The sequence below is a fragment of the Solanum lycopersicum genome, chromosome 5 (genome assembly GCF_036512215.1).
Source record: "Solanum lycopersicum chromosome 5, SLM_r2.1".
Classification (NCBI taxonomy): Eukaryota; Viridiplantae; Streptophyta; class Magnoliopsida; order Solanales; family Solanaceae; genus Solanum; species Solanum lycopersicum.
The window spans coordinates 60256904-60328992 of NC_090804.1; the positions used below are offsets into that span (position 1 = coordinate 60256904).

At 33.8% G+C, this 72089-nt stretch overlaps 4 protein-coding genes and 1 long non-coding RNA gene across 9 annotated transcripts; 2 read left to right on the plus strand and 3 right to left on the minus strand.

Annotated features, from left to right (window-relative positions):
* Nucleotides 1-3949: 3949 nt before the first annotated feature.
* Nucleotides 3950-4702, minus strand: LOC138348939 (secreted RxLR effector protein 161-like). The gene has a single exon (XM_069298547.1). It carries the CDS (start codon nucleotides 4700-4702, stop codon nucleotides 3950-3952), a length of 753 nt encoding a protein of 250 aa, XP_069154648.1.
* Nucleotides 4703-7376: 2674 nt separating this feature from the next.
* Nucleotides 7377-7868, minus strand: LOC138348940 (uncharacterized). Its single transcript, XM_069298548.1, has one exon. The coding sequence runs from the start codon at nucleotides 7866-7868 to the stop codon at nucleotides 7377-7379; it is 492 nt and encodes a 163-aa protein (XP_069154649.1).
* A 2583-nt stretch (nucleotides 7869-10451) lies between these two features.
* On the minus strand, nucleotides 10452-27921 carry LOC101260644 (uncharacterized). Of its 2 annotated transcripts, none has more exons than XM_004240248.5 (20): nucleotides 27701-27921; nucleotides 25407-26921; nucleotides 24765-25076; nucleotides 24499-24657; nucleotides 24274-24364; nucleotides 24020-24180; nucleotides 23260-23893; nucleotides 22422-22486; nucleotides 22166-22267; nucleotides 21799-21941; nucleotides 21533-21588; nucleotides 19836-20497; nucleotides 19555-19745; nucleotides 19101-19401; nucleotides 14363-14632; nucleotides 14172-14281; nucleotides 12496-12802; nucleotides 11251-11658; nucleotides 10910-11150; nucleotides 10452-10819 (listed from the first exon to the last, which is right to left on the minus strand). In XM_004240248.5, exons 2-20 carry the CDS (start codon nucleotides 26892-26894, stop codon nucleotides 10794-10796), a joined length of 5727 nt encoding a protein of 1908 aa, XP_004240296.2. In that variant the 5' UTR covers nucleotides 26895-26921; nucleotides 27701-27921; the 3' UTR covers nucleotides 10452-10793. The 2 variants fall into 2 exon arrangements, with proteins under 2 accessions (XP_004240296.2, XP_010321556.2); XM_010323254.4 differs by having other exon boundaries at nucleotides 25407-26955; nucleotides 27701-27848.
* Nucleotides 27922-60277: 32356 nt separating this feature from the next.
* LOC101247528 (uncharacterized) lies at nucleotides 60278-61806 on the plus strand. Its single transcript, XR_011221391.1, has 2 exons — nucleotides 60278-60445; nucleotides 61426-61806. It is a non-coding gene; the product is annotated as an uncharacterized lncRNA (long non-coding RNA).
* A 1949-nt stretch (nucleotides 61807-63755) lies between these two features.
* On the plus strand, nucleotides 63756-67163 carry LOC101247026 (nifU-like protein 3, chloroplastic). Of its 4 annotated transcripts, none has more exons than XM_004240100.5 (5): nucleotides 63756-63892; nucleotides 64683-64827; nucleotides 65331-65448; nucleotides 66192-66490; nucleotides 66711-67163. In XM_004240100.5, the coding sequence occupies exons 2-5, from the start codon at nucleotides 64738-64740 to the stop codon at nucleotides 66900-66902; spliced, it is 699 nt and encodes a 232-aa protein (XP_004240148.1). In that variant the 5' UTR covers nucleotides 63756-63892; nucleotides 64683-64737; the 3' UTR covers nucleotides 66903-67163. The 4 variants fall into 4 exon arrangements, with proteins under 4 accessions (XP_004240148.1, XP_025886988.1, XP_004240149.1 ...); XM_004240101.5 differs by having other exon boundaries at nucleotides 63883-63950; XM_026031203.2 differs by lacking the exon at nucleotides 65331-65448.
* The last annotated feature ends 4926 nt before the right edge of the window (nucleotides 67164-72089 follow it).

Genomic DNA, 72089 nt, shown 5'->3' on the forward strand with positions numbered 1-72089 from the left:
TTTTACGTCGGTAGTTTACGCAGAGAACAAGATGAAGGCGCAGGGGTCGGGTCACGTTAGTTGAGCTGATGGGGTTCTTTTGGTTCCTTTTTGGAATGGAAATTGGGCTGAGAATTGGATATATATTTTTTTGAAGTGTATTGTATGCTGGCTTGGGAATTGTATCAGAATGGGTTGCAGCTGAGTGAACTGGAGATAAGTGGGCTATCGAAAAATGAATTGGATTATGGTCCAAAATTGGGCTCATAATTGAGTTAAGTTGGAAGTCAAAGATGGATTAAATTTAAGAAGTAGCCAAATTGAGTTAAAATAACAAATTTGTTTAATCTTTAAATAAGATGAATTAATATTAATTAATTGTCGAGCTTCTTAATTTTAACAAAAATAAAATAATTAATTTAATTATGAACTAATTAAACTAAAAATATAAATTATTATTTAAACCACACTAGTTGTCGAAATATATTACTAAAACTAAAATCTTTTTGAGTTGATTTTTGAATAATCATAAAGTATACTAATTATATACATAATTATGTAAAATATATATGTTATTTAAAAATTATAAAAAAAAATGACAAAACTATTCAAAATAGCGCAAATTTTATATTTTTTCTTAAAATTTTATAAAACTAATTATTTTAAATTGTTCGGAAATAAAGAAGCTCGTGAATTAATTTCTATCGCAGGGGGGTCAAAATTGGGTGTCAACAAGATCCACTAAGAAAAGGCCTAGTGAGAGAGTAAGTTGAAAGATCATCTAAGGGAATAGATTTACGGCTTAGGACAAATCAGCATGATGGTAACACTATCTAGCAGACTGGAGATCCCAAGAGGTAGATATAAGGAGGAAAATAAATTTGTGACTGACGGTTCGACATTGTGAATCAACTCAATCTATTCTCATGATGAAGACAATGTTCAGGAACAAGGTTAAGACTTTAAGTCTTGTTAATGAGTTACTAAACTTTGATGTTTTTTTAATAATTTGCTAAGTTTGACAGATTTTACCAAATAGTGTATCTATGAGATGACACGGTTAAAAATCACCTATGTAAGTTTGAAGTATAAGCCGCTTCAATGAGAATTTCATGTCAAAATTCTATTCTTTATATACTCATGAAACTAGGAGGTGTAAATGGCTGAAACGAACACAACCATAAGAACCATAAATGGTAAAGGATTAATTGTGTGACATATGGTTATCTAGCTATATACCAAATCTCAAAGGTTCAAAGATATCACCTCTACCAATTCACCGAGTATATCCGACATATGTTCAATATGGAAAGTCCAAGGGGAAACCTACTTATCCAGATGCAATTGATCCTTGCTTGTAAAGTACATACTCGTCCATGCATTCCTAATGTTATAATCATTCTCCATTCATGTGGGGGATTGTTAGGTACATAGCAAGAGTTAATGGAAAATGGAGGGAATATGAAAAGAGAGGAACTTGGAAAGTTGGGCATTTGAAGAGTTGAAAACTTGAAAAGTCCTCTTATGCTTTAGTGAAAAAGCATTTCTCTTTCATCGGTGGTGGAAAGAAAAATAGAATAGTTTAAATAATAGAAAAAATTTCACTATCAACTAATTAATTGAACGTTTTGGTCATTTAATTTATTTAATTGATTAAATATATAAATAACTAAATAATTAAAATAAACTGTGTCCAACAAATAGTCTCTCGATTATTTTCCAAAGCCAAAGCCAAAGCTGAGCCACGCGACGATGTCAAATAGTAGGAGTGTTTCTATATTTAAACACTTGAAAAGTACTCTTATGCTTTAGTGAAAAGGCATTTCTCTTTCATTAATGGTCGTATGAATTTCGAAAGGTTGCAACCTTTCGGAACCAGTTTTTCTTGTCTATAAATACCACTGGATCTTCAGACTTTTTCCTGGAGAATTTTTCTGATTTCTTCTTCTTCTTCTGCACAAAGTTTCTTCTTTTTATTGTCATTGAGTTGCTCATTGATACCGGCATTTTTTGGTATGAATACAATGGTAATTGAGATTATTCTATCCTGGGAGAACATATTTCAAATCAATCCTCGAATACTAGAGGGAAATAATTTCTTTAAAGGAACACTGTGTATTCACTGGGCTTGATCTTTTTATCATTTTGATTTTTCAGATTCTGGTATGTTTGCAAATTTTAGTTTTTTGTGAATTAATTGTGTTCTTATGTTCTTACTGGTTCATTAAACTTTGATAATTTCGTGTTTCTACAAAGTTTATTGAAATTAGTAATTCTATGTTTTTTAAACACAGATTGACAACAAAAACTAGTTTGACTATTGCTCCAGTGTTGACTGTTTAATCGCTTCATGACATTTATGATTGGAGAACAAATTAAGTTTCGGAGAACCTTCTTATATATAGCTTTTACCGATAGATTGAAACAATTATTGAAAATAAATTATTTTCTGATTATTTATATTCTTGTCCAAAATTGGAGTTCACTATAAAGATTAATCATCCATATTAGATAGTGTTTTATAACTTTTCCTTATTTATTAGAGGTGTTCGTGAACGAATGGAATCAAAATTGAAAAAATAATGTATTGCTATAAATAACTGATATACAACTCAATAGCATACATTTAATATTTCAAGTATATTATCACCTCATATTTTTAGGTATTATTGAAATATATTAAGCTTATTAAGTGTCTTATGTTTGTAGGAAAGTGTTCAAAATAAAGACAAACAGAAAAAATATACTAACAAATAATCTATTTATGAGCGCACAATGTCTACATGTTCAATTAATTATTCACATCCGAAAATGATTGCATTGGCATTGTTGCTAAAGAACGGCTTATTTCTAATAGCATTTTTATAAAATAACTCTTTTTAAAAGTGGTTTTGAAAAAGAAAAAAAACAATATGTTTAATTAATTCATTTTAAAAATGATTTTGATAAATAAATTGTATTTGGCTAATTTATTAAAAGTGTTTTGAAAGTCAAATTACGTTATAATATTAACATGATGAATTAAATTTAATTAAAAATACCAAAAAAATAAATTTAAAAATCACTATACAAATCAAATCACTCTATTCGAAAAATTCACCACAAACATATTGTTGTTACAAAATAAATAAATCCTCCATATTTTTATCCTACAAAAATTTTGTTGTTACCTTTATTTCTAATCATATAAAATAGTATGTAAAATATAAACAAATAATCATATATTTATATAAAAGAAAACCTAGGCCGGCCTATGTGGCGCCACCACAAACAATAATTTTCTTTTAACTATATTTATTTTCAAAACTAGCCTTATTTTTGTATGAAAATATGTTACTTTTTTTAAAAGTTGCGATTTTAATGAAGAGTTGTGACTTTTATCAATAGTTGTCTTTTATGAAAAGTTGTGACGTTAATAAGAGTTGCGGCTTTATCAAAAGTTGTGATTTTTATGAAAAGTTGTAATTTTTATAAAAGATTGTGAACTTTGCGGAGGGTTGCAACTCTTTCAAATAGTTGTAACCTTTATGAGAAGGCAACAAATATTTGTTCACACTACCTTTTATTGTCTATCAATAGAGGAATTTATAATCAATTTAAAATAACAAATAATATGATCTTCTTCTTTCGAAAAATTAAATATTTGTCTATTTTTCTCCTGTTGAGTGACTTACTGACACCACTATTTTTGTATCAATAAGTGTGAACTGTAAGTTTGTGACTTAGCAAATGCACCAGAATAATCTACCTTTATTCATAGGTTCCAATGCCTTTTTATAGAAAATACATGAAAGTTAAAGAAAAACGAAAATACAGGACATGACTCAACTAACTCCACTACTGACAGAAAAATAGGAAATAAAAATTGACTTGTTCCAACCCTGAAGAATAGGTCTTTGTTGAAGTTAACTAAAACTGAAGAAAAACTAACTCAACACTCCCTCCCTTGAACTGAACTCAATCAAGAGTTTCAATTCACAATTTTTATCCCAAATGCTTCTCTGATTCTTTGAAATGATGCCATCTTCAAAGGCTTTGTCATTATGTCTGCCAGCTGCTCCTCAGTGCTGCAATAGACCAATTTAACAACACCTTCATTTGCCAATTCTCTGAGAAAATGATATCGAACCCTTATGTGCTTTGACTTTCCGTGCATGACAACATTTTTTGACAACTTGATAGTGGATGTGTTGTCACAAAACAGAACCATCTCTTCATCTTGTTTATGCCCGATTTCTTTCAATATTCTTTTCATCCAGATGGCTTGACAGGCACATGTAGCTGCTGCTACATACTCTGCTTCAGTAGTTGACAGAGTGACGATTGGTTTCTTCCTTGAGGACCATGCCACAGCTCCTCCACTCATTAAGAAAACATATCCTGAAGTGCTCCTACTGTCATCCACATCCCCCGCATAATCACTGTCGGTGTAGCCTAAGAGTTCACTTTTTCCTTCACGTTGATACCATATTTCAAATTCCAGAGTTCCCTTCACATACCTCATGATTCTTTTTGCAGTACCAAAGTGCAACTCAGTAGGATTTGCCATAAAACGACTAATAAGACTTACCACGGACATCAAGTCAGGTCGCGTGGCTGTGAGATACATTAAGCTGCCCACCATTTGCTTATATAGTGTTGAGTCGACCTTCACACCAGCTTCATCCCGGCCAACCTTCTGTCCAGGGACTATCGGATTGCAAACAAAGTTGTAATTCTGCATCCCAAACCTCTCGATCAACTAAGCAGCATATTTTCTTTGACATATAAAGATGCCATCAGCCTTCTGTATCACTTCAATGCCAAGAAAATATCTCATCTTTCCCAAATCAGTCATGTCGAATTCATCCTTCATGGTGCGCTTAAACTCATTCAACAACTCCTCATCATTACTAGTGAACAATAAATCATCAACATAAATGCTCACAATTATGATTTTACCTCCCTTTTGCTTGATGAATAATGTTTGTTCACTAGAGCTGCTTACAAAACCTTCTTTGACAATATAAGCCTCAATGCGACTGAACCAAGCTCTAGGTGCTTGTTTTAGTCCGTAAAGGGCCTTATGTAGCTTATAAACCATGTCCTTCTTCCCTGCTACTTCATAACCTTGTGGCTGCTCTACAAATACATCTTCCTTCAACTCACCATGTAAGAAAGCAGATTTGACATCTAGCTGATAGATTCCCCATCCTCTTTGTGCTGCTACAGCAATGATCATCCTTACTGTATCCATTCGATCCACTGGTGCGAATACCTCTGTGTAATCTACTCCGTACTCTTGAGCATATCCTTTTAGAACCAGCCGAGCTTTGAACTTGTCTATCTCTCCCAGTTCATTTAATTTGGTATTATAAATCCAGTTAACCCCAATAGCCTTGGCTCCAACGGGAAGTGTAGTTAGTGACCACGTGTGGTTCCGTTCGATGGACTATATTTCAGCATCCATCGCTTGTTTCCAACTCTGATGTCTGATGGCTTCTTGAAAACTGGTTGGATCTGATATGATCATGAAAGCTAGAGTTTCAGTCTCGACTCTAGCCATGTTTATTTCTTCCTCTATATCTGATAGCCCTTCTCCTGTGGTATAATCTGCAGACCATATTGGTGGTTTTCTCACCCTGCTAGTTGTTGTTATCGTTTCTCCAGTTGATGGATTATTTGGTGAAGGAACATCATCAGTGTATTCTTCTGTTTCTTCCGCTTCCTCAACACTTTCATAATTGTTTTCCCACTCGAGTTCAATGCTTTCTTCACCAGAATAACCAACAGCTTCCCAATTCCACTTCTTATCTTCCTCAAATATCACATCTCGGCTAATGTGAATTCTTTTCTCCACTGGATCGAACATCTTAAAAGCCTTGGATTCACTGCTGAAACCTAATAGGACACACTTCACGCTTTTATCATCAAGCTTGTTTCTTTTAACATCTGGGATATGAACATAACCAATACATCCAAAAACCCTGAAGTGTTCGACTGATGGTTTTCTTCCACTCCATGCTTCTTCTGGGGTCATGTCTCTTACAATGAGTGTAGGAGATCTATTAAGAACATGATTCACCCATTGCACAACATCTGGCCAGAAAACTCTTGGTACATCCTTCTCTAACAAAGCTGCTCTCACCATGTTCATGATTGTACGATTTTTGCGTTCAGCAACGCCATTCTGCTGGGGTGTGAAGGCTTTGGTCAGCTGTCATTTGATTCCATGCTCTCTACAGAATTCCTTGAACTCATTTGAGTTATATTCTCCTCCTCTATCTGTTCTTAGACATTTGATGAACAATCCAGTTTGCTTTTCCACAAATGCTTTGAATGTCTTGAACTGATGAAATGCTTTTGATTTTTCTAGCACAAAATATATCCATGTTTTTCTTGAGAAATCATCAATGAAGCTTATCAAGTACCTTATTTGACTATTTGATGGTGGATTGATCGGACCACAGAGATCAGAGTGAATAAGCTGCAATGGAACACGATGGTGTTTCCCTTTGACACATGCCTCACAGTTGGTTTTCACATCTCCAATTTCAGGTAATCCCACAACCATCTCTTTACTGCATAATGTGTGAAGTCCCTTGTAGCTGAGATGCCCATATCGATGGTGCCACAGCTCTGCCTCGTCTGAGATATCAACCTGCAAGCATTTCTCCTCTTTTGTTTTGTCATTTGATTCACCTAGCAAGATAAACATTCTATTAGCACTCATAACAGATTCTGCTATCTTTCCTCTCGAGGGATGAACGATGCTGCATGTGTTACGATCTCCTCCTTTGAATAGCACACTAGACCCCTTTCTTGAAGTTGTCTAACACTCAGCAGGTTGTTCTTCAATTCCGGAATATAATACACATCGTTGATCACATAGTTTATTCCTTTAAGCATTATTTTTACCACTCCTTTCCCACCAACCATCAGTTTGTGATTGTTCCCAAGCTTAACATTATGTGTGAAGCTAGTGTCTAAACTTGAGAACATACCTCTTTCTCCACACATATGGTTTGAACATCCAGAGTCCATGAACCACACATCTCTTCTTCGAGCACCTTGAAGCTCCACATACGTCATGAGAAGAACTTCATCCTTTTCTTCGATCTCTGCAAAATTTGCTCCACTATTCCCATTTGGACATTCATATTGGAAATGTCCAAGATTATGGCAGTTGTAACACTCGATTGTTGCTTTGTTGAATGAGAGTCCTCTGCCCCTGCCTCGGCCTCTGTATGATCCTCTGCCTCTGCCTCTAACATTTAGAGCCTGATCATCTTCTTCATGACTGATCTTCTTTAAAAAAATTTCATGTACAGATAGAGAGCTTTGCAGTTCGTCAATCGTCATCCTTTCTGTGTCTTTTGACTCCTCGATAGACACCACTACATATGTGAATTTGTCAGTCAGAGTTCGAAGTATTTCTCAACAATCTTTGAATCTGTCATGTCTTCTCCGTTGCTTCTCATCTTGTTGGAGACAGACATTACTCTTCCAAAGTAATCATCAATGCTCTCTTCATTCTTCATTTCAAGAACCTCAAAATCTCTTCTTAAGGTTTGGAGAAGAGATCGCTTCACCCTTTCGTTGCCTCCAAACTTTTTCTTCATCGAATCCCAAATGATCTTGGATGTTTTGCGATTCAAGATCTGTTCAAACACAACCCGATCAATTGCCTGGAACAGGTAGTGCTTCACTTGATGGTCCTTCATCTTGATCTCATCAAGACTCTTCTTCTCTGTTGCTGTCATTTCAAATCCTTCTGCTGGTTCGTCGTAACCCTCATCCACTAGACTCCACAGACCCTTGGCACGTAAGAGATTTTCCATCAGTTCACTCCAGTGGTCATAGTGACCATCAAATTGTGGAATCTTGGTGAGTGTTTTGTCGTCGCTCATTTTTCTTTCTCTTAGATCACTCTGTTTGCTCTGGCTCTGATACCAAATGTGAACTGTAAGTTTGAGACTTAGCAAATGCACCAGAATAATCTACCTTTATTCGTAGGTTCCAATGCCTTTTTATAGAAAATACATGAAAGTTAAAGAAAAACGAAAATACAGGACATGACTCAACTAACTCCACTACTAACAGAAAAATAGGAAATAGAAATTGACTTGTTCCAACCCTGAAGAATAGGTCTTTGTTGAAGTAAACTAAAACTGAAGAAAACCTAACTCAACAATAAGTTGATAAATAAAATTAATTCGTCCTGAGAATATAATTCTTTAAAGAAAACTTATATAAATATACTATAATAAAAAAAAATATTTACCATTTGTAGCAATAATTTTTTTTCACTTGATCACTTTTAATTCATTTATAATATAAGTTTAATATATATTACAAAGAACAATTTATTATTCACATATAATACAAATTTTAATGATGAATAATATATTTATCACACATTTACACTTATAATACAATGTGACTTTTTTTTACCAAAGAAACATGATATATTTCAAAAAATAATTATAATTCATATATATTGCATGCATAATTCAGTTTTAATACATATTACAGATTTAACAAAGTATTACTATAAATGGTAATAAACAATAAGTATAACTAAAATCAGTAATTATTTTCTAAAATGTATTAATCTATGTAATTTTTCCTTCTTTAAACCTTTGATACTGGAGAAGAATAGTTTTCTTAAAGTCGTGGACTCTATTTTTTCTTTTCTATTTCATTTTATTTTTACATATCATGGTATATTTTTACACTCATTATTTTATGCTTATATCATTAATTATTTTTTAAGTACATGTTTTAAACTCTGTTGTTTATGTTTCTACAAAGTTATAGTCTTCGGTTATATTGAACATATACACATATAGTATGTATACTCATTGTGCAGAAAATAATTATTATACTCGGGTCCAAGAATTCTTATTTTGATATTTTATATTAAATTCTATAACTTAAAGGTACTATATATAAGTTTAGATATTATCTATTTTTACATAGATATGAAATTTCTCACTTATCAATTGAAGAAATTCATTATATAAATTCAAGAGTTATAGTTGTTTTCATGTTCAAGTGTAATTCTTTTTATTTTTTTTTGAATATGTTAACCAATTTTTGAATTTTCTCCCAAGACATATATCATAATTGTATAATCTATGCAACTTAAGTGTTTCTTTTTAGGGAAAAAGGACAAATATACCTCCGAACTACCATAAATAGTATGCAGATACCCTCCGTCATTCTTTTGAGACATTGGTGTCCCTTCGTTCATAAATTAGAGCATATATGCTCTTCACTCTAATGAAGGGGCAGGGGCACCAATTGTCTCAACGTATAACGGCAGGGGCACCGATGCCCCAAAAGTACGACGACAGGGGCACCAATGTCCCAAAAGTATGACGAATGGTATTTGCATACCATTTAAAATAGTTCGGGAATATATCTGTCCTTTTTCCCTTCTTTTTATCACGAAATGCATTTGTATAAATATTCTTATTTTCTTCTTTATTTCCCTTTTACTGTAGATTAATGAACCAATGATTTATTATTTCGTGAATAATTCATTCATTAGAGGTTGTTGAGTTATGCAATAATAATCAAATTCATGTTGGAATATTGCTAATATTTTTTTAAGAACCAATTTTCTCCATTATTTTTAATGTATGGATATTAATAAAAAATATTTGCAAGTTCAATGCAATAATAATTTATGATCGCACGAAGCGCGGGTAAATTACTTAGTAATATATAAATAAAAAATTATATATAAAATGTTGAGTTATTTGATCTCACGTTAACTTTTTTTTAGTTAAAATCAAATCAACCAAAGTATAGTCAATTCTTTTTTCAATATCAAACCACGAGTCTATTTTTTTCATTGACTCAATTTTCGATTCAATTTTATTCACCCTAATCTCTTCTTTATTTAAACACAATTTTCGATTTAATTTTGTTCAGCCTATTCGAAACTGCATTCAAAGTTATACTCATCTGTAAATGACTGATGTCAGAATTTATATTAAAATCAACTGACACCATTATAACAAATTTTATGTATATATGGAGTATTTAATTTGTTCTATATACTTTTTTTCTGTTTGCTATTTGTACATATTCGTTGGCCATTTTACTAGGGAAAAAAGAGACCAGCCTTGCAGAAATCAGCTTTCAAATAATGCAGCAATATAATATAATTGAAGGAATCAAAGCTGATTTATTATATATGGTTGATTAAAAAAAAAGTATTTCTTCTCGATACTTATACTAACTATAAGTTGACAAGATGAAATTACTTGGATGGTAACACTTTTTTACATTTAACATTGGCTTCGAGTCACTAAATCAGTAAAAAAGTAATCATTCTCATAGGGAAAAGCGGGGTGGGTTGATATATATTTTAAAAAACACACTGGGCAGATCGCGGATTGGGTAAAACAATACTCTGCTTGTAAGTTGTGAATTTTGGAAATACAGTTCAACTTTTTTCTTTTCACTTGATTACGACAAAATTAAGAAAATCAAATAGCAATATCCTCAAATATATTTTACTTTATATGGAGACAAAATACAAGCTTGTAATTTTCTGTTAACTCACTACTCATCTAAGCACTACATCAGAACATTGCTTTCTTATATTTTTTTATTTAATTGAAAAGAAAATATTTCATATATAAAATGGAGCAGATAACAAATGTACAGAGCAGAAACATCCTAAATCTCTAAACCACAGGCGCAGTAGCCATACTTCGTCCCTCTCGCGGATTCAATTTCTGCTATAATGTACAACGTAGCGAAGATATACCAGGAAAATAACGATTGGATTAGCCGCTTCCAGCTTGAAAGTGTTACTGTCACAGCTTAATGTTCTTCTCTTTACCTACAAAAGATTGACATTTTAGAAAGGTTTAGAAATATGAGATACAATTTCTAAGGATCAAGAATGTGTAGAACAAAACAGCAATCTCACCAAATATATTTGTTTTAAGGGGGAACCTTAAAGACGATCCCTTCAGTTTTACGTCTCTGAGATGCTTGCTCCTGCTTGGTTTCTCCGGTTTTGCCAGACCATTGCTGCTCTCTCCAGCCGAGGGAATATTTCTTTTCTTAACCTTTTCATGGTACACAGCAGGTGGTGCAAGCCTCAACTGAGGGATATTCTCTAGTTGCATAGACTGATGGGTTTTTTGAAGATTAAGGAGGAGGTCAAACTGCATAATCACATGTGATCAGTCTAGCGTAGATTTTTGGGGTGCAGGGGTAAGGACATGGGAGTATCAAGCATAGAATTATTAAAGTGAACTTTCATACCCTTGAAACAGACTGAAGTCCGTAGGAGTTGTCAAAACCATCATTCTCGTGTGGATATAGACCAGTCGTACCATTTGTTTGATGAGATTTTGATATAGACTTCACCAATCCATTCTCCACAAGCATAGATTTACTTCTCAACTTCTCCGAATTCTTTCTTGGCATACAAATAGGACATCCTGTTGAGTTACCCCTAATTGATGCTTCACTTTCCTGAGGTTCACATTGCTGATGTGTTGCATGACCACAAGTAAAAATTTGAATGCTAGAAGCTGAGAAATCTTTTGTGAGGGGACAGTTACAAATGCAACATAGGAGGTTCCGAGGTGCAAATCCATGAGAAGCTCCTCTTTTCAGTAAGCTCAAGGAGGAATATGTATCATCTTCAATCAATGATTTAGCGGTATCCTGTAACAGTGTGAAAGAAGAGTATGAAAATATTTGTCAGAGATTGGTAAAGTTACTTTAAGCGTCCAGGTCTGAATCCTTTATCAGAAAGGAGTCTAGCCTTGAAGAGCTAGAACTTGTCAACACCCACCCACCCAAAAAAAAAAAGAAAAAGGAGAACTCTGGAAACCTAGAAGGCCTTTACAGGATAATATGGCAAGTAAAAAAGTTAAATGCAGTCATATCACTTTGCTGATATGACCTTCATTGCCTAATTCTAATGAAATTACCATTTCTTTTATTTCGTTTTCTAATTAGCTGTTCTGGTAAGAAATCAAGAATGATGATTGTGCTGCATCTCCAGCTACTTAAACAAAATAAATCAAGCAAGTACTGAAGGATCAGTCCCTTGAACTACATTGTTGCAAAATCAACTTCCACATTGAGGTTCCGAACATATAAGTTCAGGTTTTTTGGGATTGGGATTCAAGCAACAGAAAGCGTTACTTCCAAAGAATGCCACAGATGCAAGAGTAAAAACTTCAACTCATTCACAAGAGGACAATAATTATTTTTCACTTCATATTTTCATCAATTAATCGAAGGTTTCCTAGTCAGAAATCCAGAGAAATAAAAGGTTTAACACATTGAGTAGCCAGATATGGGAATTCTTTCTACAACCAACCAAAAAAATGGTGTAGGCCAACAGATGACATTCAGACACCAAATAACAAGGAAAAACCTATTTAATAAATGTTCGCAATCAATTTACAATTCTACATCATGTGAATAGATGATGTACAATTGACATGCCATTAAAAAAAAAGGGAGAGATGAAAAAGAGACGAGGACACCTACCAAAATCCGCCTCTCAAAGTCATATGTTCCAAGCATCCCCAGTATAGTAGGTTTGAAATCACCAAATTCCTGTGTCTCATTATCTGAAAGAAGCTTTAATATGATCCTCGGGAGGCTTACATATCCAATCATTCCTTCAACAATCTCTTTGATAAACACAGAGAGCAATTTCCTAAGGATGTGAGCATTTCTATGAGATTTTGACACCTTCCACTGAATTTTGCAAGCCCGCTTGCCTTCTTGCACGCATTCATCTTCTTTATATCTTATCATATGATCATGTGAATCCATCAAAGGCTCACAAAAACTGTAGAAGGAATATAAAGAGGGGATTAATAGGTGATGCAGATGATTTTTTTTAAAAATCAAGTGAACATATTTCATCCAAAAACATGGACAAATTGGCCATATGCAAGGGATATGCCAAAAAGTAAAGAATCGACAAAACATGATTTTCTACAAACTCCACCCAATCATCTATACAACCGGCAACTTTCTCTTTACACCAAAAGGAAATGAGGAATCGTGGATTACTACTCAACTGAGAGAAGCTCGACTCTACTCCTTTAAAGGCTCTCATTTTTTCTCCAAACTACCCACAATAACGCAAGCGGAACCATGTTCCAAACTCTTCGTCTTTTCCTCCTTCTCCAGCTCTTCCAACTGAACACACACTCTCTCAGTTTTTGGCATTGCCTAATGAGTGTCAAACCACCTAAATGTATCCATAATTTCAGGGTTGACCCACAACGTAGAAGAAGATGATCCACGTCCTTGCCCCTCTCCTTACACATGTAACACCAACTGATGTAGACAACTTTCCACTATCAAGATCAACCCTCTAGTGACTAGTCAAGTAAAAAAACACATCATCTCTTGGAACACTTGCATGGGAACTCAAACTCCTCCTTAACCGAAAGTTTCTCAGGAAAAGGACTTAATACACCATTATTTCCCAGGCCCCACCACCAAAGATTATCCGCTGGATTGACTTACCAATGAACTATGAAGTGGGGCTAAAAATCTTTGAAATTCACCCATTTCCCAATCTTGAAAATCCATTCTCCATCATCTCAAGTTTTAAAAAGTCTCTTTACTTTGTGTTCATGAATTTGTTAAAATTGTCAAGCCTCTTTGCAAGAAAGTCTATACAAATACTGATATCCAATATACAAACTCTGACATCCACCTTTCAATAATGTGTTCCCACACTAGCTATGTCCCCAAAATAAACACTCTACCATCTCCGACCTTGACTGAGAGATCTTCCACAAAATTATCGTGTCGCTTCATGATATTCCTCCATAAACCCTAACTGAAAGGCAAAGCGATATCTCTAGTTTTCCACCCCCTTCCGTAATTCCATTTCTAATTTTATTCAGCAAAAATCTGTTGGCTGCTATCTCAAGTAGTCATGCTGCAATCTCCAGAGGAAAGCACAGAAATTTTCATTGCAGTTCCTTAATGATTGTGTACCCCAGTCTACTAACATCTTGATATGTTCACATGAAGTTAGAGATCATTGTTCATTAGATGGATAACTCTATACCAAAAGTAATACATATCTGTCTAAGTGAAATATGGAACTAAAGATTTCAATTGGCCTGAAGGGAAGCAGTTGCCACTACAAATAGTAAAGGTAAGCATGAGTAAGCAAATAAAAGACATTGTCTTACGAATCAAGCAATTGAAACCACAGACTCTCTGCTTCATCGGAGTCCAATCGGGGGCTGTTCCTCTGGCACAGTCCAATACAAGTGCGTAAAATCTCTATTATGTCAGTGACCTGAAACAAAATAAGATGTTAAAGGGCTAGACCTAACAACACAAAGTCTTATCATGGAAGAGGAGTATAGAGGGAAAAAACCTCTTTCTTGCTTAAAATAGCTTTGAAATGCTCCGGAGCCGTGGCACAATGTTCACTTTCAACAGCAGTATCAAGCAGGATAAATTTATCACTGAGTGAAGATATAACAAGCAAAAGGGCGCTTCCGATGTCACCAACCCTTTCTAACAAGAAAGCTGCTGCGTCTATAACTCCATACTCCTGGCATAAATGCAAGCAGCGCTCCACCCTGTAGCTTTCGGAAGTCTCCAAGAATCTGAGAACTGACTTACGCTCGTACCTACATAATAGCTACACAAAAAATATATATATAAAGAAGACGTTGCACTTAGATGACAGTATAAGAAAAAATTGCATCTACAGGACCTAAGTCAGGATTTCACAACCTCCTTTCAGAGTGTGATTCGTTGTTTTCAAAGCGGTTAATTGCTATTAGGCTTCTTAGGGAAGTTCCCATCTGCCTATGCAGCAAACTCGACTCCAGGTAAGGCTCTAAATGGAAGTGGCTTCTGGAAGGGACTTTTAAGCAAAAGCTCTACATTCTGGTTTTTCGACACATATGTTATAGTCACTAACAGCAGATAGTTGAACCAAAAATTACCCAATTAATTTATTTAGATCAATAAAACAGAGACCGAGATGACCAAACTAATACAACTCTAGAAAAACAGGCTGAAAAGTAGTCAAACCTATCCGTTGGAGGTAAAAGAGAGGGTCCATGGAAAACATCAGTACATTGTCGGATCAATTTAACCAATACACTCATTTCAAGATAGATAATGGTAGACACATCAGTTCTGGTCTTCTGGAAAGATAAACGGCTCGGAAATAACACACTAAAAGAGGAATTCCAGTAGCAATACCTTTTGATCTCATCTCTACATGCTGCTGTGAGTCACTGTAGAATAGAAAGCAAATGGAACTTAATTATTAGAAGAAACACTCAAGATTGGGAACTGGAGGAAGTAGTAAATATTCTGGGCAAGGCTAGAATTAGTAACAGTCAACCCCCTCATGACGGACAAGTTGGTGGAGCTGTAGTGAAGATGGTATGTTCACAGTGAAATCATGCTACTTCAATATGTTCAGCAGCAGCAGAAATAAGAAGATTGGCTGTGGAAGCTAGTTTGGAATGTCAAAATTCCTACCGAAAACGCTTGCTTCAGCTGGATAGTGTTATCTGGTGCTTGTTTAACACATTCTTTTTTAAAATTTGATAAGGAGGAGGCTCTCATCAACAGTAGGTTCTATATGCTCCTATAGCACTCTGATGATGCATGTTGCCTCCCTATATCACTGTAGGATAGAAAGTGAGATATGGACTATGTTCTTCTGCCTTTTTGGGCTATACTGGGTAATGCACTTTCAAAATAAACTAATGAAGTCTACAGAAATTGGGGGCAGTGGGAAGTTGGTAAGTCCATCCGGAAGATATGGCATACGGTACCAGCTTGCACTTTTTGGAGCTTATGGACAGAAAGAAATCGCAGATGCTTTGATGGAGTACAAACTCCCATAATATCCTTAAATCTAGATGCCTTGCAAACCTTTTTTGTTGGTGTAGGCCATGCTGTAAATAATTTTTCTCAATTTTTTGTTTTCTTTGTTAGCTCCTTAGGTCACATATACGAAGGCATTGTACAGGAAGCTGACTCCCTTTTGCTCTCTACTGTAATTTTCAGTATCCTCTTAATGCATTTTCAATGAAACTCCAGTTATAGAATCCAAAAAAATGAAGATAAGAGACGAACAGGTATTTCCATAAATACAGGGCATATCAGGAGAACGTTCATCCTCAATAAGCTAAAACGGCATTTAAGGAAAGAAAGTGGAGGGAAGGTCTGCGAACACTCTACCCTCCGTAGACCAAACTTTGTGTTATTTCACTGGGTATGTTGTTGTTGTGACAACATTTGGCTCTTGTTCGGAACATCCAAAGACAATTTTTCTGATAATCAGGTTAAATTATCTTGCACAAGGTATAGGATAGGAGCAAGGATGCAAGTGACCATAGGGAAGGAGCCTAGAAAGAATTGGAATTGAGACAAAACAACCAAAGTCAGAAACCAAACATAGAGATACAGGAAGAGTGTACAGAAGGCTGGAAAACTGTAATTATAAATGCAAAATCTAACTTATATTCATGGTTGAACACAACAGAACGTGAAGTAGAAGAAAAGTGGAGAAGAACAGACTATGAGTTAGACAATTCGACAGAAGGAGGGCCTTTGAAAGAGTCCTCTCCAGACTTGCAACTACAAGGGTTAAAAGGTGTACTATTGGATCCAATCGAAATAAATGGCAGTTGCTTTTCAAAATAAGTTTTAGTGATTTTGGTAGATTGGGTATAGTAGGTACGAGGAGAGGTACAGGTAGACCAAAGAATTATTGGGGAGAGGTGATTAAGCAGCACATGTTGCAGCTTCACATTATCAAGGGCATGGCCTTAGATAGAAATATGGAGGATGCGTATCAGGGTATAAGGTTAGTAGGTAGTAGAGTGTTGTCATGCTTTACGAGAGTTTAGGCGTGTTGCTGTTTGTCGTTGTACTAGCCATATTCTTTTAGTCCATGCTTTTGATATCTATCACCATCTGTTTTCTATTGTGTTTCGGTTATCGCACTCTTTGGTTGTTGTTCTTGTACCTTTCTTGTAGGCTTTGCACTGTTTCCCTTAATATTAGCTATGTTTTCTTCACTTTATCTTCTGCTTCGTACTTGGATTTGCTGCACTTGAGTAGAGGGTCTTTCGGGAACAACCTCTCTACCTCCACGAGGAAGTGGTAAGGTCACTCTACTCTCTTCGGACCCCACTTGTGGGATTTCATTAGGTATGTAGTTGTTGGGAGATAGAAGGCTTCAACCTGTTGCTACGGATGATGGACGATGTGCAGTTGGAAAGGGACCAACGGATATTCTATTGTTTAGGCAGGCAGTGGAGAGGTCTTTATTCAGTCAAATCATACTATATAACTGTAATTTAACTAGGAAATATGGTAATAGAGGTGGCCTTGAAAAAATGGAAAACGGAGTCAAAGTACCGAGAAAAGTTTCTTGTTTTGGGTGTATACAGCTTAAGGCTCTTGTTTGACTCAGGATGATCTACACCAGGGCATAATATTATGCTCTGTAGCAGATGCATTCTGAGTAAAGATTCACTTGACACAGTTGATCATATCTTCCTTCATTGTAGACAAACTTGGCAGCTATGCAACATGCTCTTGAAACTATTTGGAGTTAACGGATCATGCCAAGGATCTCAAGTTCTCATTACGTAAGTAAGCAAAGACAAAAGTGCAGACTTGCTGACTCGGTGGATAAATGGTGTAAACCATATGAGATTAATGGAAAACCTGATATTGCTCTAGTTAAAAGTTGTAAATGTTAAAAACTGACTTCAAAAAGCAGAACCGAGAAGTGTTTGGTAGATTGGACGAAAGGAAGAGACCAACAATGGAAAAGCTAGAGGAACTTGATCATGGAAGTGCTACGCTGCAAGAGAAAGAAGTGGCTAATTTTGAAAGAAATTTATTGACAGGGAGCTAGAAGAAATTGCCAAAGCTGAAGAAATATCTTGGAGGCAAGAGACTAGATGCCTTTGGATGAAGAAGGGAGACAAAAATACAAAATCTACAAACAAGCTAATGCACACAAAATGTACAACTTTATTGACAAAATCAGCATTGATGGAGAATAAGTAGATGAGGAAAGGCTTATCAGAAAAACTATCTTGGATTACTACGATAATATTTTTACAGAAACTGAAAAGTGGAGACCAAAGTGGATTGATGAAAATCTGGTAAAATTATCTGATGATGGAACTGATTAGCTTTAAAGATGCTTTTCTTTAAGATGAAGTACAGGCTGTGATTAAACTATTTGATGGGACAGGGCCCTAGGGCCTGATGGATTTACCATGATTTTTTTCCAGAAATGCTGGTGTACTGTTAAGGAGATGTGCCGAAGACAGTGGAGTTCTTCTATCAAGAACCTTTATTAGAAACTTAAGTTCTATTTGTATTGCCTTGATACATAAGAAGAAAAGAGCTGCGCAATTAAAGAGTTCAGGCCCATATGCTTACTAGGGAGTGTATATAAAATAATCGCAAAGCTAACAACTATTAAAAAAGGAGATAAATAAGCTAATATCAGGCAACCAAAATGCATTTACTAAAGGGAGACAAATAATAGATGCAGGTTTGGTGGCAAATGAATGTATTGATCAATGATCATCAGTTGAGGAAAGGAGATGCTGGGGTAGTATGTAAATTAGATCCAGGAAAATCTTATGACCATGTAAATTGGTCTTGTTTGCTGTATATCGTGAAGTTCATGAATTTTGGCGAGAAGTGGATCAAGTGAATTAGCACTTGCATGTCTACCGTCACATTTTCAGTTTTAATTAGTGGATTTCCAGATGCATTTTTATATTTCGTTGGGGATTGGGGTAGGGAGATCCACTTTCTCTTTATTTATTTGTCACAATAATGAAAATATTGAGCTCCGTGCTGAAAGGGCTGAAGAACTAGGGTGAATTGGAGGATTTACAGTGAGTGAACTTGGTAATATATTGTACTTAATTCATTCATTAAGTCGAGAATGGGAACCTAAGTCCACTTTTTGAACATAATCTGCACTTTCTTGCTACTGTAAATTAAATTACCTACTCTATAAGAAAAACATAAGGTGGAAGCAAATCATGCGATGGAGTTATCCCGAAACAAGCTTCTACATAGACCCAGTTGAGTACAATACTCACCTCAATATAGAGCTCCGTCATTTCATCAGTTATGTGAATTGGATAGTTCTGCAGGAGTTTAGGTAAGTCAGACAAGGCTTCCAGGTAGACTTCAGAGGACATATGTTTCTTATTTCTTCCACTGGGGAAGTCTGAAGCATCCAGTTTTCTTAAAGAAGAGAAGTTTAGGGTGCCTGTTGAATGAACTTCAATGAGAGTCTTCAGATAAAGGAAAAGACTTTCTGGATTAGCCTGCAGCTGAGACAAAATGTAATCGCTCTCCTCTCCAAAATGATTGACAATCAGAAAAAAAGTTCCTTCCCTGCACAATCCCAAAATTAGCGAAGATTTTTCAGCACTCTGATTATATTCTAGAATATATGGTTAAACAGCTTGGTGCTGGCTAGAATGAACTTCATCTCATGAAAATCCAGCTTGAATATGAATGACAAACATTATGGAATTGTACTGCAACCTGTTCAACTTGAGTAGATCTGGGATTCGAGAAATGACTGCTGATCTGAAATCATCATATTCTTTGCCTCTCAGTTGCCGCAACATGTCATCAACATATACAAAAGCAAGAATAGGCTCATCAACAGCTTTCATATAACTGTCCAGAGCAGAAAGATACTGATGTGTGATGGCATGAATTAAGCCGCAGACCTAAAATAAATATTATGCCCTCTTAAATAATTGAAGTCATTGATACTTGACAGAAGAAAAAGGAACAGAAAGGTTAGCATGGAAAGGTACCTGATGCAGCTGAGCCCTCTCACACAAATTCAGTAAGTAGTGCGCATCCCAGTCTTCCTCTGGTAAAACTTCTAAAAGTGCACTCAGTTGCTTCTGTTTCCTATTGAATGTTTCAACTATCCGCCCAGAAACGTTTGTGTAAGTTTCATTACCCAGTGTCAGGTACTCAAAAATTTGACAAAGGGTATCTTTAGAAACCTTAGCTTTTTCAGAGGCAATTAAAAAGGAAATAAAATCTAATATGTATTCGGTATCTTTCCTTGTAGGCCAAATGTCAGTACATATTTCATCTTTATTGTTAATGGTACCACCAGTTTGGAAATAACTCAGATTAAGAATGACTGCAAGGACATCTACTACTTTCTGAACTAAGCTTATGCCTTCAATAGTTGAAATGTTTACTTCAGTTGTTTCCGTCTTTGAATCGGCTGGATTTGATGCAGGACTGTAACTTTCATTTTCACCTTCTACAAATGCATATCGCAAAACATCCAAGGTAGCCTCTGTGTCAATCTCTAACAGAGAGAGAAGGTTTGGGTTCGGTACATTGTAAGGTAAGCACATTGCTGTCGAAGAATTTGGAGAGCTCACTTCCTCCAACAAAAATTGCAGAAGCTCTCTTTTAAGAGATGGCACACGTGTGGAAGGGAATGCTCCACGCCCTGCATAATTCATCATCAATTGATTGAAGCAAAACAAAAAAAGCACAACTAAGTAATAACTAATACATAGTGTGTGAAACACCGCATTAAGGTCCCCACAAGAAGAAAAAATGCAGAACAGCTAAAATTATTTTTAAAGATTCATTTCATTCCCTAGAAAATATTCAGCATAATCCCTCCCCCGCCATTCCCAATCCTTGTTGTTTCTCTCCTGGATAAGACGCCGAGGTGCGTATATGATTAGGATAGTTACTGTGTCGGTCTTTAAAGACTAAATCCAGAAAGAGAACAGTATATAGGTAATGCAACATGTCACAATAGATATTAATGTGGGAAATATGTAAAAAAAAACAATTTTGAGAATGACCACATGTGTGAGGCAATATTCCTTATCCCATCTTTCACATCCCCAAAGTCTCTTGCTCGTGTCCTTCAACTTCTCCTTGAACTACTCTATCTATCTTCTTCTTTTCTTTTCTTTTTTGGTCTTTTTGAGAAGGTAACAGATTCACAATATATATATATACACACACAAAATTTTGTGCTGCAAACCAAAATGGTAGTTGCATCATTAAATCAGTGATTCACTCCTTAAGCTTCTAACAAGGAATCTAATATATAACTACATTATCTATCTAAAACCAGTGTAACCATACAACCAAAGTAATTGTCTCCTTGAAGCCTCTGATGCTAACACAAACAAGAAAAATGTCAAGTTCTCTCAATCACCCTCAAGGTACGTGAAGCTGAAATAATTGACAATTTTATATTTCCTTTAATCTGGATTGTTTCCTCATTTGATGTTATACCACCAAACCTTTCAAAATTAACTTCTTTTTTAATTTAATATTTTTTCAAATTTAACTGATATCACAAAAATCAACAACCATAGTAGAGAATAGAATAGAACCTTTTTGCTTCTGTTCTCAAGCTTATTAAAGACGGACTAATTCTTTTAAGTGCGCATTATCAAATGCAGATAACCAACCTAAATTTACTCGTACAGAAGTTATAAATAACATATTGCAGACCAACCTGGAGGAAAAGCAAAACCTTGGAAGCAGTACTTGAGGTAAACAAGCATCTTGTACCTGTTTCCACGAGGAAGGTGAAGTTTGTTTACTTGAAAACACCAATGTGCATATATAAAAATGTCAAAAATAATTAATGACAATTTAGGAATTGGATCACCTACTTTAGGCAGAAAATTAACATTATATGGGGATATCAAATGCAAACATATTATATGTCATGTTTCATTAGATAATTAATATATCCAAAATACACATAAATCAATTTACCCAAGAGCAATAGCACTTTCTCTTTTGCTATCGCGCAAAATTAAAAAGAGCTCTTCCAATGGAGTCCTAAAATCATCAAGGCCTTTGTTGAACAAATAGATCAATGCACCATGCAGCCTATGCTCCCTGCATAGGCGAACAACCTACAAAATAGATTAAAAATTTAACAACTAAATCCGACAAATTCACAGGAAAGAGAGAAAAAAATCCAAATCAAGCCTATAGTGGAAGCTTTATTTCATTCAGACAACTTTTTTCCTGTTTGCGGACAACTGTCCTTTGCATTCATGTCTTATTAATGAGAACTTTCATCTGTGGTCGTAACGTAGTAATCATAAATTTTGACTTATAAAACGAGCAGCAATACCTGATTGAAATCCAGGGACAACATGTCCATGTGGAGAACACACTGTTCAACACGCTGTAACCAACCTTTAGTGCTATAGTGCTCCACTAGTGCTTGCATTATCTTCAGCAATAACAAATCACAGTATATCAGCATACATTATAAGCTTTTAAAAATGAATTGACAAATCAAGAGCCCAATGGTGATACAGTAAAGTAATATGAGGCATAAAACACCCCAATTCAAAAAAATTAACAAACCAAAACTACAGACATACCTCAGGTGGTAAAGATCCTAGCATGTCTTTCAATATATATGGCTCCAGAAGTTCCAAAAATGTATCTGTATAGGGAAACATAAAATTTGGCCAGAGTAATAGTTTCCATGCAAGATAACTTGTTGAGAACTGGATTAAATGAGAATAGAAGAAGGCCAAAATTCCACAGGAGGAACACGAACAAAATTAAAAGATTAACTGACAGTCTGCTAGATGTTTCTATTCTATTCCCTTTTTGATAGCAACGGAATCCAGGCTAAGCTTAACAAAACTCACCTAATCTACTGGGTACCTGCTACCTCCCACCACGGGAAACAATAACTTTGCATGTTAATTCTTAAAAAGATGAGAAGAATTTACTTAGTGTCGCCTCTGATGGAGTTTGAACTTCCATCCCCTGGGAGCTCCATTAGACATCAGATTGTACTATTGTTTTATCTATATATTACTAGTTTCTAGGCTTCGTTTGATACTGAAGGGATAAGTCTGTTACTGCAGAAAGTTGAGTTCGAGAGGTTAATGGACAGAGAGAGGAGGGGAGTTGGGGGAAGGAAAAGGTTACCAAAACAAACCTGAAATAATACTTTATTCAGACTATGTTTTGTCCTTTTCGATTCAAACTCTGCTTAATAATATGTTCACCCTTTCATCTTCGATTCCTCAAAAATTGTTAACCTAGTTAATTCACCACAGTACTTGGAGGCACTCATTAATATACTATAGTTTTGTGCAAGCAATTTTCTTTACATCAAAATGGCATAAAATATAGAAACAAGCCACAAATAGCTGACATGGGACATAATGCAGGATGTTAAAGTATAAACACATTGCAACATACCCTTGTGATTCACTGCAACATACTTTGGAAAAATTTCATCAAAGAGAACATCAAGTCTCTTAATATGAAGACAGAATTCAACAGAAACACCACCAACCAGAGTGTACTGCTCCTTAATATCAGGATTCACAAAGTCAGCATCATACTTCAATTCATTTGATTGGCCTGGCTGCCCATGTGGATTGCCAGATGTCACTGCTATGTAGGAGAACACCTCATCTACATATGACAACAGCAATTGTACAAGATATGGCACAAGGGTCTTCTGGACATCATCCAAATTCTTTGGAAGGTCAATAACAGCATGTGCTTGACCATCATAAAGAGACATTGCCATGTTCAGTGCACTCGTCCAGTCACCTGCTTTATGTAAAACTTCTACACGTTCCTTCCAGGAAAGAAGGCGTGAAACAACAAGCTGGGATGGCCGAAGAATGTACAAAGTTGCCCCCCTGACACCTAAACAATTGTGATGAGCTTTCTCAGGATTTCCAAAGACATTGCTGAAGTAGGAATGGTATGACATGAGATTCTCTCCACAAGATCCATCCATAGAAAAACTTCTCTGATGGATCAAATTCCCATCTTTTGAAAACAAACAAAGCTGTCCAGTTGCTGTGAGAATTACCAAAATCTGGACAAGTAAAAGATCTTTGTAATTTTTGTACTTCTGTCCAAACCTAAATGCAAGTATTCGAAATATTGCAGACAAATGATAAGAAAAGGAAGTTCCTGATAAAACACCAAGAACTTTATATACCTGTTCGTCCAACCATGCCAGCCCAACTGCTGAGCTATCCGTAGTCCATCTCCAACAGACTTTTAGCTCAGATTTCACCAGCTTTGCAACCTGAACTCTTCGATCCCAAGCAATTGCAAGCAGTGAAACTTTTTCATATGTTTCAGTAGTAATACTTTCTGCTGCAACAAAAACAATCTTAGCAAGCTCAAATGCAACATATCCATGGCCAAAATTCATACATACTAAAACTGAAGAAATATGTGATTCCATACATTTCCAAGCAGCATAGGGCATTGAACCCTCCCTAGCACCATCAGGACGTGGAATTTTAGCATAAACTTTAAATGTGGGGCTTAATTTTGCCTGCAAAAGACAGTGAAACAGAAGTCTTGACAAAGAAGCAGGAATGAAGGTTAAATTGATCATTTAAAAGGAGTCTGGGTTTCAGGAGATAGTGAAATCCTTCCAGGCCAATGAATGTTCTAAGAACTTCATACCACTAGAGCATATTGGTGTGTGCCAAGTATGACCACACCTTCCTCAATCAAAGAAGGGCTGCCTCCCTCTTGAGAAGCCACCATAGCACTTCCATAACTTTCACCAGATAGTAGCGACACCGCACATAATGTAGTGCTGTTGCTTTCATTTAGCAGTTCCTGTTAAAATGTTAACATATATTATTCAACCTAGAGATGCATGTTATTCATGTCATTTTGAGAAGGATATTCATGTCAATTCAGAAGCATGAAAAAGATAAAATTACCTGCGACTTCGAAAGGGAGATTCTATTGAACAAGGGGAACACTGTAAACCGGTCTAAGTTAACTACACCTTTAGTATCACCGCTGAGCACAATAAACTGTCGAGTAACTTGAGAATCTTGCCCTAAATATAAAAGGTGAACAACTGGTGCTTTATGTTCAGTGACAACTTTAAGCACAGAGGCCCTTTGAACGTCCCATACAGTGTAATGCCCATCACCATATCCGGCAAAGAGCATGTCCCCTTGCTGATTAAAGCTCAAGCAAGTTACAGGGGCATGGGATTTATCTCCCGATAATCCAAATATCAACATCTGAAATATATACACATTTCTACCATCAGAAAGTAAAATATTTAATTATTCAGTCAAATCCAAAATCTATAACGCAAGTAACAAGAAAATATACACAATACCAATATAGAGATTCTACGATGAGCAATTTCCTTTTCAATAGTGATTACACGAAGAAGATATTTGTCAAATTACAACCTTATAAGTTCAAAGAGGAGGGAATGAATGATACTTCTTGAAATAGAATGATACTTCTTGGAATAGAATGATACTTTTTGTTAAAATTCAATTCACAATGTGGTCAATCACTGTAATAAGGTACCGATGCACAAAGCTAATTAGCACAAAAACCTTAGCATCCATGTTATCCGCATGATGTGAGGAGGAGTATCTGCTTGGCATCACAAGAATTGATCCTTTGGACATTCCCACAGCAATGTATTTGAGGTGAACTGCCAGGACCTGTGAAGATCCATGCTCACGCCTAAAAGCTTGAGATAATAGGGTTTGGGTGATGGTATTGTTCTCATCTACATCAAAGTAACCCAGGACATTAGAACTCCTATGAACTCCATCAAGCCTCATTGGTTGAGCAGAAGCACCCTCTTCTAAATGCATAGCCGTGAAGGCCTGCTTCTTTTCAGCTTCCTCAGCCAATTCTAGGGGCTTCAAGGCAGAATGGTAATTCTTTTTTGGATTTGTACTATCCCTCATACTTTCCTGCTGTAAAACTAACTCATCAATGATACTTGCAGCATCATTTAAAGAATTAGTTTCATCTCCATTGGAACTGACCTCTCCTTCTTTGGATTGAGTAATTACATTTTCATGCTCAAGCTTTGCACCATCATTCTTAGTCAAATCTTCATCAGAAAGAGTCTCATAGACTGGAGAAGAGAGTATCTCCTTAGTACCAGCTTCTTCGCTGCTATCCGCACTTACAACATTATCTTCACCTCCAAATAAAGGTTGAACTTGTCTATCTTCAATCTCATCCAACCCAGAGCTATCATGAAAAACCGAGTCTGATTCAATTCTACTAGGAGATTCCACTTGAGTTCCAGTATAACTTAGAGCTTCATTCAAATTACTTTTAACTGAAAAATCATTCACCACAGAAACATCACCTGCATCAGAAACATTTATACTGTCCATACCTGCATCCACTGTAGATACCTCCCTACTATCATTGTCTGTATCACTTGGTTGAACTTGACCAGCTTGAAACTGATCCTTTATGTTACCTTCCAAACCAATAGTCTCAGAACCAATCTCGTGTAAAAACACTGTGCGCCCAAAAGTATCAAGATTTTTGTCAGAAATGTTGGCATCAGTGCAAGCTGAAGGATCTATGGAAGCCGATTCATCACTTTCCAAGGCCCTTTGCAGCACTTCGGAGCTTGCTTTTTTGGATTTGATGGCTGCTGCACGAGGCGCGGGAATGGAGCGGGATGCAGCGAAAGCCGCAGCCAAGGCATCTCCCGGTTTTGAATTTGATCTGATGACCCCACTGAAAAATGGTGGCAACACACTCTGACCTGCTGGTGGTGAAGAAAATTCACTCGATTGTTTACTACTAATTGACTCTGCTCTTGACTGTGTCTGATGCAACTCTAATGGCAGTTTTAAGGATTGAAAAGATGATTCTGCCGAGCGATTGCGACGATCTACATCATTGCGTTTATGCAAAGCAGATGGAGAAGAAGGAGGAGAAGGCGAAGAAGAAGAAGAGGAAGAGTGGTTGAGGAGAATTTCATCAACAGTGCGATGATGCAGTAAGTGATCATCATCATCATCGTCAGCATGTGAATCTAAAAATGAATCCAGGTCAAGCTCCATTCAAGTCTTCACTCGCTGCCGTTTTATCTATGGTTTTGCAGAAACAGTTAGCTCTTTAACACTGAAAACAGAGTCCAGGAAAATCAGTTTATGATCAAGGAAGATATATATTGACTAATAGGTCTATATGGATATTATATATCTAAAAAGTCTGAATAACTGAAATACATCCATTCTCATTAGTCAGTATTTCAGAAACAAAAATCATTTCAATTATGTGCATTACATTACCTCTGAGAAACATAAATCTTTGACTACAAAAATTGCAAAATGTAAGTTGCTTCGCAGCAGGAAAATCAAAAAAGAAAACAAACATCTTGATAAGAAAAACTGCAATCCACAACCTCAAAAATCCCATCACAGAAAGACAAACCCGATAACAGCTAATTCATTATAAAGATCTTAACTTGTATACTTCAACAATGCAAATAGTAGTAGAAGCAGCACAAGATAACAAGAGGGCTTACTAAAAATAGCAATTAACACTTGGAATTACATCTTGACAAGTAGGAAATTAAACACAAAACAAAACTAGATCAAAATCGTAAACGAACAGAAATTACAAAAAGACAGCAACTTTAATTTTATGTTGGAACACGAAATTCTTCTGTTTCCCTCATATACAAAAAAGGAAACCCAACAGTTACTATTGAATGTTTGTAATATCAAAAAGATCAAAAATTCGCTCCTTAATACAAAATTTCAATCCAAATACCAAATCAATTGTTACAAAAGCTCAATTCATCTAATTAAAATACCCATCTTCCATTTAAGTATCAAAAATTCAAATTTAGGGATCAGATTACCTTGGGGGAGGGCAAAGTTGAAACTTCTTCACTTGAGTGATTAACTCATGAATTAAAAAAAAAATAGTATTGGGTGATTTTACCTCAAAATATGAAGCTGGGTTTACAGGTCAAATAAGAAAAATTGTTTTCTTTCACATATAACACTAGAAAAATTTTCCTTCGCTAAATTTAACCTCGTAATATGAAGAAATTATTTGATATCTGCCACGTTTTCACCTACATAATAATTACCCACTTAAAATTTAATATTTTATGGAAATATTGAAGTACGATTTTGTTAGTATTCTAAAAAAAATAATTAGTATGATTTTGTTAATGTTTTAATTTTTAAATTAAAGTAGAATTTCATTGTTGAATAAAGTTATGAACTTAAGTTTTTTTTTAATTATATTTATCATCTATGTATTTTATGTTGAAATTTGATATTAGAGTATTATGCTAATTTTTTTATTTTAGCTTAGAATTTATATTATATTTTAAGTTTATTTGTTTTAGGAGTATTGACTCGATATTTTATATTACATGTTAATTTTTTAAGTTAAACTTGATAGATTATCTTTTTGTCAAATATTTTATAATTTTATGACATTATATTATAATGTTATTGTTCTTGTCAAACATGCATTTCATGATTATCATTCAAATTAGGAAAGTAAATCGCGCTAATAAAATTATAATATTTATTAATATTTTTAATGATTTTTTTCGATCTTCAAATCCAAATAAATTATATTACAAATTCAAATACTTATATTTGTAATTTTGAATTAAATTCATAGGATATTGATTTATCAACCAAAAAAAAAACAAAAGAATCCTTTAGCACCATCTAATATACCTATTCTTTTATGTTAGAGTTGTTATAATTGAAATTTTTTATGAATTTAGTATCCATTTGAATTCTTTTATGGAATAATGACATGGTAATAAAAATAAAAATAAAAATAATAATAATAGATTTAACAGGGGAAAAAATGAAAAAAGATAAGGACTATGTACAGTTTATAGTAGATAAATAAAACAAAGCGTTTACTCATTGGTGCAAGGATGAGCTAAAAGTTTGCTTTCACTAAAATTATGTTATTCTCAAAGATAAATGCATGAAATGTAGAACTAACATGTAATTGGCATAAAAATAAGATCTATAATGACAAAGGGGAAATTTTACATGTAATTAGCATTAAAAATAATAGATCTAGGATGAAAAAGGGGATAATTTAGTCTGGACTTATTTGTTCCTTAAAGAAATTCAATAATATCGTTAAAAGAATCTTCTAAGTATAGGATTACACATATGGATCGATTTTTCATCTCATTTATTGAATATTAAGTAAAATATTTGATAAAGTGAATAGACGAAAAAATCACTCATCTAAAAATAAAAAGAAAGTACTATTAAAACTCTTTCATGAAATTGCCTTGGTTTCAATCTATTTCATTAGCTGCAATTGATCAACAACATAAAAATGAAACAAATAGTAATCTAAGCTACAATTTCTTATCTTTGTAAATAAACACACATGTAAGGACTAAAAAATGGAATACAAATTGATGGAATAGTTACAAAAGTGGTATTAAAATTAATGGCAGTACAATAATAAAATTGACAATTCAATAGTCATTCCCTTATTAAAACTAATAACTACTGCTAAATTAAGATTACAACGAACTCTTCAAGAACCCAAATTAGGTGGAAAGAGTGAGTAAGAAAGTAACGATATGCACTAATAAGAACATAGTTAGGAATACTTATCGACACAATAACCCAAGAAAGTAAAGATATGCACTAATAATGATGTTAAATGTCCTGCAGATAACCCAAGATATCAAAGCTTCTTTATGTGCAATCGAAACCCCGATATCAACCACCTAATATTTGCTGACGATACAATCATTTTCTGTAGTAGTCATCAACCTTCTCTTCAACTCGTCTTATATAAGCTTTCCGCATATGAGCGAATTTCTGATCAACTTATTCAAAAAGACAAAAGCTCATTCTCTTTGTCTACTAACACTACTCCTAGATCCATCAGAAGAATTCGGAGAATCCTTGGTATGAAACATGTGTAACTGCCTATAAAATATCTTGGTTGTCCATTATACTCTGGGAAAAAGTTGATCTCATATTACTTTGATATGGTTACCAAGTTTATTAATAAAATCAAAGGGTGACACCTCAAGTTCTTATCCACTGGTGGGAGAGCCACCCTAATAAGTGTTGGAAAAGACAAGGCACTAACAAAGAATGTCTGACAGGATAACAGCGGAAGAATACCCAAGTCTATACTTTCCCTTCTCGATTTGAACCAAGAGAAGACAAACAACCACAAACAATATAATAGTAAGGCAGCAAGTAATTCAACCAAACAAATATAACAAGACAATAATAAACCAATCACACAAGACACCAAGATTTACGTGGAAAACCCTTCGATGTGAAGAGTAAAAAACCATGGGACCAAAAGCTCCACTATAATCACCAAGCGTTTCAATATTGTTCTCCACAATTGGCCACAAAACAAGTGTCAAACAACGAGCAACAACAAAATAAGATTGCACCAAATCTAGAGAATTAAAGGAGCAAAATCACCAATTTCGCAGCTACTATTCACGACAGCAAAACTGAAGTTGCAGGCCACCAAATCCAACTCTGTCAGTTCCTAATCAAAGATTGAGATGAAGATAATATGCTGTCCAAAAATCAGCTCAATCGGACAAGAAACGAAGCGGAAATCGCAATTTGAAGTTGGCTGTTAGGGCTGAATTTTGACTGCAAAAAACTGCTCTTTTTCTCTCTTTTTGGCTGCTGAAAAACTCTCTGTGTATATGAAAATAAGACCTAAATAGGCTTATATTCGCCTAATAAGAATGGGCCTATGGGCAAAAATAGATTGGTCCAAATTGGGCTTTTATTTATCCACATATGAAGGGGGAAAAAACCCATAACCCAACAATTCTCCCCCTCACGACTATGTGGAGGAGACCGTCATCCCGGCGACCATGCAACAATCTTCAAACTTCCCTCTTGGCAAAGCTTTAGTCATCATATGGGAACCATTGTCATTTGTATGAATCTTTTCAAGCTCAAGCAACTTAGAATCCAACACATCTCGAATCCAATGGTATCTCACATCAATGTGTTTAGACCGACCATGGAACGTAGAATTCTTGCCAAGATGTATAGCACTTTGACTGTCACAATAAAGCACATACCTCTCTTGAGCACAACCAAGTTCCCCCAAGAATCTCTTCATCCAAAGCAATTCTTTACAAGCTTCAACAATAGCAATAAGCTCAGCTTCTGTAGTAGATAGAGCAACACATTTTTGCAACCTAGATTGCCAAGACACAGCTCCCCCTGCAAAAGTAACCAAGTACCCTGAAGTAGACTTGCGAGTATCAACATCATCAGCCATGTCTGAATCAGTATAACCACAAAGAATAGGCTTCCCTGTACCAAAACACAAACTCAGACTAGAAGTTCCACAGAGATATCTCATAACCCACTTCACAGCATTCCAATGTTCTCTTCCCGGATTAGAAAGAAAACGGCTAACAACTCCAACAGCGTGAGCAATATCCGGTCTTGTACAAACCATCGCATACATCAAACTACCAACACCTGAAGCATAAGGAACTTTCTTCATATCTTCCTTCTCATCATCACTAGAAGGACACTGTTTCGTGCTCAATTTGAAATGTATAGCTAAAGGTGTACTGACAACCTTAGCTTTGTCTATGCTGAATCTGCGAAGTACTTTCTGAATGTACTTCTCTTGTGATAATACCAATTTCTTGTCCTTTCTATCACGGACAATCTGCATGCCAAGAATCTGTCTTGCTGGTCCTAAGTCTTTCATAGCAAAAGACTTACTCAACTCTTGCTTCAACTTCTGAATCCTGCAAGTATTATGACCAACAACAAGCATGTCATCAACATAAAGCAACACAATAATAAAGTCACCATCAGAGAACTTTTGCACAAAAACACAATGGTCTGAAGAAGTCTTCTTGAAGCCCTGCTGACTCATAAAAGAACCAAACTTCCTGTACCACTGCCTGGGAGCTTTTTTCAAACCATACAAGCTCTTCTTCAATTTGCAAACATAATTATCTTTTCCCTTGACTTCAAAACCTTCCGGTTGCTCCATATAAATTTCTTCATCTAAGTCACCATGGAGGAAAGCAGTTTTAACATCCATTTGCTCAACCTCTAAATCTAGACTTGCAGCCAAGCCTAGAACCACACGAATGGATGACATCTTCACAACTGGAGAGAATATCTCATCAAAATCAACTCCCTTTTTCTGATTAAATCCCTTGACAACTAATATAGCTTTGTACCGTGGAACTGGATTACCATCTTCGTGTTTCACCCGAAAAACCCACCTGTTTTTCAAAGCTTTTCTGTCTTTAGGTAACTTAACCAAATCAAAGGTATGATTATCATGCAAGGATTTAATCTCATCTTCCATAGCATCAAACCACCTTTCTTTTTCTTCACTTTCCATGGCCTCATCAAGACTCTCAAGTTCTCCCCCGTCAGTCAAGAGTACATACTAATTGGGAGAATAACGAGATGAAGGAATTTTCTCTCTACTAGATCGTCTGAGAGAACTCTCTGGAACATCTATAATTGGTTGTTGGACAACCACATCATCTTGCAGTGGAGAATCAACAACATCATGCCGGTCATTCTGAACATGATCACCATCTTCATTATCAACTTGATTTTCATCATTATGAAGATTTTCTTCCGGTGCAATAGTCAAAGGAACTGGATCAACATCAACTAAGCTCTCACTACTCTGAAAATTAGCCTTGTCAGCTTTGACAAAATCTTCAATTGTTTGGTCTTCAAAGAACACAACATCACGGCTTCTAACAAGTTTCTTCTCAACAGGATCATAGAAACGATAGCCAAATTCATCTTGACCATAACCAATGAAGATACACTGCATAGTTTTAACATTCAACTTTGACCTTTCATCCTTAGGAACATGTACAAAGGCTTTACACCCAAAGACTCTAAGATGATCATAAGAAACATTCTTACCAGTCCAAACTCTGTCAGGGACATCACCATCTAAAGCAACAGCAGGAGATAAATTGATAACATAAGCAGCAGTATTAAGTGCTTCTGCCGAAAAGGAATCTGACAGCTTAGCATCTGAAAGCATACATCTAACCCTCTCAACTAGAGTTCTGTTCATCCTCTCTGCTAAACCATTTAACTGAGGAGTCTTTGGAGGAGTATTCTGATGCCTAATACCCTGTTCTCTGCAATATCTATCAAAAGGACCAATATACTCACCACCATTATCTGAGCGGATGCATTTCAATGTCTTCCCTGTTTGTCTTTCAACCAAGGCCTGAAAACCCTTGAACACATCAAGTACTTGATCCTTGGACTTCAAAGGAAATACCCAGAGTTTGCGAGAATGATCATCAATAAAAGTCACAAAGTAAAGTGCACCACCATGAGATCTTACCTTAAAAGGACCACACAAATCAGAATGTACCAACTCCAGCAAATCGAGCTTTCTTGAAGGCGGATGACTCTGAAAAGAAATTCTTTTCTGTTTACCGGCTAAGCAATGAACACATTTCTTCAACTTTGCTTGTTTCACTCCAGAAAGCAAATTTTTCTTAGCCAAACTATCAATCCCCTTCTCGCTCATATGACTCAGCCTTCTATGCCATAACTCTGATGAAGTATCATTCTCTACCAAATTTACTGAGTCTCTGGACATGGAGCCCTGAAATACATACAAGTTAGACAACTTGTCACCACGGGCCACAACCATCAAACCTCTAGTAAGCTTCCACTGGCCAACACCAAGTGTATTAACATAACACTCATCATCAAGATATCCCACTGAAATCAAATTCAAGCGAACATCTGGAGCATGCTTGACATTATTGAGAACTAGTTTGGAACCATTGTTACTTTCCAAACAAACTGTCCCAATGCCAATAACTTCAACTTCATGATTATTGCCCATTTTCAATGTTCCAAAATTGCCTGGAGTATAAGAAGAAAATAATTCCTTCTTTGACGTGACATGAGAAGTAGCACCAGAATCCACAAACCAGTTAGACTCATCACGAACAAGATTAATGGCATTTGCATCACAAGAAACAAGAAGATCATCATTAGCAACAACAGCAACACGATTTTTATTATCGTCTTTTCTCTTTTGTTGTCTCATATCTCTCTTGTGCTTGTAAAATATTTCATGATATGCCCATTCTTGTGGCAATAGTCACATGTAATATTCTTGTATTTAGACTTTGACTTGATTCTACTTTTACCTCTATCATTCTGACCTCTGGACTTGTTTCTCCCCCTATCTTCAGTAACCAAAACATCGGAGTGTGAAGCTGAAGAAGATGAGGCTTGAGATATTCTTCTCATTTCTTCATTCAAGACATCACTCTTAGTATATTCCATGGTTACAACACCACTGGGAGCAGAATCAGTCAAAGAAACTCGAAGAGTTGCCCAAGAGTCTGGCAGAGTATTAAGAAGCCAAAGTCCCTGTATCTCATCATCAAACTTTACACCCATTCCGGTTAGCTGGTCAAGAACACCCTGAAAATCATTAATATGATCAGAAATAGGAGTGCCCTCTTTATACCTGATATTCATTAATTGTTTCAATAGGAACAACTTCTTGTTGCCAGTCTTCGAAGCATAAAGTGTCTCGAGCTTGTCCCACAAACTTTTGGCATGTGTCTCATTCACAATATGATTTCTAACATTATCTTCAACCCATTGTCTAATATAGCCACAAACCTGCAGATGCTCAAATTCCCATTCTTCATCATTCAAAGACTGAGGCTTATTAGAAGCAAACACAGGTAAATGCATCTTCTTGACAAATAGAAGATCTTTCATCTTGCCTTTCCAAATATGATAGTTACTACCATTTAAACACACCATTTTGCTCAGCCTCCATCATTCAAAACGACAATCAACAATAACCAATGTTCTGATACCACTTTGTTGGGAAAGACAAGGCACTAACAAAGAATGCCTAACAGGATAACAGCGGAAGAATACCCAAGTCTATACTTTCCCTTCTCGATTTGAACCAAGAAAAGACAAACAAACCACAAGCAATATAATAGTAAGGCAGCAAGTAATTCAACCAAACAAATATAACAAGACAATAATAAACCAATCACACAAGACACCAAGATTTACGTGGAAAACCCTTCGATGTGAAGAGTAAAAAACCACGGGACCAAAAGCTCCACTATAATCACCAAGAGCTACAATATTGTTCTCCAAAATTTGCCACAAAACAAGTGCCAAACAACGAGCAACAACAAAATAAGATTGCACCAAATCTAGAGAATTAAAGGAGCAAAATCACCAATTTCGCAGCTACTATTCACGATAGCAAAACTGAAGCTGCAGGCCACCAAATCCAACTCTGTCAGTTCCTAATCAAAGATTGAGATGAAGATGATATGCTGTCCAAAAATCAGCTCAATCGAACAAGAAAGGAAGCGGAAATCACAATTTGAAGTTGGCTGTTAGGGCTGAATTTTGACTGCGAAAAACTGCTCTTTTTCTCTCTTTTTGGCTGCTGAAAAACTCTCTGTGTATATGAAAATAAAACCTAAATAGGCTTATATTTGCCTAATAAGAATGGACCTATGGGTAAAAATAGATTGGTCCAAATTGGGCTTTTATTTATCTACATAGGAAGGGAAAAAAGACCCATAACCCAACAATAAGACATGTTCTTATGGCCCTTAATATTCACACCTTATCCATCGTTCGACCCCCGAAAGGCACAACTGCACAATTGGTATCATAATTGGTAATTCTTTTGGTCAAGTAATGAAGTAGGGGAAAAACACCATTGGGTGGCGTGGAAGAAATTATACTCTTCCTATTAAGAAGGAGGTACGAACTTTAGAAAAATGGATGAGATTTGCAAAGCTTTTACTACAAAGCACTGGTGAAAATTCAGAACTACCAATTGTTTATGGTCTCTATTCCTAAGAGCAAAATATTGTGGTACAACTCACCCCATCAACACAACCTGGAGACTGGTGTTTGTCACTATTGGAAAGCTATGAGTGAATTAAGACTGAAAGTTGAAGACAATATTTGGTGGAAAATTGGGCAAAGGAGAGATCAGTTTTTGATTTGACAATTGGTCAAGCATGGGCCCTCGATACATGGTTTTGGAGAGCATCAATGTTAGCCAAAACATTAAAGTTAATGAGGTGCTAAGACATTGGCAATGAGACTGGAATAACCTTGAGCACCAATTGTCTAACAATGTTAAGGAAGCTATTATCAACCAACAAATATCTATTACCTCGAATATAGATGATAAACCTTTCTAAACTTGCAATGATAATGGAAAATGCACCATTTCTACTCCCTAGGAACTATCAAGGACAAAAATCTTATTTCTCAATTTGACTAAAAAATATGGCTTCCCAAAGTTTCTTTTAAATTAAATTTCTTGATTTGGAGAGTCATCAATAACAAACTTCCAACTGAAGACAAGTAGTGAGACTTGGAATTAACGTTATTTCCATTTGTTGTTGTTGTGCAGGCACCATTAGAAGACCAACAGGAGAATCGGCTGAGCATATTTTCTTCTCTAGATACTTTGCTGAACAACTTTGGAGATTCTATGCAAGAGCTCTAGGTATTAATCCTAGGACAACATCACTGAGAAGCCTTTTCTACTCTTTCGGGAAATTACAAATGCAAGAACTCCATAGTTTTGTACACCACTAAGATAATGCCCCTATTATCATGTGGGAATTGTGGAGATCCGGATGTTGAGTTAAGTATGAAGATGAAATCCTCTCGATGCATAAATCTACCAATTTGATCAACCTCATTATCATCCAACACTGCAAACTTCTGTTAGAACAAATGAACAAAAATGATAAAATTACAAAGAATACAAAATAAAACTTGCTTGGCTTAGAGGCACGTTAATACGTTTCTTGAAGATAGTTGGAGTCTCTCCCATGAGAAATCGGAAGAATAAAAAACAACTCTATCTTCGGGATTCAACTAATTCACAAAACAAATAGCATTCAAGAATGTTGCTCTTCTATTCTTGAATTGGTGATTTCACCCTTTAATCAATGTCTCACAAGTGTTTTCAAGGAAAAGTACTTTTGTTTGAATGTTTCTCTTTTTCAACCAAAGGAAACTCAATTTATAGGATAAAAATTTTTGTAAGAAAAAGATTTTTAATTAATAGAATTTATTAGGTTCATGAATTGGAAACAAAAAACTCATCTTTCAAAAATTCATAACGTAGAATTAAAAAAAAATTCTTGCAAATATTTATAACATAGAATTCAAGTAAATGAATGTTACAACTCACATTCATGTATTTGTTATTTCAAAACGTATGAATTTGTTTCAAAATTGATTGAAACACTAACTCTTACAATCCCCCACTTGTTTCAAGAAATTTTGATAGAATGTATGCCTTCACTTAACGAGTAATGGACCAGGTCCCTTACTTTACTTCAGAAAATTACCAGAAAGTTAAATGCAGTAAAATTAACACAATGATTTTACGTGGAAACCTCCTTGCTTAAGAGAGTAAAACCACGACCTGTCTCACAGGATTTTCAATCATTTTCACTAATATTCAAAAGCAAAAGCGAAACACGATTACACCAAACGTAAGAAAGAGTTATCAATCTTACCGTTAAGCAATAGACCTCTATTGCTCAACAAGCCAAAGTAGAAAAACAATCTACCCACTAAGCTATCCCACCTGGACAACCTAGACTTTTAACACAACACACCAATTCCTTTATAGATTTAGGAGTGGTTTACAATTTAAGAACAAGAGAATAAATTCCTAAACAACTAGACGAAAAGCTCCAGATGTTGATGTTGTCCTAGGAATGATTCTGCCTTTGCTTTGTATTAGCCTTTGCAAGAGTTCTTGAAAAGTGTTTATCAAGTTGCAAAAACTAAGACACAAATGTTTAGGAAAGTGCCTTTTATATGGGCAAATCATTTTCCTAAACTTCTTTGCCATTGGTTGGAAAGGTCACACTTTTCTGACGCCATCGGGAAGTGTGCACCTACTTTCTGTACGTCTCCAGCTGGCAGTTGACTGGCTCATCATCATGAGGGCCTGGTACCTCTACTAGGTCCCTGGGTTTGTTTCATCTGCAATACTTCAAAGAAGACACCTGCAATACTCAAGTAGAAAACCCGGTACCTTTATGAGGTCCCTAAGTTTGTCAAATCATCAAAACTACAAATAACATTTTCCCCCTTTTTGATGATGACAAACAATGATATGATCTGAAATCTTCACCAGAATCGTTCCCCCTGACTTTGTATTCCCCCTTTCTGTATATTCCCAATTAATGTATGTTCCCCTTAATGTATGTTCCCCCTTATTTAGCTACTTACAGTTTACTTCCCCCTTTTGGCATCATAAAAAGGATATGCAGTAAACCATTGAGTCAACATAAATAATGAACAAGATCAGAGCAAACAGCAATCAAACAGTAGAGGAAACGCATTCACAAAAGAACATAGGAAGAACAGCAAAGAAATAAAGAAACCAACATGCCATTATAACATAAATACATTAAAAACAAACTAAAAATCCATTAACACTATGATTAGCCACACAACAAAAGAGACACAGGGAAGGATTGATTAACAGTTTAGGAAGAGGGGGGAGTTTTGGATAGGGACTGGATAACGAGAGTGAGTCGTGCATTGGCAGCATCATTATCCTTGATGGCCTTTTCTTGCAAGGCAGTTATCTTCGCCTTCAACTCATTGTTCTCTTCCTCCAGAGATTGTACAACTGAAGAACCAGGTCCCTCACTCTGTGCAGTAAGTAGCTCTGCTTTGAGTACAGCAATTTCAGCCTCTTTACTACTCAGCCACACAGTGAGTTCTTCAGTCTCATGTTTCAGCTGATCCATGTCCTCAAGAAGTTGAGCCATCTTGCTTTTTGGTAAGCCTCTGCCTTCAATACATTCACATTCAAACAAGGTATGCTTAGAGATAGTTTGTTTGATTGTCCCCACCTTTCCAACACCAAGAGGAATCTGAAAGTGTTTGAATACTTTAGTGAGAAAGTATCTATACCCCATTCCATGTACTCCTTTCCTCTCAATAACTGTTTTGTGAATGTGTTCAATCATGAGACTAGGAAGGCACAGAGCTTCAAAGCTGCACAGCCTCTCCATGACGTACAAGTCAGCAGCAGTAGCAAGTGTTCTCTTTTCAGTGCGAGGGAGAATCACTTTGTTGACAAACTCGAAGACCAGCTAATAGTCACTCTTCATAATTTTCTTATAGATCCCAGCAACCTTGGTTGTGGGAGTCTTAGAAATTAAAGATGCAAATTCTGAAGAGCAAGTTTTTCCCTGCACGGACCTGGTCCCCTCTGTAGGAACTCTGAGGATTTTGCCCAATACCTCCTCATTCAAAGAAATAGCAACATTGTTCACATGTGTGAGGAGACTCCCATCTTCCAGAAATTGAACATTGTAATAGAATTCACGAACCTCTTCTTCATGGAGGATGGGAGATTTCTTACTGAACAGGTGCAGCCAAGACTGGATCTCCACCATGTCATGCAGAGAGTCCATGCCCAGAAGAGTAATAATCCCCATATCAAACACTCTTCCAGCGAGAACTGCTTGTTTCCTCAGACTGTCAACTACTTCCTGCAAGTTGACATTCTCAACCTTCCTGGCTTGAGGACCAGGTTCCTGTGTCCGCTTCCTCTTCCTTTCAGATTTCTTCCCTTTTGACTGTGACTTTTCAACCTTCTTTGTAACCCTTTCCCTTTTCTTTTCTGACTTCTTCTTGTTATTTTTCTTTTCAACCTCTTCTCCAGACAACTCAACCAATTTTTCTTTAGGTATCTTAAAATTTGATACCTTGAAGGTTCGTGCACTTCTGACTGCAGCAGCAAATCGTGCACTTGCCTTCAAGGCATCCACCATCAATTTTTGTGCAGCAGACCTTGTATTAGGTCGTCTCTTAGGAGTTTCCTCAACGAACTTTTCTTTCCCTTTTCGACTCTCCATCTTTCATTTTAATGGTGCTTCCTCACTTGCAGATTCAGATGAAGAAGAAGAAGAATACCGCCCTAAATTAGGGGTTTTATCGAAGATGGGTTGAGAAGGCCTTACCTTTTCTCTTTCCAGGGCGTCAGTATGTTCTGCTCTGGCCTCTTCTCTCATCATTGCCAGGCTCTCAATCACAAGTTCCTCACTTGCTGCCAGAATATTTGACTCTGAAGCCCTGTGTTTTGGTAGGTCTCCCTCAAACATGTTGTCAGGCAACATGTCTTCACATGGACCAGGTACTGAAGAAGTGTTTAAATCAATGGAGAAGAAAGGGTTGTCCGGAGTATTTTGTGGAGGACTTGATGGGGGAGGAAGACTGGCTTGAGCAGGTGATGGAGAATAAAATGCAAGGGGCGCGATTTCACTAAGTGCATCCAGCATTTGCTTAGAAGAAGACGAAGAAGAAGACATGTTTGTGATACTAGAAGGGGTCGTTGAAGGAACAAAAAGAAGAAGAAGACATATTTGCCTTTGAATGTGAGAAGTTTAGTGATAGAAGAGAGAGATAAAGTTTAAGAGACGGATGAGACTTTCAAGAAGAAAATACCCCTTTTTAAAAGAAGTGAAAAGGTGTCAGGTCCTTGATTAGATGCGTCGTTTGAGGGAGAAACGATTGGACTGATCGGTCAGAGTAACCGATGACTGACACGTGGCTTTTTCAACGATCAAATTTTTAGTTTAAAATTAATGTAAAAATGCTAACCTGGATAGGTACCAGGTACCATGATAGAGTTTAACTTCATTCCTTAATTGTTCTAGCCTCATCTTTTGCTGAGCAGGTCCCTATTGCGAGCATACCTACAAAAGATACAAAAAGTGATCTTGTTCAAATATTTAAGGTTCACACAAAGGATACATGCACTGCAAATCTAACCATCAAGGGAGTTCTACTGCGAGAGGCTAAAAGCATCACTTGGAGATCAACATCCCCAATTTTAATCGATTTCTCTCAAATTGATCCTTACTGAGAGCTATGGTAAAGATGTCTGCAATCTATTCCTCCGTTGGACAGTATGTGAGTACAATATTTCCCTTCTCAATATGATCTCTCAAAAAATGATGTCTGACATCAATGTGCTTTGTTCTCTTATGATGAACTGGGTTCTTTCCCATACTCACAGCACTAGTGTTGTCACACATGAGAGGAATTGCTTTGATGTGGATTCCAAAATCTTCTAAGTGTTGCCTGATCCACAGCAATTGAGAACAACAGGCTGCAGCAGCTACATATTCAGCTTCAGCAGTTGAAAGAGCCACAGAGTTCTGCTTCTTGGTGCCCCAAGAGATAAGTGATGATCCAAGGAAATGAGTCATTCCAGAGGTGCTCTTTCTGTCAACTTGATAACCTGCAAAATCAGCATCTACAAAACCAACCAGATCAAAAGTATCACCTGCAGGATAAAAAAGAACCAGGTCCACTGTTTTCTTCAAGTATCTAAGAATACGTTTTGCAGCCTTCAGATGTGAATCACTAGGACATGCTTGAAACCTGGCACACATTCAAACGCTATACACAATATCAGGCCTGCTAGCAGTCAGATACAGCAAGGAGACAATAATTCCTCTGTACATTGTCTGATTCACATGGGGATCAGATTCTTCTACTATCATCTTGGAATTTGTTCCCATAGGAGTGTCAATGGGTTTGGAATCAAACATATTGAATTTCTTCAACAGCTCTTTGATGTACTTCTCCTGGCATATTAAAGTTCCATTTGATGATTGCTTGATTTGTAGCCCCAGAAAGAATGTCAACTCACCCATCATACTCATTTCAAACTCCCTTCCCATTAATGATGAGAATTCTTCACAGAGATGTTCTGAAGTGGCTCCAAAAATTATGTCATCCACATAAACTTGAATGATAAGCAATTCTTGTTCTCTTTTTAGTAAGAACAAAGTATTGTCTATCTTGCCTCTTTTGAAACCATTCTTCAGCAGAAACTTTGACAATCTTTCATACCAAGCTCTTGGAGCTTGTTCAGACCATATAATGCCTTATTCAATCTGAACACATGATTTGGTAGCTCTGCATCTTTGAACCCAGGAGGTTGCTTGACATACACCTCCTCTTTGAGATCTCCATTCAGAAATGCACTCTTTACATCCATTTGATACAGCTTGATCCCCATAAAAGCAGCAAAAGCTATTAAGATTCTGATAGCTTCCATTCTGGCAACAGGTGCAAAAGTCTCATCATAGTCAATTCCTTCTTCTTAATTGTATCCTTGCACCACCAGCCTGGATTTATTTCTAGTAATAGCTCCATTTTCATCAAGTTTGTTTCTGAATACCCACCTGGTTCCTATTATTGTTCTGCCTTCAGGTCGAGGAACCAGGTACCATACCTTACTTCTTTCAAACTGATGAAGTTCTTCTTGCATAGAATTGATCCAGTCTGCATCACCTAATGCTTCTTTAACATTCTTAGGCTCAATGGATGATATGAATGCTGAGAATGCAACTAGATTTCTTGTTTTTGATCTAGTTTGAATTCCAGAATTCAAGGGAGAAATGAGATTATCAAGAGGGTGTGATGAACTATGCTTCCATCCTGACCTTGCAGCAGACTGATTGGCAGATCATCATGATCTTCTTCATCAGGAGTGACGTCATAATCTGGGGAGTCTGATGTACTCTGGCTGGAGTTTTGAGTAGTACCAGGTACCCTATCATCCTGTTCAACCTCAGCATCCTCTTCAGGTAGACTGTGATTCTGATCATCACAATCATTTTTGAGTTGTTGATCTGCATCAGTTTCAGCACCTTCAATCTTCTTGGATTTTAGCAATTTGAGCACATCATCATCATCATTTGATCCATCATTCTTCAAGCTTCCATTTTCATCAAAAACAACATGAATGCTTTCTTCAATGCATTGTGTTCGTTTGTTGAATATTCTGTAGGCTTTGCTGGATGAAGAATATCCAACAAATACTCCTTCATCACTTCTAGGATCAAATTTTCCCAGATCATCCTTCCCATTATTCAGCACAAAACATCTGCATCCAAAATCTCTAAGATAGTTCAGCATTGGCTTCCTGTTGTTGAGCAGTTCGTATGGAGTCTTGTTCAACACAGCTCTTATTAGACACCTGTTGGTAACATGACATGCTGTGTTAATAGCTTTAGCCTAGAAACTTTGAGGAAGATTTGATTCAATAATCATAGTTCTGGCAATGTTCACCAAGGTTCTGTTCTTTCTCTCCACCACTCCATTTTGTTGAGGAGTTCTTGGAGCAGAGAAGTTGTGGCTTGTACCATTTTCCATACAGAATCTATCCAATGTTGAGTTTTCAAACTCTGTGCCATGATCAGATCTAATGCTGCAAACAACTTGATTCAATTTGGTTTGAATCATTTTGAAGAATACTATCAGTTCATCAGCTGTCTCTGCCTTTGATCTTAAAAATCTCATCCAGGTGTATCTTGAATAGTCATCAACAATCACCAAGATGTACTTCTTTCCATTTCTGCTTTGAACCTTCAAGGGTCCACAGAGGTCCATGTGAAGCAGCTCTAAGGTTCTTGATGATGTAACCTGATTCTTGGGCTTGAATGATGATCTGATTTGCTTTCCTTTAACACAAGCTTCACATATTTTATTTTCAGCAAACTTCATTTTGGGCAACCCTCGGACCAGGTCCTTTGAAATCAACTTATTCAATAAAGATGAACTCACATGTCCCAGCCTACGATGCCAGAGATCAGCATTTTCATTTTGAGCACTGAGACATGTTAAGTCATCTCCATGAGAGATTTCCAAGTTTGCCACATACATATTTTTACTTCTGTGTGCAGTGAGAATTACCTTGTTTGTAGTTAAACTCACCACAGTGCATTTTTCAGAAGTAAATTTGACCTCATTTCCTTTGTCACAGATTTGTGACACACTTAGCAAGCTGTACTTCAACCTATCCACATGGTAAACATTGTCAATTGAATCTTCAAGAGATCTTCCTACTTTGCCAACTCCCAAAATGTACCCCTTCTTGCCATCACCAAATGAGACACCTCCACCTTGGAGGGTCTTGAGTGAGAGGAAGTTCTTTACATCACCAGTCATATGTTTAGAGCAGCCACTATCCATATACCAACATTGACTGCTGCCCCTCTCACTCACCTGCACCAAAAATCACTTGTTAAGCTTGGGAACCCATTTCAGCTTGAGTTCCCAGTAGGCAGACAAAGGAGTGATCAGATTGTACTTGGCCCAATATGGTAGACTTTGAATCTTTCTAACATAGGACCTAGGAGCATGAACAGATTTTTTCTTTGAAAATCTGTGAGTTGAGACAGGTTCTTTAGGACCAGGTTTCTCATTTGGTACATTCTGTCTTTCAGCATAATTAGAGTATCTTTCACATGAGTTTTTCCAGCTAACACACTCATTCTTCAAATATCCATTCTTACCACAATGCAGACACAACAGATTGTCAGACACAAACACATACTTACTGTGAGGATTATAAGGAGGACTTATGTTCAGACTTCCTAGTCCTTTCTTATTGAAATTACTCTGATTTGTCACATTTGACAGCAGTTTTGAGGATTTGGTCCACTTAAGAGATTTTTCAAGTTCCTCCTTAAGTTTCACAACATCCTGTTCTAATTTGTTATTCTTTTCAAGTGACAATCTGAGATTTGTCTCGGAGTTTTTCAATTTTTCTTGAATTTCAGCTTGCAAACTGTTTGGCTTTCCATTCAGCTTTTCAGCTTCTTCAGTAAACTGACACAACTGATGCTTAAGTTCAGAATTATTTAACTCTAGAGACACCATTCTTTCCATTGTCTCTTCAAATTGAACTTTGTTTTCAGTTAAAATTTCAAGTTCAGCATTCATGGCATCTCTTTCAGATGTTAAATCTATCACAGAATCTAGCATGACTTTTGCCAAGGTTCTTAATTTCTTAAGAGAATATTTATCCAAGTCAATTTTCATGTCAAGAAGAGTTACCTGATTGTCCTCTTCTTCATTTTCTGTGTGTGCCATGAGAGCAAACATTTCATTGAAGACAATTTCCTCCTCATGCACAGCAACCATAGACACATCTTTTGGCTCATCAGGATCTTCTGAATCACTTGAAGAATTCCCCCATGCAGCAAGAGCTCTTTTGACAACCATATCAGCAGCAGCTTTACGATCTCTGTTTCCAAGTACCAGGTCCCTTCTGTTTTCTTTGTCACCCCTGTGTTTTTGATGTTCCTTGTTTTCAGTCTTGAGCAAAGGACATCTCTCTGATAAAGTGTCCAGATTTTCCACACTTGTAGCAAGTATCTCCTTGAGCAGCATTTCGAGTCCCATTTGTTCCTCTTTTATACATTTTGTTCTTTCTCACAATCTTTTGAAATCTACTTAAGAGATATGCCATATCATCATCATCACTTGAATCTTCATCTGATTTATACTTCAACATCAATGATTTGTCCTTCTTGATTTCCCTTTTTGACAAATCATAGTTTCGATTCATCTCATGTGTTTTAAGATTGCCAATCAAGGCATCCATGGTCAGCACCTTCAAGTCTTTAGCTTCAGTAATGGCATCAACTTTGCTCTCCCAAGACTTTGGAAGAATTCGAAGCACTTTCCTGACTTGTTTGGTCATGCTTATAGGTTCACCCAAACTTCGCAGCTCATTTGTAATAGAAGAAAACTTGGTGAACATGTCATGTATAGTTTCTCCTTCCTTTATTTTGAAGTTCTCATATCGTGAGGTGAGCATGTCAATCTTGAATTCTTTGACTTGTTCAGTTCCTTCATGTGCAGTCAACAAGCAATCCCAAATTTCTTTAGCAGACTCACAGGCTGACACTCTGTTGTACTCATCAGGTCCTATCCCACAGACCAGAAGTGTTTTAGCTTTGAAACCCTTTTCAATCTTTTTCCTGTCAGCATCATCATATTTCTGCCTGGGCTTTGGAACAGTAATGGTCCTTTCTCCATCCTTTACTTCCATCATTGGAACAAAGGGTCCATCTAGTATAATATCCCATAACTCGCTATCTTCAGCCATGAGATAGTCGTGCATTCTAACTTTCCACCAACTGTAGAAGTGTCCATTGAAACGAGGAGGTCTGTGTGATGACTGTCTTCGAGGTTAAGTGGATCTGCCATTCTTAGAACAAAATCACTTCCTTGGTGTTAACCAAATAGGTAGTGCCTGCTCTGATACCACTTGATAGAATGTATGCCTTCACTTAACGAGTAATGGACCAGGTCCCTTACTTTACTTCAGAAAATTACCAGAAAGTTAAATGCAGTAAAATCAACACAATGATTTTACGTGGAAACCTCCTTGCTTAAGGGAGTAAAACCACGACCTGTCTCACAGGATTTTCAATCGTTTTCACTAATCTTCAAAAGCAAAAGCAAAACACGATTACACCAAACGTAATAAAGAGTTATCAATCTTACCGTTAAGCAATAGACCTCTATTGCTCAATAAGCCAAAGTAGAAAAACAATCTACCCACTAAGCTATCCCACCTGGACAACCTAGACTTTTAACACAACACACCAATTCCTTTATAGATTTAGGAGTGGTTTACAATTTAAGAACAAGAGAATAAATTCCTAAACAACTAGACGAAAAGCTCCAGATGTTGATGTTGTCCTAGGCATGATTCTGCCTTTGCTTTGTATTAGCCTTTGCAAGAGTTCTTGAAAAGTGTTTATCAAGTTGCAAAAACTAAGACACAAATGTTTAGGAAAGTGCCTTTTATATGGGCAAGTCACTTTCCTAAACTTCTTTGCCATTGGTTGGAAAGGTCACACTTTTCTGACGCCATCGGGAAGTGTGCACCTACTTTCTGTACGTCTCCAGCTGGCAGTTAACTGGCTCATCATCATGAGGGCCTGGTACCTCTACTAGGTCCCTGGGTTTGTTTCATCTGCAATACTTCAAAGAAGACACCTGCAATACTCAAGTAGAAAACCCGGTACCTTTATGAGGTCCCTAAGTTTGTCAAATCATCAAAACTACAAATAACAAATTTTATCTTTGAAAAATCTAAAAAATATTTTGAGACATTAATCTAGAAAAATGCATCAATAATGGTGTCTTTTGGACTTGAACCATTAGCTAGTGAAGGTTTTTTGTAAATCATTGACTACTTAGTGAACATATCTTGAACTAAGTGCATCATTGAATGAAGTTAGAAAAATACTCCACGCATATCACCATGTTCCGGTGAAAATCGAAATCCTTTGACACCTTACGGCCATGTGTCCTAAATCCTTTTTAGCCAAGTGCTTTAAGATTTTCCTGTTAAAATCTTATTGAAGCGGCCTCCACTTCGCACTTAGTGCGGTGAATTCATCATGAGTAACTTTGCATACTCCGACCAAATAGTCTATGAACTTTATTAAGAGAAATTAATCTCATCCTCCTTTACACAAAGTATCGGTAAATCTATCAAGAGTATTCCTACACACTCCAATCGAAATCGATATATAGACTTATTAAGAGAATATAATCTCATCCTTCTCTTCAGCAGGAATATCGAGAAAAAAAATTATCAAGAGTTTTCTTACTAACTCCAACCGAGATCGGCCTTATAAATTTATGAAGAGAAAAGAATCTCAATCATGCACATCTACTTATTTCATTTTATTTTGAAAATGGAAATTTTATTGATGTGCTCACAATTGTAACTTTGCTTGTTTTTCCCTTTGAACCCATGATCACATCATTAGGTAGGGTTACCATAAAGTACAATTAATTTAAATGGGCTTTATTCCCATCCCATTACAAGTTTCCACCACTAAATCTTTGCCTAACCCTTTAGACAAAGGATCCGCTAAATTAAATCTGGACTTTCACATATTGAAGCGATATCACGCCTTCCTCCAATAATCTCCTGACATGATTATGTTTGAGACGAACTTGTCTCGACGTGCCATTATAGCAGTCACTTGAAGCCCGAAATATAGCAGCTTGATTATCACAATAGATATTTAAAGGTGGTATTGGCTTACTCTATAAAGGAATATCTATCAGCATTGATCGCAACCAATCAGCTTCTTCTCCAACAGAAGACATAGCTATAAATTCTGACTCCATGGTTGAATGAGTAATACATGTTTGCTTCTTTAATTTCCAAGAGATCGCTGCTCCAACCAAAGTGAAAATCCAAGAAGTAATAGATTTAGAGTCATTCGGATCAGAATTCCAAGTAGCATCACTATAGCCTTCAAGAACAATGGGAAACGTAGAATAATGCAGGCCAACATTAATTGTACCCTTCAGGTATCTTAAAACACGAATTAAGGCATTCCAATGTTCAACTCCGGGATTACTAGTAAACTTGCTCAATGTCCTAATGTGTAACCAATATCCGGCCTGGTACAATGCATAGAATACATAAGACTCCCAACAATCTGAGAATATGTCAGCTGGTTGAGAACATCACTAGAGTTCGCATTAGTTTGATGCTAGGCTCAAATGGTGTAGGAGCAGGTTTGTCATCAAAGTGACAAAACCTCTTTAGAACTTTCTCAATATAACTTGATTGAGTAAGTGTCAAGTCATTCGCAGATCTTATAATTTTAATACCCAGAATTACATCAGCTTCTCAAAGATCTTTCATTTCAAATTGAGAAGCTAGAAATTTTTTTGTTTCTTTGACTCTTCCAATATCAGTTCCAAAGATCAACATATCATCTACATAAAGACATATTATAACACCAGATTTTTCTTGAAATTTGCTAAATATACAAATATCACCACCATTGATTGAGTAGCCATTAGAAATCATTACTCTTCTAAATTTCTCATTCCATTGTTTTGGAGCTTGTTTTAATCCATAAAGAGATTTAAGAAGCTTACAAACTTTGTGTTGTTGACCAGGAACGACAAATCCTTCTGGTTGTTTCATGTAAACCTCTTCATCTAGATCTCCATTCAGAAATGCAGTCTTCACATCCATTTGATGTATTACCAGGCTATGAATTGCGGCTAAAGAGATCAAGAGTCGAATAGAAGTTATTCGAGCTACAGGTGCAAATGTATCAAAATAATCAATATCTTTCAATTGAGTAAAACCTTTTGCCACCAAACGAGCTTTGTACTTATTTAAGGTTCCATCAGATTTTAATTTCTTTCTAAAGATCCATCTACAATCAATAGACTTACATCCAGGAGGGAGGTCTGATAAAATCCATGTATTGTTTGACATAATGGAGTGCATTTCATCATCAATAGCGTCATGCCAGAAAGGAGCATCATGTGAAGCCATTGCTTCAGCATAACTTTCAGGATCCCTTTCAACTAAATAGACTTGAAAATTTGGTCCAAAGTCTCTTGGCTTGGCTTATCTTGCACTACGTCTTGGTCGACTTTCTTCCAAAAGTTCAACTATTTTTCTTTTAAGAGTAGATATAGAAGATTTTGTATTTTGTTCCAAAGACTTTTTTTTCTTAGGAAATATATGCTCAAAAAAGTTAGCATGCAGTGATTCAATAATTGTGTGAGGGCTTTGAGTCTCAAGATTGAAAAATCTATAAGCCTTACTGGTTTGTGAATAACCAATAAATACACAATCTACTCCTCTATATTCAATCTTAGTCAATTGTTGATCTGGTAATCTAACATGAGCCAAACAACCCCATACTTTAAAATAATTTATATTTGACTTTCGATTCTTCCAAAGTTCATATGGAGATGAATCATGTTTCTTAGAATGAATTCGATTCAAAATATGACATGCAGAAAATAAGGCTTCGGTCCACAAATTTTCAGTGATACCAGATCCATAAAGCATAGAGTTAACCATTTCAATAAGAGTTCTATTTTTTCTTTCTGCTACACCATTTTGTTGTGGTGTATAAGACATAGTCAATTGTTTCTCAATGCCTTCTTTTTCACAAAAAATCAATAAAATTTGATTTTAAATATTCTCCACCTCTATCAGATCTAATTGATTTAATCTTCAAACTCAATTTATTTTCAACTTCTGTTTTATATGTTTTAAAAGTCTCAAATGTCTCATCTTTTGTTTTTAATGGAAAGACGTATGTATACCTTGAATAGTCGTCAATGAAAGTGATAAAATATCTCTTTCCATTACGTGATAAACAATCCATCTCACAAATATCAGTGTGGATTAATTACAAAAGTGTGGATATCCTTTCAACAAACTTAAAAGGTTTCTTTGTTATTTTACATTTACTACAAATAATACACTTAGCAACATGATCCTTTCCACAATCTTTAATTAATCAATTTTTCATCATAAGTTGAATGGATCTAAAATTAACATGACCAAGACGTTCATGCCATAAACCTAAAGACTCCACAATATAGCGAAATATTTTCATTTTCACTATTGAGTTTGAACATGCCATTTGTAGCATAACCTTTTCCAACAAACATGCCTTGTTTAGACAAAATAAATTTATCTGCCTCAAAAATCATTTTAAAATCATGCTTCGAAAGAAGCGTACCTGACACCAAGTTCTTTCGAATACCAGGAACATGCAATACGTCTATCAATATGACCATCTTTCTGGAAGTGAATTTTAGTTCAACAGTTCCCTTTCCCACAACCTTAGCAGAGGATGAGTTTTCCATATGCAAAACTTTATCGCCCCCCACTAATTCATATGTCATAAAGAATTTCGATTACCTGATATATGACGAGTTGTACCAGTATCTATCCACCATTCCACTTGATCTTCCGCTACAAATGCTTCTGTGACCATTGCCACCAGTTCACTTTTTGTATTGTTATTTGCCTTTTCTTTCTTATTTTCAGCTTTAAGAATTTTACAATCACGTGCATAATGACCAATTTTATGGCAATGATAACATTCAATCGACTTAGAATTAGAATTAATACGCTTGAAATTTTTACGCTTCTTTGCCTTCAAAAATTTATTATTGGCAGGTTCCTTCTTGATCTTTTCTTCAACAACATGAGCTTTCATGATGGGCTCCCTCAAGATGTTATTGTCGCGGTATCGTGTCTCTTGTTCAATTTGCAAGTGTTGCAATAATTGTTCAAGAGTCAAATCTTCCTTCTTGTGTTAGAGTTTGCTTCTTTACTCTTTCCAAGATGGAGGAAGTTTTGAGACAATCGCACCAACATGAAAGTTTTCATCAAGATCAATTCCAGTTATAACAATTTTATTAGCTATAAGTTGAAATTCTTGTACTTGTTCAGTGATTGACTTGTCATCAACCATTTTGAACTCCATATAATTTGGAACAAGAAATTTCTTTGAACTTGCCTCTTCTGCTAAATGTATAACTTTAAGAGTATCCCAAATCTCTTTAGCAAATTTACATTTAATATAATATTGATCATAATATTTATTGGACATTCCTCTAAGAATATAATTCTTACATAAGTAATCATCATCTTGCCATTTGACAATTTGTTAAAATAGCCTCGTCCGTTGCTACCTCAGAACTAGGAGCCTCAGGACAAGGTTTCTCAAGAACATACGCTAACTTTAATCGTCTTAAAAGAATTTCATCTTTCCACGCCATCTAGAAAAGTCTTTTCCATCAAATATTTTAAAATTAGGATTAGGCAAAGATGGAACACTGTTCGTTATTGATGTGGATGCCATAGAGACAACTATCTTCAAATTGTTAGAACAAATGAACAAGAATGATAAAATTACAAGGAATACAAAATAAAACTTGTTTGGCTTAGAGGCACGTTAATACGTTTCTTGAAGATAGTTGGAGTCTCTCCCACGAGCAATCGGAAGAATAAATAACAACTCTATCTTCGGGATTCAACTAATCCACAAAACAAGTAGCATTCAAGAATGTTGCTCTTCTATTCTTGAATTGGTGATTCACCCTTTGATCAATGTCTCACAAGTGTTTTCAAGGGAAAGTACTTTTGTTTGAATGTTTTTTTTTAACCAAAAGAAACTCAATTTATAGGATAAAAAGTTTTGCAAGAAACAGATTTATAATTAATAGAATTTATTAGGTTCATGAATTGGAAACAAAAACTCATCTTTCAAAAATTCATAACGTAGAATTAAAAAAAAATCTTGCAAATATTTATAACATAGAATTCAAGTAAATGAATGTTACAACTCACATTCATGTATTTGTTATTTCAAAACGTATGAATTTGTTTCAAAATTAATTGAAACACTAACTCTAACAACTTCAATTCTCTAAAATTTCCTTTCCCGATGATTAGCCCAACTTTATTCACCTTTTGGGTATTAAATTGATGGAGACCATCTCTAATCCTGTCAAATGAGAAAAACTCCTACTTTCTTTTGTCAAACTTAATATTGATGGTTCATGTGTAGAATGAGATTGCAGAGGAGGAGGGATAGTAAGAGACAAGGAAGGCAAGGTGATTATGGTGTTTTGTATACCTTTTGGGGAGAGGTGATAGAAACTGCGCAGAAGACAATGCACTATTGTTTGGTAGGGAAAATTGATTCCCTCTTACTTTAGAACTGTATTCAGGGCACCTAGCAAAGCTCTTGGAAAATTGAAGACACAATTAGCAAGATCAAGTTTTTGTTGGACACTCACCATATCCATACTAATCACTGTATGTGAAAAGCTAACAAGGTTGCCAACAATCTAGTGTCCTTGAGCCATAAGAGTGGAAACAATTGTATATACACTAACTATAGATCTTTACCTAGACAAATCATAGGGCCTAGTTAACATCGACATATGACAATTACCATCTTTTAGAGTCAGGAGGAGAAATCATGATGTTATCATCTTTGATCCGCCATGAAAAGATAATTTCATTGTCACTTTGTGTCAGCCCAATCTTTTGCTTAGTAGCCTAAAAGTTTACAAATACAATTTATACTGAAGAAGGCTAGGCATAGTCCTCCTACTTCCTATGTAATCTCTTCGACAGTGGCAATACAATCATGACTCTTTTTGTTTTAAAAAAAATTGACATTATTATAAAAACTAAAGCAAAATAAGACAAGAAATGACCAATAAAAATAGAAAGACAAGAGATTAGAGTTTTTCTTATTATTCCAAAAGTGTATACAATATGAACTCTTATGCCTAAAAGTGTAACAAGAGGCATACAAAAGGTTAGTCATAAACATGACATTGACATTAACATGAATATAATGGAGGAGGTTGTGAAAGTGAAAGGTTAAAAGAATCATGATTATAAGGTTGGAGGTTATGGAGGTTATGGTTATCTTCATAATGGAAAAAAGTAATGGAGATAATGGGTGAGTAACTTCTTGATGTAGTGGACATCCACAATATAATATTTTATAATACTTCCCCTTGGATGTCTATAAATAATATGTCTCGTTAAAATCTTATGTCCCAAGTTTTTTAATATCGTAAACATAATGATATTCACATAATACCTTACCTTTAATATTTAATTACCTTATCAATATATCAACACATAAATCATAATACGATAATAATAAGAAGGAAAAAAACAGCGAAATAATTACGAACAAAATCACAAACAAATCTACTGCTTCAAACATTACTTTGATATGCCATATATTTCCATGTTCTACTTTAGTCATTATTGACTAATCATTATATAATGATTGGTAAATCCCTTTTCTCCATTAAAAAAAGGCATATGCAGTAAATCAATTTTCCATTGTTCAAATATAAAATCCACTTAATTGTTTTTTTTTCCACTAACAATCAACTGTACTAATATACAAAATAATGATATATATATATATATATATATGATAAACTTATGTTTTCCATTTTGTGTCGCCGATGTATAGGTTAGTTTCTACCTTCTCTTTATTTTCTTTTCTAAATTAATTATGTATTAAAAGTAATAATTCCTATTAACCTATTTTAATATTTCAGACTTTATCATTATAATTATAAAAGAATAGTTTTTTGAGTTCGGGTCATTATAAATCGGAGACATACAATTTCTCCTAAATCAACCAGCATTATCAACATGATTTTATAAATTGAAATTGTGCTCTTAATTTAATAATTCAATCAAACAACCTTATAAAAATCAATTTGTAAGTTGATACAAATGCACATGTGATCATACCATAGATGCATCTATTTAATCATAATAGCAAACGACCCACATGGCAGGTGAACGAGCCCAAATTCACATTTTTATATGTTTCAAATAATTTCAGGGGATACAATCTCATACAATCCCAACATTCGCTGATACAATGATCATTTTACCACGAGAACAAGCTACAAAAAAAAATTCTTAAAGAATATTTTATGCCTTCAACATATAGCCACGTGAATTATCAAATTTTTTTGCATCACATTTGAATCGAAATGACAAATCGATTATGGCAACTAATATTTATATTAGTAAACTTCTAGTTTACTTTTGCATGTGATTCCATCGTTATGTCTATGTTTGTATACAACAAACAAGAGGAAAAAAGGGTAATCTTATACATAAATATTTATAACCCACTTTTGTTGTATTAATTTGAAGATATTCAATCTTTCCATAATTTATAGTCTCAATACGATATTTTTCTTCAATTCATCTGAAACATAAAAAGTTTCTTTTGAGACTTACTACAACCTCGATATTATGAACTATTTTCAGTTTCCGAATAATAACAAATCAGTCCTTCCAAAACTCTTAGTTAATTTTGTGGATTGCCACAAATTTCACAACATCATTCTTATGGTGACCATTTTCTTTAAGGAGAAAATTGTTATTATTGTCATGGTCAAAATTATTACATGTAAGACTTATTTTTTGACAACTAATGAAAAATTTGTGTTTCCATACAACAACATTTATTTTGGTCATAACCACAAACCTTTATAGAAAAGAATTATTCCTTTTTTTTTTGTTCTTCAATAGTTCATAACAAAATATAACACAATATTTGTGTAGTATTCAAAGTATATGACCAAATAATTATTTATGTCAAAATATTTATTTTCAATCTCTCAAACCTTTCGTAGATGTGAGATGTGACATTCATTCAATAATACATGAACATGTTTTTATCCGTACTTGCACAAGTCACATTTTCTTCAAGAAATGGACCATAACCATTTGTACATGCTCCATATATTTTTATCAAAAACTCATTATCAAGCTTTGACATTATCAAATTTATGTGACTCACCTCAACATCACTTTAATAGGTCAAATGTATCAAATGTACTATCACTTTGTATTCCTTTATATTGATGGATGATTTACAAACTTTTCAAATTGGCTTGCATCGACAACAATGTGCCTAATATCTTTTCATACCACTTTGATGGATAAAAATACATCCACATTTAAAGGACCATCTTAAGAAACAATGTGCCCAATAACTTTTCATACCACTTTGATTGACAGAATTACCTTCACATTTGAAGGACCATCTTAAGAACCCATAACGTTCTTCCTTTTAATAACCACAATGATGCCCATTAACATTTTTACCACACTCATATTCATACATTCAACCAATTTTCATTTTTCAGAAATATTATGCACAACTACCATATTCACATAAAAGAATGGAGCAAATTAATTGGGCAAATTTCATGATATTAAGTCAAAAGTATATAACTTTATGTTAGTCATCATCATATCATCACTATAGTGTATTAGGACTTAAACCCAATGTCTTACCCATATAAAGACACCTTTCGTCATAAATCAATGAGACTTGAACTCAACTTCTTATTATCATGGTGCACCAAGACTTTAACTCGATGTTTTACCCACTTGGTGCGGTGAAACCTGAATTCACTGTCTTACCCTCAACCAATGCCTTAATAAAACAAATGCATTACTAAAAAAATAATTATCGAAAATCATAAATATAATCTGAACTTGACTTAATATACAAGAAAAATGAACAAAATCAATAATTAGAACCACATGTTAGAATCATATAAAAGTCCTAAGTTAAAATAAATTTAACCATTTTAATTGTCCCTTTCAACATTGTTATGAAAATTATTGGAATTTACTAACCATTTTAGAATAACTACAAAACAAAGCTTTGGTAGTACAAATAACATATTGGATATGAAGTATATTTTGCAACCGAAGAATTAGTAGGATGATTCATAAAAATCAAGAAATACCTCTCTCTGATTCTTGACGGAGAATGAACAATTCATGCTGATAACGTATTGTAAAACTAAAGCAAAATAAGACAAGAAATGAAGCAATAGAAATAGAAAGACAAGAGATGAGAACTTTTCTTATTATCCCAAGTCTTCAAATATATACAATATGAACCCTTATGTCTCTATTTATAGTGTAACATAGAGGCATACAAAAGGTTAATCATAAACATGACATTAACATGAATATAATGGAGGAGGTTTTGAAATTGAAAGGTTACAAGAATAATGATTATAATGTTGGTGATTATGGAGGTTATGATTATCTTCATAATGGAAGAAAGTAATGGAGATAATGGGTGAGTAACTTCTTGAGTAGTAGACAACCACAATATAATACTTTATAACAAACACAATACTTTTTCATTTCTTATATGTGAAGCAAAAACACATGAAATTTATTAATTTGTTTGATAATAATAATATAGATTATAATATTTATTACATCTTACAAAATTACAAAAACCTTTATCTATTCACATTTTCTACTTAAATGACATATCTCCTCAATTTTTTTATATGATTCTCTTCATTACCTAATACATTTAGTTTTTCCAAAATATAACGACTTTAAATTTTAGTTCAAATTTACAATGTAGAAAGTTCATTATAAAATGTAGTGCTTTCATTATAAAAAAAAAATTCAAAACTCGAACTGTATATATATTTGTTAGATAAATTTTTATCCACATTTTGAACAATACCTAAAACTCATTGAACAGACAGGCACCTATTCTAATCCATATTATGAAAGGACATTTTATCTATTTATTTTAATTTATTTTTACTCTCATCTCTTTTGCTTTCTTGATGACTCAAACTCGTAATTTTCTAGTTGAAAGTTGAGATGCTTATCATCCGAGCAATTCTCTCTGCATTTTATCTATGTCTTTTATCTTTCGAAAATTTTATTCTATTATGTGTGTCTTTTGCCTTTTCAAGAAAACGTTTGGCATTTATTTTGGTTAGGTACTTTTGTAGTTGAAGAGACATGATAGTAGTAAGAAAAATAATTTAGTAAGCCTTACAATATGATTTTAGTTAAAATGCTTTATTGAAATAAAATTGGAAGACGGAAACAAAAATAAAAATCTCACAATTAAATAAAGATATATTATATATAAATAGAAATGTTAGTCATAGAGAAGTATTGTAGTCAAAATGTTAAGACTTCAAGAGAGATTAGACAATAAAACAACCAAAAAGAAAAAATACTCACACACAAAAGTAAGCATACTGTTGCTGTCATTCTATGTATCACAAGTATAGAATTACAATGTTTAAAAAGATGAATATTATTCCTACTTAATATTGATACTTAGCAACCAAAAATGAAAGTGTAACAAATCTTGTTATAATAAAAGAGATCGGCGAAAACTTGTATGTTAAAACGTTAAGGCAAATCATAGAAAAAAAGAAGTAATATATAGATTACTTAAAATTTTTAAGTCTTTCACCCTCACAAATTCGCATTTGGTCGACATCAACACGTACTTAACCGATAGCTAGATACTCTTCTGCTTTTGCTCTTCTTTTTTTCACCAATAAATGTGTATCCTGCCTTAACATAAAACAAATCAAATTAAAATCAACTACCTAAAGAAAAAGGAAAATGAATTAAAAAATTTGGTACTATAAATGTTACATAAAAAAATGCAATGAAAATGTTAAAAGTTGTACCTCAGATTTTTTTCACAATTAAGCAAAAAAAGTAGTAATATAATTTGTATAACATTGAAGATACCCAATGGTTAAAATACAGTAGTAGATGATATGCCATTTAAAAAAAATAATTATTTAAAAAAATTGATTTTTTTATAACAATTTTCAACGTGGCATGTTTAAGACCATAATATTAAAGGATAAAAATGTACATTTGGCATAACTTTAATTTAGGATAATCAAAATTCTTCTTTATTTTCTTAAACTCAATTAAGTTAAACTAGATTATTCTTTATGAAAAGAAGAAATATTATTTATGCTATAATAGGGAATAAATGAAAATTAATTAGTTTAGTAAATAGGATGTCGTTTGGAATTTTTCATGCGAAGGTGAAGGGCTGCATTAATTAACCGATACTTTTTTCTTTAATGACATATAAATTGTTAAATATTAAGTTAGATTAAGGCCCGTTTGGATGGGTTTATTAAAAGCAGCTTTAAAAAAGTACTTTTGAAAGTGCTGAAACTTATTTTTAAAATAAGCAGTTATGCGTTTGGATAAAAGTGATGAAGTTAAAAAAAGTTGTTGATGTGTTTGGCAAATAAGTGCTGATAAACAGCTTTTTAAATCAAAATGTCTGAAATACCCTTAAAAGCTATTAACATAATAAAAGTTAATTAATTTATATTTTACAGTCATAAATAATTATATATTCTTATCATTCACATATTTCTTTCTTATCACAAATTATTTATAAGAGGAATATAAACTTATTATAGATTTTAAAGATATATAATTTGAATAGATTAAAGAACGATTTAAGATTTTATTTTAGTTTCATCCATAGGTAATAATAATTGTCTATCATTCACATATTTCTTTATTATCACAAATTATTTATAAGAGGAATATAAATTTTTATTTAAGTTATATGTGCAACTTATTTTACGTTTTAATAATATATAATTTGAATAGATCACTTGAAAGATTTAAGATTTTTATTTTATTTTCATTCATTAGTAATAGTAATTGTCTATCATCCACACATGAAAAGGGAAAAATAGAAGAAAGAGATGTTAGGGTTATGTGGGTAATTTGGAGATTGTATAAAAATATTAAGAGCAAAAAGGTAAAAATGTGGTCAACTTAAAAAGCTTATAAGCTGAAGAAAAAAAAAAGCACCTCTACCCCAGCTTTTAACTTTTGGCTTAAAATAAGTTTTTTTTAAACTTAAAATAAGCTGTTTTGAGTATTGTCAAACAGCTAAATAAGTCAAAAACCAGCTTTTAAGTCAGTTTGACCAGCTTTTAAGCTCAGCCAAACATGCTCTAAATTAGATAAATAGAAAAATGACAGGAAAAAAGTAAAAAAAAACCTCAAAAAGATCAATATGATTCCTGGCCTATAAAGGGTGTCACATCAACAAACTTATGTACCTGCTTTATATTAATATTAGAAAACTAAATTGCATTTCGCGTAATATATTATATTATTTAGAGTTGAAACTTGTTAATTTCCTGCTAAACAAAATAATTAAGGGAAAAAAAATCTTAACATTAAATTGACACCAAGAGAAACAATAATTTTTTTAGTCCTTCAAAAATAATATTGGTGTAATATTTTTTTAAAAGAAGTTGAAAATTGAAATTTGCATACCAAAGCTTTTAATAAAGCATTATGCTCTCTCCTAATTAACATCAATTCAAGCACAGTTTCATTTATGAAAGAAAATCATTATTATTTAAAATAAGTGAAAAAACAATAAATGGAATATATAAAGTCTTCCCAATTTATTAATCAAGTTCAAATATTTCAAGTTCTAATTATTCACATTTAATTTAGGTTCATGCATTCCTATATAAATTTCCATTACTTATTAGTTTTAAATCTTTTAAAGTACTTGATTTTCATATGATTTTATTTTTCTTTTAAAAAAGTAAAGAAAAAATAATAATAATTCAAGAAAAAATTAATTTTTTCTGTATATATTTCTAAAATTATGATATTACTTTGAAGTTATTGGCTAAAATCATCTTTCAATTATGACTCACATCTAATTTACATTCTTATATTATTTAAGTGATCAAAAAAACATCCTTATACTATTCAAAAAATAACAAGAATCATCCTTCAATCTATTTTTGTCAAGAAACTGATTGAACCAATAATAAAAAAATCGGTCATGTCTCTTAGCCACAAAGAGAAGACCGAACTTACCTAAAAAGAAAAATGATATGGATAGAAAATGAATCTTTCGTTTTCGAAATTTTAATTTTGTGTGTTGCCAAATTATATGTTTTTTGCATCATCAAGTAAATTAACTTGCAATAATACATAAGTTTTGAAATATTTATACAGTAGGTTCCAATGGTTAATAAGATTAAGTAAAACAACATTTTAAAAATATTATGTTCAACTATTTAGAGATTTTCTTTAACAAAATACTTAGGACGTATGTACTGTATATACAATGCAATTTGCATTTTATACAATGTACATAAATGCTGGAGATTTAGTGAAATCACGTCGATGTTAAGTTGAAAAGCAAACTTAAATCAAATTATAATGAAAGGAGTTTATCTCGATTGAATGTAACAAAAGGGAAGATATCTTTGACCCTTTTTCGATATCAAAATCGTTGAAAATATAGAGTTTGAGGTTGAAAGTACATATAGACTATAATATAAGGAGTGAAAGTGTAAATTTACCAAACTTTAGGCTTAATTTTCTGAAACCTAATGTATAAGAAGATTCCTGATCCTGACAGCTAAGAGTTTACTTTAGCTGCCTTCAATTCCTTCAAACAATTGGTCCTTTTTATTATCCTCTCTGTTCACATTTTACAAAAACAAATAGTCTTGGAGCAACCCATCACCAATCTCTGGTAAGAATTTGATCTTTTCTTCTACTTCTCAGTTCTGTTAAAGTTTTAGTGTTTTGGTTATCACAGATTGTTATTTATTGCCAAAGATTGTAACTTTTTCTTGTTTTGGTTCCTAAAGATTGTAACTTTTTTTTTCTGTGAGTTGTTTTCCATTAAAATCTTGCAAACCCCATTAGTCCTTTTACCCAATCTCTCTTCTTGTTTTTAGTTTCTAAAAATTCAAACTTGTACTTTTCTATTGGTTGCTTTTCATTTAAATCTTGTAAATCCCATCAGTCATTTTACTAATTTCTTTTGGTTTTCCAAGATTTTGTAACTTTACTTGATTTGGTTGATAAAGATTTTAACTTTTTTTTTCTATTGGTTGTTTTCTGTCAAAATCTTGCAAACCCCATCAGTCCCCTTTTGTTACTTTTTCTTGTTTTTGATTCCTAAAGATTCTAACTTTGTTTTTTCTATGAATTGTTCATTGTTTTCACAAAAATCTTGCAAATCTCATCAGTTCATTTACCAATTTCATTTGGGTTTTCAAAGATTTGTAACTATTGTTTGTGTTTTTGGTTCCTAAATATTCCAACTTTTTCTTGTTTTCGATTAAAATCTTGAAGCCCCCGTCAGTCCCTTTATCACATTTACCAATCTCTGCTAAAAAATTTCCAAAAATCTGTTAACTTTTTCTTGTTTTCCATTAAAAATCTTGAAACCCCATAAATCCATTTATCACCCTTACTAATCTCTGCTAGAATTTGCCAAAATTTCTAACTTTTTCTTGTTTTCCATTAAAATCTTGAAACCCCATTTATCACCTTTACTAATCTTTGCTAGAATTTTGCCAAAATTTGCAACTTTTTCTTGTTTTCCATTAAAATCTTGAAACCCCACCAGTCCCTTTACTAATCTCTGCTAGAATTTTGCCAAAATTTGTAACTTTTTCTTGTTTTGGTTGATAATGATTTGATTTCTCTTCTGTTTTTTTCAAGAATGGGAAGTCACGGAAACAGTTGGGCAGATCAATGGGGCAGTCAAAACGATGTCGTAGATGATCATGGGAGCAAAGGGAAAAACGGCGGCGGTGGCAGCGGTGGTAAGAAGATGGAGAAGGTGACGGCGGTGGCATCGGCGAGTTTTGGGAAGGCGAAATCGGCGGCGGCGGTGGGGGCTGACAAAGCGAAGGCTGCGGCGGTGGTGGGTGCAAAAAAGGTGAAGAGTGGAACTTCATTGGGGTTTAAATGGATTAAGGAAAAGTGCCAGAAAAAGTGATTTTTTTTTTAATTTTTCAATTGAATCATTCAAAGGTTTAGTTTATATATGTATACAGATTGTTTTGATGAATGAAATTGGAATATTTGAATTCTTTTTAATTTCGTCTTACTTGTTTTGATTAGACATGATAAAGAACTTATCGAGAATATAATTGTTACGAAAAAATAGAAAATTAGAGATCGTTGAGAATTATTTTATACTAGCTTAGGTCTCATTAGTTTAGTTTGACTTAATAAAGGTATGAATCTTAATCATTTAGATTCAGCCTATTAAATACGTTTGATTTTTAGGTTTGAATTTGAATCATTCAAATTCAGTCCATTAAGTTTATTTATTTAATTTTTTAAAAAAAATTCTCAATGAATTTGAAGAGGTTTGAATGAATCAAATCTATAGGAAATTCTTAACAACATTCATACTCATTTGATAAGTTATCAAATAATACATCGCTTCGCTGCATTAAGTGTGTTTTTTTATTTCATAACTTTTTTTTTCTTTTTTCAATCAAACACCATTTTTTCTCTTTTGAATTGGTAAGTTTTCATAAATCCTTTTAAGTTTTTTTTTTTCATATTAAGTGTCAAGAACACTATTGGTGTAATGATGTTTATGAAGGTTTTGGATGAAAAAGATTGTACTTCAAATCATGATTATTAAAATTTTTAAAATATTTTTTTTTAATAAAAAATGATATATTTTGTTGAAATAAGTTTTTTATGATATTTTATTAATTTAATGTTAGTTTCACATGCACATTCAAATATTGAAAATAAATTTGTTCACATTTAAAAATCATATTTTAATATTCACATGTATATTCAAATTAAAACATCTGAATCTTAATACAAATATTAATAATGTATATTGAAATTCAGACCTCTTAATCTTAACGAAAACAAACGAAACGTTAGTCATGCGTTGATTTGATGGTAATGTATAGCACCGTATTGATTGTTGTAGTAACTCATGTAATTGTTGGCTTTTGATAACATCTATGGTTTAGGTGATGGTACTTTATTGGGGTTGTTATGTTCTCTTAACATATATTTGTTACTCCTTTTTTATTTATTGTCATGTTTTTTTTCATAATCTTTTCTTAATTTATTAGATATTTATTTTGATAGTTATTATTTTTGTTATTTTTAAATTTATTTTTATTAATGTATAAAATACAAATATTATTCTCTTCTCTTTTATTTTTATTAATATATAAAATACAAATATTATTCTCTTCTCTTTAATTTCAATTCAAAACGATGGATGCAATTTTCAATACGTTGTTCTTTAGTTGATAAGGCAATGAGGTACAGTACCATGATGGAATACTATCCATCTTCCTCCTTGCCTTCAAAAAGCAACCGTTTGAATTTATTCACGAGATTTAAAAGGTAAAAATAATATTTTATTAAAAAAATAAATAACAAACAAATAAAAAATAAGTCAAATAAATAAACAAATTAAAGTGGGATGACTTTAACGTTGAATGAGTTTTATATAACAAAGAAACAATAAAATAAAATATCAAATGGAATTTGTACCATAAATTTTAAAATTAGATGACTTTCGTGAAATACAAAAAAATAATAATTGTGTGATAAACTCAAAATTAAATTATGACACAAGAAATTTATTTATCCTAAAAAGAGAGAGCACCTTGAGTATGAAAAAAATACATTAAAAGTCGCTATTTTTAATTTTTATAAAATAAATTAGAGAAAAAATATAATATATAAATGTATCGTTCAATTTGATTTCAGCTGATATCTATATTTTTTAACGTTGAATATGCATAAATAAATATTTAAACTTGTATACAATTACATAAATAGACACATATATCCTATATAACATAACCACATAAAACATCATATAGGATACATAAAATATTTATGTTATTTGTATACACCTAAAATTGTAAGACATAAAGATTAATTGGCACTAAATTAAATAACATTTTATGCCTATTTAAAATGCTTCTCATAAATAAATTTCATATGTGATACAAATTTAGATTAATAGAACCCATATTAAAAGAAAAAGAGACAAAGGTAGAGATGAGTGAAAGAGTACGTGTCCAAACCACATCCATCCCTCTAAATAACTACCTTACCTTACAATCACAATTCAATCAAAAAAGGAAAAAAATAAACTCTTAAATTTGATTCTACTGACTCATGCTATCAGGTATTCACACTTCCCTCAATTTCATTTTTCTTATGTGATTGCTTTGGTTGCTTGACAGGTGATGGATTTTACTCTGTTTGTCTCATTTTAATATGAACTGTACACAGTTTTAAATGTTAAATTTCATTTATTAGTCACAAAATATCTAAAATAAATGATTGAAAAAGTTAGCAAGATATCAACTTTGATATGTTGAAAGTATTGTAAATTAGGGATTGTATTTTGTTGGTTAAGAAGTAAAATTAATTGTGATTTAGAATGTGTTTGGTATGAAGGAAAATGTATTGAGTTTCTTTGCTTATTTTTCAGTGTTTGGTGAATAAGCAAAATATATATATATATATTATCTCAGAGTATTTATATGTAATCTAGCGAAAAACACAATGGGGTGTGATGGGGTGGGTGTGTTTTATAGAGAAATACAATGGGGGCGTGAGTGATGGGAGGAAACAATAGAACTTTGGGAAGTCAATTTCCTCATTTTTAAGGAACTTGTTTCGCTACCGGAGAAATCTATATTTTCAAAACATGTTAACCAACCAAACATAAAATAATTGAAATCATACAGAAATCTCTCACTTATGGACATTATGTTCTGTACTTCCGGTATAAGCAAACGAGTATTAAGTAATCCATCTCCCATTTGATATTCTCGGTTTAGACCTTGGTCGTCTTTTCCTCCTAGGCAGTGGCAAAATCAGGAATTTCGTTAAGGGTGTCCAAGTTATTATACAAGTATATAAAGTAAGTCTAGTTCTAGTTTTAACTCAGCTAGAACTATGTACTCCAGGAATATACTCAAGAAACATGAGTCCTCAATACTATTGGTGATACTTAAGTACATAATGTTTGCAATTTCAACACAAACGCGAGGTCTCAAACCCACGGTGGCGTCATCAGAATGGTTGTCTCCTACCTCCACTTCCTTTCAAAAGGTATTACCACTCAATTTCTGTTTGCTAAGAGTAAAGTCAAATGTACTTTGTATACTTGTTATGCGAATGATGTTGTAGTTGCCATATTTTTAGGATAGCATATACCTTAGTCTTAGATATGATTTATGCTTTTCAATACTTGCGTTTGTGAATTCTTTTGGTCTACCGTAATCAAGGAAGCTAATTTACTCTTGTAAAACATATGAATCCCAATGTTATATTTTTGGTACATTGTTTACCTCCTTCCCACAATTTGCACTTCGATTCGTAGGCGGAGCCCTCTTAGGCAAAGGGTGGTCTTGTGCACACCCTTTGTTGGAAAATTGTGTGGTGTATAGAGGTTAAATGTTAACTATTATGTATATATATTTAATTTTGTACCCCTTACGCCAAATTCCTGGTTCCTTGACTGCTTCAATTGCACTGTTAGATTGTGTATATCTATCTGGAGAAAATTTCTTCATTTTCCATGATGTAATGTTGCTGTCATTACCTCTTTATAGAACTGTGTTTCACAAGGCAGACCGTTTTCTTCAAAGCAAAGTTCTTTTCTAGGAGGTCAATATCATGTTAGACACTTCCTTGGGGTCGGTAGAACTGGACAAAGAAGAAAAAATGCAGGTGAATGATGCAGTTTCATCGAATTATGTTTTTATTGCTTCTATATATGAAGAGGTAGCCGACTTCCTTTTTTTCCTTTTGTGACTGAAATAACTATCACTACTGAATACAAAGACTTCCATGCTTTAAACCTTCGGTTATTGCCTTTCATTCTCTAAACAGAGTTATTCGTCTCAGCTGCCTCGTCTTGCGAGTCCTTTCATTGACTACATTAAGTTCTTCTTTGTTCTTGCATGTCTTATCGGTATACAAGTTTATCATATCGTTGTAGCATCCTGGCATTTTCTTGTGTGAATTCCTATAGTATCACCGTTGTAACTTAATTTTCAAGATCAAATAAAACGAATGATCAGACTTAATACTCTCAGAATCTGTCTTATTACTAAGGTCTCCTTTCAGCAATACAACTTCTGACTGCAGAGGCAAAGCCAGGGATTTGACTTTATGGGTTCTATATACTAGAATGACGACTTCATGTGCTTATAATTGAGCTGTAAAATTTAATGTGTACGTATTAATGAATGTCTTAACACATACACTGTTTGAGAAGAAGTTATTGGGTTTAACCGAACCCGTATGTAGGTTTCTAGCTCTGCCCTTACTTCTGAGTTTGTTATGTGGTAGTAATACGTTGTTATGGTAAATGGAATTGCGTTATTGTTGTCCTATTAACCTGTTCCATTTATTAATGTGACCGTAACTAATCACGTAATTGTTCCTTCTTTTGTCTATTGATACTGAAGGTGCTGTGGTATCACCAAGTTGTGTCCTTCCACTTACTGAGGAAAACGTCGAGAAGGTTCTAGAGCAAGTCAGGCCAGGCCTAATGGCTGATGGAGGAAATGTGGTACTACATGAGATTGATGGCCTCGTTGTAATTCTTAAGCTGCAAGGAGCATGTGGATCTTGTCCAAGTTCAACAATGACACTTAAAATGGGAATTGAAACTCGTCTTAGGGACAAAATCCCTGAAATAATGGCAGTTGAACAGATTCTTGACTCTGAAACTGGCCTCGAGTTAAATGAGGAAAATATTGAAAAGGTACAATATTTCTATGATTAGTAATTACTCTTGAGTTGATTTCTCTCACTCGACTAATAGTTATTATCTCATAAAGTCAACTCAGACTCTTGATCATCTGACATAATAACTATTAGTTGAGTGACTATCTGAGAAATCAATTGAATTACTCTTAACTTGTTATGAGTGTATTCAGACACCAAAAACAATCCCCAATATTTGATATTTCGAATAATGTCAGCTTCTTGGAGAGATTAGACCATACTTGGTAGGAGCGGGTGGTGGAGAATTGGAGCTTGTACAGATTAACGACTACGTTGTTAAGGTTAGGCTAAGTGGACCGGCTGCTTCTGTGATGACAGTTCGTGTAGCTCTTACTCAAAAACTGAGAGATGCAATACCAGCTATTGCTGCTGTTCAGTTGACAGATTGAAGAAAATGCTCAGCCATACGCGCGACTACATTTTCCTGCAAGAACAAAGATTTACAGTATCATTTTTGGTATACAAACATGTAGCATTCTTTATCCCTTCACTAGTGTGCTCATAAATCAACATCTTTATATTGTCAATGTTAGCAACTTCAATAGCAAAATGTTGACTAGTAGATATATTTTGCAACTGTACTGTTAATGTTGAAGAGTGGTTTGACTTGACCAATTAAAAGAGAAACTATACAATTGCAGTTTACACTATCATAAGGTTCAATTGAAGAATAAAATGTCTACAGGTGGCGGATTTAGGATTTAAAGGGTGTTCACTTCTTTAATGTTAAGTTGCTAGCCAAGAAGGGTTAAGGAAATAGCAGTGGAAGAGTATAAAAAGAAGAGTAAAAATGTAAGGGAAAACTTCTGTAAGGTTGATTGTGTTTGCGTTGGGTGCTCGAGCACTTGAATCCTGTACGTGGCTCTGCCCCTGATCTCCTACAATAGCAACTTTAGTAACATATGTAGCATAACACTACTCGTAGTAAGGTGTCATAACCTAAATTTTTGAATTTTCTTGCCAGATCTCCGATAATAAGTTTTTTTTATGAACATTAATCAAGTATGCAAGATAAACATGAAAAAAAATTCAGAAGAATTACAAAGAAATAAAAATTTATTTTACAAGGAAATTTTTTGTGTCAACTTTATTTGGACAAATAAAAGAGAAAAATAAGCGAAGAATAGAAGAATGAAAAGGCGTAAAAAGAAATTAGAATCTAAATAGAAGTCTTCAAAAAAAATCATAATGATACCATTATATTCTACACTAGTGAAACTATTCGCGCTTCGCGCGATTATATGAAATATTTATAAGATAATAATATGAAATATATAATATTTACGTTAGTATCGAATATATAGATAATATTTATATTTCTTCTCATCTGTGATATCATAAACTTTTGTAAAACATATAATATAGATTTGTTTGTTTTGTATATGTATATATTAGAACAAAATATTCACCGTGATGAAGTAAATGAAATAAGGGATAATATGTTGAAATAACAATATATTGTATTAGGTTGAAAATATTTTAGATGTTTTAATTTTCTCTATCTTTTCTAGGAGTAGTGATGTTCTATCCAAACTCTGATTTTGTCAAAACAATATTGTTTTCTTTTATTTTATTATTACATTTGCTTATTATAATTTTTTAAACATTAATTAAAATACTTATAAGATTTACGAAAAATGAAGCATATAAAGTCATGATTCATATTTAGTATTAAACTTTACAAGTAAGATGAAGAGACACGAGTTATAAATAATTTAAATGTATAATTTTATTAGCCACTAAATGTATTACTAATTATATATTGATTTTATTTGTAAAATAAAAAAATAAAAAAAGGTGTGAAAATACAAAAAATGAACAGAGAAAATATAATAATTGGTGATTACATAAAAATTATAAATGCATTTCAAAGCAAAAAGAACGACGACAAATTGTTACATACGCAAAAAATGACATCATGAAAATAATAATATATTTTCCAATTACTTTTTATAATTTATAATAAAAGTGAAACTAATCATCATAAATTTTGTTGTTGTTAAAATTAAATAATTATATTTATTTTTTTTATAACAAAGAGAAAATAGAATAGTAAAGGATCAAATGATTAGCATTGACAATATAATACATTTAGCTAAATTATTTACATAAATTAAAATTTTAAAAACTCTAGCAAAAGTAACCAAGTTGCTAATAAATTTCAAAGTGAAAAAATAATCTCTAATTATGTTTCATTTTTTTTCCTTGTACCATCTTCCTTTGCAAAGGGATCCGCCATCATGTTTTTATCCATATGTCAAACTCTTCATATATGCAACCAACTGAATAAAAAAAAAGCATATACGAATTAAAAATAATTATGTCAAAAGAAAGAACGAAATATAAACCGTATTTAATATATTTATATATTATCTTTTCAATAGTAATAACAATAGTAAATAATAATTATTTCTTGAAATCTAACAAATATTATAATCAAACTATATTATATATGGAAAACTAACTATTAGAAAGAGTAATTGCATACGGACAAAACATTGTTAAGAATTAAAGAGATTTTTTCAATCATACTTATTTGATAAATTATAATACAAACATAAAAATATATATTAAGAAAGCATGTCTAAGTACATAAAAATAAAAAGAAAGACTTAAGAATGAAATATACCTTACCTTCATATACCTTTTTTTTTGTTACATGTTAGTTAATTCACAAACAAGTATTATGAAGAAGAGAAATTATAACTTTGTATGTGAATCTTCATGAAAATAAATATGAATCTATATAGACAAAATAAAGAAAATGAAAAAATAAGGACTTAAGAATGATATATTTATTAACTTCATGTATTATTTTTTTTTTGTTACATGTTAATTTCCTTCACAAATCAAATACGAATTTATATAGACAAAAATAGAGAAGATAAAAAATAAAAATTTCAATGAAGTATTTCTTACCTTTGTGTACTTTTTTTTGTTACAAATCAAACTTATATGATGAAAAAAGAAAGAATAATTGTGATGTGAATCTTCATGAAACTAATATAAATTTATAGGCAAAATAAAGAATTCCATAAGACATATAAACTTATAAATTTAAATTGGAGGTTATGAATATAAAAATTATGAGAGTCATGAATATTATTAAAAGTAAAAATTAAAGAGGGTCAAGTCATGGGTAGTAACTCCTAGTGAATAAATTCAAAAATAAAAATAAAAATACTTAAAATGTAAAAAAAAATAAAAAAATTATGATTTCATGATTAGAAGTGAGATAAACAAATAGAAAAGAAATATAGAGAGTTTTTTTTTATATTATAAATGTTCATACATTAATAAAGTATTTATTTGTATATTTGTATAAATGAAGTAATATATTTTTATAATAAAATAATTAATTTAAATTAGAAAAGTTAAAAATAAATAAATTATGTTTCTCTTTTAATTATAAGTGAGATAAATAAATAAAAAATAGGAAGAGTTTTTATTATAAATGACCCACCATTAATAAAATATTTATTTGTAATAAATTTAAATAACTTTTTATGATATATAATAATTATTTTTTTTTAAAAAAAAAGATGGAAAAAGCTAAATGCAAATGGAGGCCATATAGAGGTGCCACATCACCTCCTCAATGGTCCTCATTTATATATATATATATTGATTAGAAAACACTCACACAATTAACGAATCAACTATTTGTATTTGATAATAAAGAAGGCTAAAGTTTTTATCGGCATTAAATAACTATTATTAGAACCAATGCCGCTAAAGGCTTTAGGGACATAGACAAAGAGTGACAATTGCCGCTAAAAGTACATATTTAGCAGCAATTAAGAATTAATTGTCACTAATAATTATTTTTTTGTTGTGTAGGACGACTATGAACATAATATTGGGTTCAATTAGAACAACATTAAATTTAACTATCTAAATAAATTTTCAAGATAGTTTAAGAAGTTGTACAAGCGTTTGACCTTGAATAATGTATAATTGCATGCTTATTACTCCATCCCTTAATTTTCAAAGGCTTAAACATATTGGCCACAATTAAAAAAGTAAAATAAATAAATAATATATATATATATATATATATATATATATATATATATATATATATATATATATATATTTTCTTATTTTTATTATTTTAATAAATTTCCATGCAGTAAAAAATCTCAATTCTCTCTATATTCAAAAATTAAAATTACAACACAAACAGTGAAAGATCATAATTTTTTTTTTAAAAAAATAAAACCCATTTTCTCTGGATAAAAAAGTAAAAAATAATTATAAGCCATTGTCATTTTCTCCAACTAGAGCTGCTTGGGGTCGTTAGGGATATTTTGGGAAATATGTCTTATTTGATTTTTCTTTTTTGGGGTCGTTGGGGATATTTTGGAAAATAATAGTAAATTACAGAGATTACATACTTTTAAGGTAAAATTATAATCTATATTTTAAAATTTTATAATTACAGAAATTTCTAAAACGGATACAATAATATAAAGGGAAAAGGGTCGAATATACCTCAACTTTTTTATTTAGAGCTGATATACCCCTTGTTATGAAAGTGGCTCATATATATCCCTACTTGTAAACAAATGGCTCACATATACCCTTTTCCTCTAACGGAAATGAAAAAAATAATAATTTTAATCTAAATTTTTATTATTTTTTTTCTAAAAAAAATAATCCAACATGAGTAAATTTAATCCTCGTCAAACTGTCACGACCCAAAACCGGGCCGCGACTGGCACCCACACTTACCCTCCTATGTGAGCGAACCAACCAATCTAGACTTTAACATTTTCAATGTAATATCAACATAAAGTAATGCGGAAGACTTAAACTCATTATAAGAACCAATTCAATAACTATTATTTCCCAAAATCTGGAAGTCATCATCACAAGAACATCTACTTCAAATTACTAAATCTAAGAGTTTCTAAGAAGCTAAAAATACATAAAAGCTAGTCCATGCCGGAACTTCAAGGCATCAAGACATGAAGAGGAAGATCCAGTCCAAGCTAGAAGCATTAGCTCACCCTAAAATCTGGAGTGATGAAGACTGGCTAGAGTTGCTGTTGAGTCGAAGATGACGGCACGTTTGCTGCACTCCACAATTAAACAAGAAGAAAACATAAAAGTAGGGGTCAGTACAAAACACGGGTACTGAGTAGATATCATCGGCCAACTCAAAATAGGAATCAATATATACCAAGTAATATCATAAAATCAACTATGATACTCAACATGTAGCAACAACAAGTACTATATCATTAACAATTACCGTCAAGTTCACACATGAGGACTCAAGCCTCAATACCATACTCATTTGGGAATTATGTTCATTAGATTGAGTATATTAACATCTTTCAAGATTCTTTATCTTTATTTCTCTTGTGTCGGTACGTGACACTCCGCTCCTTCATATTCATTAATCCTCTTGTGTCGGTACGTGACACTCCGATCCCCTAAATCTACGTGTCGGTTTGTGACACCCGATCTCCTAATTCTACGTGTCGGTTCGTGACACTCGATCTCCTAAATTTACGTGTCAGTTCGTGACACCCGATCCCCTAAATCTACGTGTCAGTTCGTGACACCCG

Coding starts and splice junctions, on each gene's coding strand:
- LOC101247026 (XM_004240100.5), top strand. CDS start 64,738: ATGTTTGCAATTTCAACACAAACGCGAGGTCTCAAACCCACGGTGGCG. Junction 64,828..65,330: donor CCTCCACTTCCTTTCAAAAG/GTATTACCACTC, acceptor ACCTCTTTATAG/AACTGTGTTTCACAAGGCAG. Junction 66,491..66,710: donor ATGAGGAAAATATTGAAAAG/GTACAATATTTC, acceptor GAATAATGTCAG/CTTCTTGGAGAGATTAGACC.
- LOC138348940 (XM_069298548.1), bottom strand. CDS start 7,868: ATGAGCGACGACAAAACACTCACCAAGATTCCACAATTTGATGGTCAC.
- LOC101260644 (XM_004240248.5), bottom strand. CDS start 26,894: ATGGAGCTTGACCTGGATTCATTTTTAGATTCACATGCTGACGATGAT. Junction 21,942..22,165: donor TGTCCCTGGATTTCAATCAG/GTATTGCTGCTC, acceptor TCTATTTTGTAG/GTTGTTCGCCTATGCAGGGA. Junction 11,659..12,495: donor ACTTTGAGAGGCGGATTTTG/GTAGGTGTCCTC, acceptor ACACTGTTACAG/GATACCGCTAAATCATTGAT.
- LOC138348939 (XM_069298547.1), bottom strand. CDS start 4,702: ATGCAGAATTACAACTTTGTTTGCAATCCGATAGTCCCTGGACAGAAG.